General features: G+C 44.9%; 1 protein-coding gene across 2 annotated transcripts; it reads left to right on the top strand.

The window, feature by feature from the left end:
* The first annotated feature begins 17,218 nt into the window (after positions 1–17,218).
* Positions 17,219–61,552, top strand: Kcng3 (potassium voltage-gated channel modifier subfamily G member 3). Of its 2 annotated transcripts, none has more exons than XM_027417914.2 (2): positions 17,219–17,841; positions 60,907–61,552. In XM_027417914.2, exons 1-2 carry the CDS (start codon positions 17,219–17,221, stop codon positions 61,550–61,552), a joined length of 1,269 nt encoding a protein of 422 aa, XP_027273715.1. The 2 variants fall into 2 exon arrangements, with proteins under 2 accessions (XP_027273715.1, XP_035300776.1); XM_035444885.1 differs by having other exon boundaries at positions 17,219–17,874.
* The last annotated feature ends 10,537 nt before the right edge of the window (positions 61,553–72,089 follow it).

Raw genomic sequence — 72,089 nt, 5'->3', positions numbered from 1 at the left:
CACCACCAAAATAAGCCCAAAAAACCAAAACCCTACTACCTATAAATTATTGGTATACTCCCAAATCCCTAATATGTAGCACAACAGACATAGAAAAGGTGGTCAATGAATATGCAGTGAAGTTTGTTAATTTTCTTTTGGCTACAAAAATAATGTTGTGAGTTTAAGGGAAGGTTTGGGGGAAGACTCCTAGAACTGAACAAAGTCATTAATCTAGGGAAAAAAACAGGAGCGGCACAGCCTCAGGCCCTCAGAAGTACCTGGACACAGTCTCCGGGGCAACACTCTGGCTACTGCTACCCACGTTCTCAGGCTCTTTATTGATTCATTGAATGTCCCTGATTTATAGGCAGGAGAGAGTGGCTCAGCCACTCCTGGCTAGCTGCCAGCCCCTATCAGTCAGCCCTGGACTGGATGGAAGACCCCAGGTGCCACCCAGGTGTACGGATCCTATTTCCAGCTCACACTCTGGGGCAGGGGACCTTAAAACTTCAGTTTCTTTGCTGAAGGCCGGGATAGAAGAAGGGTACTAGGAGTAATTGTTTTATCCGATGAGGCAGCACACACAGATAATCCCAGCACCTGGAGTTTGGGGCCAGCTTGAGCTACACAGGGATGGTTTCAAACCATCCCCCACACACCTCTCTACACTGGATTCTTCGGGAAGAAGTCACCGTGAGCTGCCTCAATAAGGACTAGGTAGTTATTATCCACTGTATTGAGGTCAGAGTATCTATACATAAATTGTTATCTTTTGAGATAAGGCCTCTCTATGCAGGCCAGATTGGCTTCAAACTTGTGAAGCTGCCCAGTCTGCCTCAGCTTCCAGAGTGTTGGGGATTGTAGATATAAATTACCATGCCCAACTACATAAATCATTAAAATTATTCTACAGCAGAGTCTTGTCTTTTCTCTAGATTTATTTAATCATTTCTTTATATAAGTATAGATTCATAGATGATTTTTCTTATACTTCAGTTCAATGCAATATTGCTTTGTTATTCAAACGGTCTAGCTTTGGCCATTAGAGTCTTCTCAGTTGACTCGTTTATGGCATAGTCGTATTTCCAATCAAATTACTTACTTTTTTAAGCACTTTTTTTTCTGAGGCAGGCACTCCTGTAGCCCAGGCTAGCCTTGGATTTGCTGTTATGATATGTGGCAATATATCATGTGTGAGGGTAACCTTGGCAGATCCCGTGGAGGGAGGAACATGTCAGGCAGACAGAGGCTACTTGGGAAGATTTATTGGGAAAGGGAAGGGAGTAAGGGAAAGGGAAGAGGGGCAGGGAGACAGAAAGGCAGAGAGAAAGAGACTGAGAGACCTTGGGAAAGAGACCTGGAGTAGGTGGTGTTTATCTCTTAAAGGGACCTTTGCACCTGTGTAGAGCCAGAGCACTGCTTGCCACGAGTAGAGGGTTGTGCCAGATTCACAAGGGTGGGGCCCAGGTGTGCCTGAATGATAACATGCATTTGCCCTGTAGCAAGGATTGAAGTGACCAGACCCTCATCATGCCTCCTGCTTTAGCAGCCATAAAAGGCTGCAGATCAGTAACGTGTGCTTGTCTGACCTTTCCTCTCCTCCCAGTCACTAGGAGGTCAGATACTCCATGGCAAGGAACCAATCAGAAGTTAGCTGGTGGGCTCTGGGTGTGCTTTACGGGAAAAGTGGTGTAATAGTGATGTGCAAAGCATAGCAACCACCCTGGGAGGGCCTCCAGGTCATAACAACCAATTAACCAATCAGCACAGGACAAGTCGCCCAAGCCCAGAAGCACACCAATCCTGAGATTGCTGTGTACCCCTGGATACTCCCCTTACCCTACAAAATAAATTCCCTGTGAGATTGTGTCTCCTAGAAACGATGGGTGGTGGTGGCCCATTCCTTTAATTCCAGCACTTGCACTTGGGAGGCAGAGGCAGGCAGATTGCTATAAGGCCAGCCTGGTTTACACAGTGAGTTCCAGGACAGCCAGGGCTACACAGAGAAACCCTGTCTCAAAAAACAAAAATAAAAAAAAAAAAGAAAGAAAGAAAAAGAAATGATAGGGACACTTCACCCGTGGTACCACAACAATATGGCTTCCTAAACAAGACCTGAACAAGAATAACACCAATAGACATGCTAAGTGGAAGGCAGAAATACCCTGGGGCCCTACCCCTAGACAAAAAAAAATATAGTCAACCTAGGAATGCTTAGGGTAGGATAAAAGCAAGGCCATGAATTTGAGAGGAAGCAAGGTTGGCAGTCAGGGTGGAACATGGAAAATGATGTAATCATATTTTAATTAAAAAAGAAAAAGATCCAAAACAACTAAAATGTAGATGTGACCAGGCCTAGTGGGCCATGTTTATAATCCTAGAGCTTGGAAGGTTGAGGCAGGAGGACCGATGCCAGTTCAATGGCAGCCTGGGCAACCTCTTGGCTTCATGCGCTTGCTGTATGCCAGAAACAGGTGAACATGTTTGTGTCTTTCCATGTCAGAATTGACTGCATAACAATGAATTCACAAGCTATGTCAGTTTCATTGGCTACAACTTACCACATAGTGCCAAGTTGCTGTACTGTTGGGAATTCTAAGTTGTTGTTTTTTTTTTTCCCAATCTGTGTGTGTGTGTGTGTGTGTGTGTGTGTGTGTGTTAAATGTATGCAAATGTATGAGTGATACATGCACACGAGTGTACAAAGCTTATGTAGAAGCCAGAGTAGGATGTCATGACATGTGTCTTACATTGCTTTGGGCTTTATTGCCTTGAAACAGGGTCTCTCAATAACCCTGGTTGGTCAGTGAGCTCCCAGAATCTATCCTCAAGGCTGGGGTTACAGCCATCTACCAGGCCTCAATGGCTGCTTTGTAAATGGAGTATTCAAGAGATGCTGTTTGGGTATGGTGACAGCCCTGTGATCCCAGCACTTGGGAAGTGGAAGCAAGAAGACCAAAAATTCGCCTGCATAATGAGCTCCAGGCTTATCTGGGCTACACGGGACCTGTCTCAAAGAAGAAAACAGGGACAGCAATATGGCTTAGAAGGTCAAGGAACTTGTTGCTGAACCTGATGACTTGAGTTCAATCCCTAGACCCACATGATAGAAGGAGAGAACCAACTCCTGCAAGTTGTTCTCTTGTGTCTGTACATGCACAACACACACACACACACACACACACACACACACACACACACACACACGTGAGCACCGAAGAAACAATGGGCTGGGGATGGGTCGTTTGGTATGTAGAGGGTTTGTCTAGCATGCACATAGCCCTGGGTTCAATTCCCCAGTACCACATGAAGCCAGCCTGGTTAGACATGCCTGTAATTCCAGCACTGGGGCGGTAGAAGCAGGAGGATCAGTAGTAGGGTCATTTTCAGCTACTTATCAAAATGAAGGCCAGCTTGGGCTACAGGAGACCTTGCTTTGGACAAACTACAACAACAAAATCACTCCATATGGAGTAACTTGCACCACAGAACAGCCTAGTCTTTACACTTGGGCTACAGAGTGAGATGTTCTCAAATATAACACAAATAAAATAGAACTGCTCAAGCAGGCTTTGGGGGGACCCGGCTGATACCAGGAAATGGTGCAACTGGTTTTATTGTCTTTAGACTGAGCTCCTGCCGCCAGTTCCCCTCCCCTGATATAAGGGCCATTTTCTAAAATAAAGCTCTGACATTTAAGTTTATATGCCGGTAAACATCTTAATTCTACAAAACCATTGTTGACGAAGGGGAGAGTGTCACTTTGGGACACTTTGGTGACTGGGTTGGTTAGAATCCCAAACCAGAAAAACCCTGTGTTACAAGAAAGCATGTCTGTTACCGATGGTTCTTCCCACCAGCCTGGTCCCACAGCCTCGTCAGCCCCAAATGAACACACAAAGACATATTAATTATAAATCTGTTGGCCGATGACTAGGGCTTCTTGTTGGCTAGCTCTGTCTTAACTATTAACCTATTTCTATCAATCTATGTATTGCCATGAGGCCATGGTTTACCTGGTAATGCCCAGCATGGTGTTACTCTGCCCGTAGCACTGAGACTCTGTCCAGTGGGCTTACTCTGCCTACCTTTCCCAGAATCCTCCTCCTTTCCTAGCCCCGCCTATCTTCCTGCCTGGCCAATCAGTGTTTTATTCATCAACCAATAAGAGAAACATATACAGAATAACATCTCCCATCACATGTCCATCTTCTACACTTTCGAAAACCTTGGGCTCATAAGGAGTCAAATTACTCTTTTGTGTTTGCGACTTCCTCCTACTGCTGCCACCCTGAAGGCCAGGGGTGGCCCCCAATTCCTTTCCCTTTAAAGTCATAAGTACACACTTAGTTTTTGCAGCAGCTTTAAAAGTCAACATGGGGGTGTTGGGATGCCACTCAATGGGGGAGAACTAGCCTAGCCTGTACAAGGGCTTAGGCTGGTCTCATAGCATTGGCAAAAGAAGCAAAACAACCACACACAGGCGTGCATATATATACAAAGCAACAAGTGAAAGTAGAGTTGGTTATTTGTAGATTCTCCTAAAGGAGAGAAAACATGGGAACCTCTGTAGTATTGTGTATATTAAGATTAAATTAGGCATTTGGTTGTGATTTCATAAAATTGTACACACACAGACACACACACACACACACACACACACAGAATAAATTATTATTCTGTCAAAAAAAGTAGAGTTGTTTAAGAGAATGTAGGGACTTGAGTCTATATAGTGACTGTCTCAGCTGCTCAGCCTACCCCTGTCCTGTGCACCACGGTTGAGAAGACCATGATTTGCCTGTGTTCATATTGCAAACCCGGGTTCTCGGTTCTAATGTGGGTCTCCCTGGGATCTGGAGCCCTTCAAGGCCCTTCCCAGAGTCTGTCAGACTTCAAATGGAGATGCCAGCAGGCCTGTCATGACTTTCTTGGTCTTCCTCAGAGGCCAGCCCTTGCCTCTGGGCTTCCTGTCACTTGGGCCTTACTTCCCAAATGTGCTTTCTGAAGTTCCTTGTTTTCTGCCCTGCAGCTCCACCTTGGTTTTTGTCCTCTGTGGTTGTTGAAAGAGTTATTTCTGCCAGGCGTTGGTGGCGCAGGCCTTTAATCCCAGCACTCGGGAGGCAGAGGCAGCACTCGGATCTCTGTGAGTTCGAGGCCAGCTTGGTCTCCAGAGCGAGTGCCAGGATAGGATCCAAAGCTACACAGAGAAACCCTGCCTAGAAAAACCAAAAAAAAAAAAAAAAAAAAAAAAAAAAAAAAAAAAAAAAGAGTTATTTCTGAGTGCCCTGATAAGCCTAGTTGCACGTTTCCTCAGGGTGATGTATCTTGCTAAGAGTGTTCCTACTATTGGCCAGGAAAGCTCTCTTAACTTCCTCTTGTGACCATTGTTCTCTTCATGCCTCCTAGTGGCCCTCCAAGGAAGGTGCAGTGTGTGTGTCTGTGTTCCCACATTTTTTCTGGAGACCAAATGGATGGCTGTTTCTTCCACAAAGAGCTGAGAGTAAATTCTTTAGGAATTGAAGGCACTGCCTCAACCATTCAGACCTACCTTTGTAGCATGTCTCTTTATAAACACTTCTAAAAGAATGAGTGAGCGAGTGCCAGGATAGGCTCCAAAGCTACACGAAAACCCTGTCTTGAAAAACAAAACAAAACAACAACAAAAATGAGTGATAGGTGTAGTCACATGTCAAATAAACTTTATTTAGAAAAATAGGGTTTAGAAAAATAGGTCACTTAGGACCTGGAAAGCGGGTTCAGAGTATAAAAGGCACTTGCTCTCCAAGTCTAGTAACCTGACTTGATTCCTAGAACCCACAAAAAATTAACAACAACAACAACAAAAAACTCCAAAAAACTGTGTTCTTGGGCTGGAAAGATGGCTCAGTGGTTAAGAGCACTAGCTGTTCTTCCAGAGGTCCTGAGTTCAATTACCAGCAACCATGTGATTGCTCACAACCATCTATAATGAGATCTAGTGCCCTCTTCTGGCCTGCAGGCATACATTCAGGCAGAACACTGTATACATAATAAATCTTTAAAAAAAAAACAAACAAAATTGTGTTCTCTAACCTCCACATAGGTGTCACACACACGTCTTTCACCTCCCTTTACACACACACACCACACCAACTACTACTACTACTAAAACAAGTTTTAAAAAGTACATCATTGGAAACAGGCCTAAATCCCGGAATTTAGCAGGCTGAGGCACAGATATAGCTTTGAGTTCAAGGCTAATCATGAATGCATAGTAAAAACAATAATAACAAACAAGCCAACTAAATAACTAAGCAAATAAACAAAATAATAGCAGGGACACAGCTGAACTTAGGATATGGGAGGTCCTGGGTTTTATCTCTAGCATTGCAAAAGAAAAAAATCAGGTCACAATATCCTCTGTTCTAGGATATCTGCTATTCTCAGTCACCCTTGCCAAGTGTTCAGAGCATTACTCTGTTTAGAATGGTGTCGCCACAAGAAAGGCTTGTGTCTGACTGAAGGGACAGCCAGCATCAAGAGATGTACAGCTCTCAGGACATTTGTTTAGCCCAGCTTGGGGGTGCAAATACGTCATCCCAGTTTCTCAAGAGGTTGAGGCAGGGAGTTTGAGATCAGCCTGGACTACAGAATGAATTCAAGGTTAGCCTGGACAACCTAGTAAGACATCGTCTCAACCTCAGTCCAGCCCTGGAAAAAAGAAAGAGAAGGGGGGGGGGGCATTTGTTCAACTGAGACTGACTAACCCACACTCAATGCCTGCCTGCCTAACTCTTCTGAAATTCTCAGCAAAGCTCGGGTATTTTAAATTATATCCCAAGAGCACTTTCAACATGTAACCAGGGCCTCTCCAAGGCAAAGATGAACTGAGATGTGCTCACTGGAGGAACGGCTGGAAATGGCAGCCTCTCCGATGTCACTCAAGTCGAGGGCAGCTTGGAACATTCCTCTTTGGAACCCTAAGAGGCCCGATTTAAATGATGTGGCAATATTACTGTACACTTCTTATTTTCGAAGTCTGGGAAAATTGGCTTTTACTGGCACCATTAAAATCGGAGTTCCCTTCAGGGTATTGTAAGTCAGGATGTCTTGGTAATGTCTAATCTATACAGAATTATAAATCTTACCCCTGAGTTGGCTACTAGGGTGAAAACACAGTGACTGTAAATTCAAAGTCTTGACTAAACACTGACTCAACAGAAGTCACACACCATTTGTCTTTCTCCAAGTATCCATTGCTATTGAAACAGACCACTGGAACAGCTATCGAGGGCTCGCTAATCCCTCTACGGCTGTCCAAGTTAAACACACTGTGTACCTGGAGGCGGGGATGCCTGGGCATCCTCGGAGGACTTGGCAAACCTATTTTCTTCCCTTTTCTGAGATTTACACTGACATCTCCTCTGATTGTTCCTGCAGTTCCATCCATCACAAGAGAAGCCCGTGAAAGGGTACAAAGAGCTTCTCGGCTACAGAGATTCCCTGTTTGTGATTACTTCGCCCTGGGAAGGAAAAATCCTACTTGGAAGACATAAAGTCCTAGCAAACATTAAGCAGAAGAGGGCACGGCTCCTTGGGCCAGAAAAGATGCCTTTTCCAGACAGGCTCTTAAGTCACCCAGGAGGCTGCATGGGAGAACCCTGCAGAGCTGGGGAAGCTACAGAAGGTCCATATCTCATCTCCTGCTTGCACACAGGCTCTGCTCGCTGACCTAGGCCTGATTCAGGCTTATCCTAACCCAAATACATCTTCCCAAAGCCACCTTTAAAACCTAACCTGCAAGTTAGGTGGGCACAGTGGTTCACATCGTTTTGCTTGTCTTTTTTTTGTTTGTTTGTCTTTTTCTTGAGACAGGGTTTCTCTGTGTAGCCCTGGCTGTCCTGAAACTCACTTGGTGGTAGACTTGAACTCAACAGATCCGCCTGCCTCTGCTTACCGAGTGTTGGGATTAAAGGCGTGCGCTACCACCGTGCAGCCCTTTGTTTGGTTGGTTCTTTCATGGTTCACATCTTTAATCCCAGCATAGGATTTTTGTGAGTTTGAAGGTAGTCTGGTCTACATAGGGAGCTCCAGGTTAGCCAGGGCTGCATAGAACCCATCTCAATAAATGAGAGAGAGAGAGAGAGAGAGAGAGAGAGAGAGAGAGAGAGAGAGAGAGAGACAGAGACAGAGAGAGACAGAGAGAGAGAGAGAGAGCGAGCAAGTTAGGGGTCGGGGGTGGTGTAGGGGATAAAGGTGCCCACTGGTGACCTTATTTCTACCCCCACTGTATGGATCCAGGCATTATGCTGGCCTGCCCCTAGCACCTGGCAGAATGCACTCAGACAGTGCCCCGGTCAGCACAGGGTTCCATGGTTGCATAGTCTGTGTGCAGGTGCAAAGAAAAGGTCCTGTCTCCCTCTTCTCCCCTATTCCCCCCCCCCCGTGTGCGTGTGTGTGTGTGTGTGTGTGTGTGTGTGTGTGTGTGTGTGTGTCTTTACCTCTTTTTTCTCTTTCCTTCCTCCCCACCCTTCCCCTTTCTAATAAAACTTCTCACTTAAGCTCTATCTGCCTGGCATGTTTGTTTGTGCCTCACCCACTACAAAATCTGCTAAGGTCCCCCACATGCTTTATCATAACACCTAGCATCCACATACTGGGAGAGAATTGCTGCCACAAACTATCCTCTGAGCTCTACACAGATGCCCTATCCTCTACACAAATATAACAGTAACAACAAACGAGCAAACCTGACAAGAGCAGTGACCTGCTCCTGGTTAGTCCCAGGTGCTGGCACACACATTGTATTGGGCAGGCTGACTTTGAATCAATGAATCCAGACTTTTGAGGGTAGCCTGATGCTGAGTTGTCAGGTAGGTAGGGCTGGGGAAGGGCTGATCGAGCTGGTCTCTTCCTGGGGTTGAGCAGGATGGTGGTGTCAATGACTCAGCCAACCCCAACTCCCCACCACCACCCCATGGCTCAGTTACCTGGGAGAAACACACACTGAGTCCGGGAGACTTGTCGAAGCAGGATCTCACTTTATTCCAACAGGCAGGAACTTATATAGGGTTGAGGTAGGGATGGGAATCTTAGGATGGGGTAAGGTGACATGAGTAAGGGCCAATAATATTCCACCAAGCTGGCAGGTAGGGGGACAGTCTTAGATCAGGCCTTGCTGAGTCGCCCCCATGTGGCGGTTACAGGCCAGAGACAGGTGGCCAAACTCTAGCCAGGCTCAGAAGGTTACACTGGAGCCTCTTTAGGCTCAACAGCCTGAGAAACATTGTGAGACAACCCCCTCCCCTTCTCAAAACAAAACAGAAACCATCTTGCAAACCTTCGAGCTGCACATGCACCTTTCCACTGGGTTATTTTTTGCTAACCCGTCAAAATGTCTCAGTGAACTGAGGCAAATCCCTGTGGTTTCTTCTAGAAAGGCAATGAGATCACACACATCAGAATTGAATGATCTCTATCTCCCACTAAACTCTGAAATCCCAGCACCTGAGAAATGAAGGCAGGGAGATTAGGAGTTCAAGGTCATCCTCAACTAAATAGGGAACTTAAAGCCAGCCTGAGCTACCCGAGAAATACCTCACCTCAACAGACGATCTGAAACCAGGTACTGCGGAAGGAATTTGAGACCAGCTGGAGCTACCTTGTGAGATCTTGTCTCAAAAACCAACCAACCAACAAGCAAGCAAACAACAACAAAAATCTCATCCCCAAACCAGACACATTGGAACTGAAATTCTTAAATACTATCAAAACTTCATTTTAAATCCTGTACTTTGAGGGAACATGCAGTTGCTGTTGAAGACTGTGTCAATTGTTACTCTAGGGGCTGATGCTAATTTGGTTGCATCTGCAATGGGAAGATCATTTCCGGAAATGCCATAAGCTTGGCTGCAGTCAACAAACACCAGATTCAGTCATTCCTGAGGCAGAATGGTTAGCTCTGGGCATGGGGGAGAAGGCCTGGGCTTGTGGGCTGGAAGGAGACTGTTGCAAGGATAGAGGGTAAGAACAGAAGGCATTTTGAAGGCTGACTCCTAAACTAGTTAATCTTGGTTCATTAATGTTGGTAAAGGCACTCCTATTCTCTGCAGAATGAATAGAACACAGCGGGAAGCTTCATTCATTGTGAAATGTCTTTGATTTTTCTCCTGTGTGCAATCCTCCCTCGGGCTGTCTGAATGTGGCACCATGTGGGAAAGGGCAGGATGAGGGATTTCCCTCCCTTTCCTGCCAGGTTCTCCCACTTCCTTCCTGTCTGGTTGCCTTGGCTGGAAGGAGTCTCCTCTTGAGCACCCAGGCAAGTGGTTGGATCGGGTCTCTGAGATGTCAGTTTACCACACAGGAACACCTGCTTTCCATAAGTTCTAAGCCAAGACACAGAACCCCCAGAATCCAGCCCAATTCTCCTCAGTTTTTTTTTTTATACTCATTTTTGTCTTATGTTCATTATGGTTTTAGTTGTATGCATGTATGTGCACTGCATGCCTGAGTAGCCAGAAGAGGGCATCAGTTCATCTAGATCAGGTGGCTGTGAACTGCCAGATGAGTGCTGGAACCAAGTCCAGGTCCTCTACAAGAGGACCTCTCTATATATATACGTGTGTGTGTGTGTGTGTGTGTGTGTGTGTGTGTGTGTGTGTGTATGCTTGTATACATATTCTCACGTCTGAGTGTACATGTGTGCATGTGTGGAGGCCAGAAGTCGATGCCCAGTGTCTCCCTTGATCAGTCTCCATTTTATTTACTGAGGCAGGGTCTCTCACTGAACCTGGAGCCTGCCAAGTCCTCTGTTCTAGCTAGTTAGTTTGCCTCAAGGAGGATCCCTTGTATCCACCTCCTAGAAGGGTAAGTGAGCCACTGTTGCTGCACAGTTTTTATGTGGAGCCTGGGTGTCAGAACCCACAAAATTGACTCCATTCCATTTTGACTTAAGGTCAGAGAGTTTTTGCCTGCCCTTGCTCTTCCAAGGCAAGGATGCTTGACTAAGGTGTGGTCACTGCATGTCCTTCCTAAACAGAATACTTAACTCAGGATATAGTTATTTGATATTTTGTGTATTGAAGAGGTAATTATTGTTTGTTCCTTGTATCATTAGTAAGGAAGTCTTTTGCCTTCTCCTCCTCTTTTGATGGGGGTATAAAAAGACTTTGAACAATAAACATGGGTGGTTCAGGTTTCACTGAATGCCCTCTGGATTCTATCTCCTGTTTCTTGCCTTTCTTTTCCGTAATCCACACTCCCCCTCTCAAGTACAGACTGGACAAGTTGGCTGGACCTGACAGATGCCCCATCAAAGTGGCTACTTCACCTGGGGATCTTAATTCTGACCTTCATGCTGGTATAATGAGCAATATATCCACTGAAATATCTCCTCAGCCCTAGGATTTAAAAAAAATAAGATTAAGGAAATGAAACAAAAAAAAAGAGAAACAAACCAGATGACTATGCTAATGGTCAGGGAATGCCTAAGGAAGTGACATCTGTATCCAGACTTCAATGAGAAACCAATAACATATGTCCTGGGATAGTATGCTAGGCAGAGGGAGCAGTAAGTGCCAAGGCCCAGGATGACTGACATGGAGACACAGCAAGAATGGGCTTGTCTTAGTTAGGGTTTCTATTGCTGTGAAGACACCATGACCATGGCAACTTTTAATTGGGGTGGCTCACTTAAAGTTCAGAGGTTTAGTTCAGTGTTGTTATGGCAGGAAGCAAGGCAACACACAGGCAGACATGGTGCTGGAGAGATAACTGATAGTTCTTACATCTTGACTCACAGGCAACAGGAAGTGGTCTGGCTCACGCTGAGCATGGCTTGAGCATATATGAAACCTCAAAGCCCACCTCCACAGTGGCACACTTCCTCCAACAAGACCACACCCACTCTAACAAGGCTACACTTCCTAATAGTGCTACTCCCTTTGGGGGCCATTTTCTTTCAAACCAACACAGGTAGGGCTGGAGGAATCCAGGGATGCAGGTCAGTGGCACAGCACTTTCCTAGCATGTATGAGACCCTTTGTTCAATGTCCAGCACTGGGATAGGACAAGATCAGGTGGCTGTGAACTGCCAGATGAGTGTCCTAAACAAAAGGTAATCTTGTAGGAGGGTATGTGCTGACATTTTTAAACTAGCTTTTTTTCCTTTTGTATTTATTATGACTGTGTGTGTGTGTGTGTGCTCTCGTGTGCATGTGCATGTGCGTGCGCGTGCGTTACAGAATGGCTACAGAGGATTAAAGTAGCTATATCAGGGTACTAGGAGTCTCCAAGAGACCAGAACAAACATCTGGGAGGAATGTGAAAGGAAACTCCATGGAGGGCCAGGGGTAGGAGTCGGGGAGCAGATAACTAACCTGTTAGCTATGCCAGGGCTGCTGGGGTCATGTCAAGCTGCAGAAATGCAATGTGAGACCATGGAGGCCAAAGAGGTGAAGGGAAGGTCAGATCCAGGCAGCTGAATGAACAGACAGGAATCCTAGCAGTCTGTGCAGGACTTGGCCAGCCAAGGGAGTCACACACCAGGTGGTCAGGTGACAGGTGGGTGGGACATCTATGAAGCACTGGAAGCACTCTTTGTTTGTCTGCTAATTTTTTTCTTTTGAGAAAGGGATTCTCTATTTAGCCCTGGCTGTCCACCATCTCTATTTGTAGACCAGGCTAGCCTTGAACTCAGAGATCTACCTGCCTCTGCCTCCTGGGAGCTGGGACTAAAGACTTATTAGATTTTCTCTTTATGGGTCCAGGTGAGGGTGCTATATCCTCACCTTAGCCTATTGTACCTGTAAGTTCTTGAACCTATTTTCATCCGTTTTTGGTGTGTATGTATGTATGTACGTATGTATGTATGTATGTAGGATGTGTACGTATCTGTAAATATTCATATTCATGTGTGTGAGTACAGGTGTGTGCCTGCCATAGCAAATTCATCAAGGTCAGAGAGCTTCCCTTCCAGTATGGGTCCTCACCTCCAGCTGTTTGAAACAGTCTCTCATTTGCTGCTGTATATCCCAGGCTAGCAGGCCAGTAAGCTTCCTGGGATTCCCATCTTGCCTCCCATCTTATCCTAGGAACACTGAGATAAGGCATAGACACTCTGGTGTCTGGCTTTATGTGGGTTCTAGAGATCCAAACTCAGTTCCTCACATCCACACATCCACATCCACTGAGCTACCTTCCCAGTCCTGATATGAAATGACTATGGTCATACGCACCTGCAGTTCCAGTTTCATTGATAAATTTGGAGGGTGGCACCTGTTGTGTGTTTAGGAATAAGTCATTCATCAGCAGGTGCCTCGTGGTGATGCTGGACTGGACAGATGGTGCTGATGGGTCCACCAAGATGCAAAATCCATCTGCTTCTGTATCTGCACTCAAAATGGAGTCAATAGCTACTTGTAAAATGGAGTCTCTCAGGGCAAGGTGTAGCATGGAAAAAAAAAACCAAACCTCTGTTTTGCATAACATGGAGTAATTTAGGGCAGAACACAGCCCCCTCTCAACACCAGTGCTGTAGGAATTCACAATGAACCCAGGGCTAGCAGTATAAAGAACTTTTCAATTAATGTTTGGTGTTTCATGTTACTTACTCATGGATGGGTACATTTTTATGCGAATCATTCACTTTACAATGACATGGCTTATTCGTACCGGTGGAAACATACACGAAATGTAATTTCTTTGGTGTCATGCACTAAGCTATCTAATATCCTGGCATTATCTATCTTATTTAACACTCACATGGCCCTCTTAATATAAGCATCCTTATCTTCATTTTACACATGAAAAACTGAGGCTCAAAGGTTAAGGGACTTGTTATATATCAATTGGCAAATAAGTTGTACAGCCAGCCTGTCATGGAGGACGATGAGCCCAGGAGCCATTCTGGACAATCTTGAATGCCAGGATCACAGGAATGCACCACTAAGCCCCATCTATTCAATCTGGCCTTAATGCATGCAGACCACCTTAGCAACTAAGCTGTATTTCTAGCCAGGGTTTTGGAGGTGTGTGTGTGTGTGTGTGTGTGTGTGTGTGTGTGTGTGTGTGTGTGTGTGTGTGTGTGTGTGTGAGTGTGTGTGTGTGTGTGTGTGTGTGTGTGTGTGTGTGTGTGTGTGTGTAAAGAATGGTTTCCTGTAGTCCAGGGTGGCTCCAAACTCTAACTCAGCATATAGCCAAGGCTGTCTTTGAACTCCTGATCCTTCTGCCTATACCTCGATGCCACCACTCCCAGGTTTCATTTTGGAGTTTGAACTAGGGATGCGTTGGGGGAAATGGGCAGAATGTCTGGTGGCATTGGTTGGGATTACTGAGGCAGGAAAGAACAGTATTGATGGGTATAAGGTTGTGGTGACAGTCTAGGTGCTGGAGATGGGAGTGGCTTAAGCCTTCTTTCTGTCATGCTTCTGTTGCTGGAGGATCCTCCAGCAAGTTCCAGCCACATCTGCCACACATCTCTGTTACTCCTCCATCCTGCCTGATGCTTTTGAATTTTAATGCATGCCGGGGATTTATATATGAAGGCCCTAGATACCATCCAGAACCCAGACGAGAACTCAAGTATACTAATTCTCAGCTTAACCGTCTTCTCGGAGTACAATGAAGCAGGATTGCTTTCAAGAATGTTTCTTAAATCAGATTATACTGAGACTGAACCCATCATTTCTGCATCTTTCTGTACACATTGTTTAAGAAAATGATTTGGGTATAGCTGTTGCCATAGTGGCTAATGATATTACAATCAACTAAGAATATTACTCTTGAAACAAATGAAATGATTTAAACCTATCTCGCCAAGAAATATCGTGAAGACATACTTATGAAACATGAACTGCACTGTCACCAAATTAATTTGTTTTCTAAGCTCAAATTTAATTTAAAAAGAGATATTTCTCTAACTGCTTCCAACAGCAGACTGTAAAGGGACTTTGAACAGTGAACACAGGAAATAAATAGTAGTGTTCAAGCAAGTAACCAACACAATAGCTATTCTGTTGCTTGTGATGTTTTGGGGAAGTATTTTTTAACAACTTCCTGATGAATGTGCTCTTACTGGTGTGAAGCCAGGCTGGTGGCTGGCTCTCACCTGCTAACTTTTTTGTTGTTGTTCTCTTTCATCACTGTGTCCTATGATATATCTATCCTTTACCAAGACAGCCTGGGTTTCTTCTATCTGGCCTTCATTTTTACTGACATGAGGTTGGGGTTTCTATTCCTGGTTTGCTGAAAGGCCTTTTCCTTAGTATAGCCCACAGGGCAGAGCATCTTCCTGAAGGAAGGCTTTCATCTAACCCCTTCTGTTATTAAAGCATCAGGGGTCCCCTTGCTGACAGCCTAGGGCAGGCACAGGTCGTGGAACTCCCGTTGTTTCAGCCAGGCTAATGCATTAGCTTTTACAGTCGCCAACCTGCTACTTGGAATCCTTCGCCCTTTCTGCCAACTCATGGCCAACACCTCCTTTCCATTCTGTATTGAATTCTCTTCCTTCAGGATGTTTTCCTTGCTTAGTAGCTACTTAGCAGATAAACAACTCTCGTTTTTTTGAGCTTTTAATCACATTAAGTGCTTAAAAAAAAAAACCCACACACAAATCGTCTGAGTCTAGGGATAAACAGCTTACAGAGATTTTCATTCTCCAAGAACCAATGAGGGTGACTTTGTCAAGAGACAGAACTCAAATTTGCAAGCTGCTGTGTTTTCCTTAAGGTATCAACCCCAGAACCAGAGCAAAAGGCTCTTTATGGTGACCTCTAGCGGGCACGGGGCAGTCCTACAAAAATTACGAAAAGTGGAGAGGAAAGTAAAACCCTTCCCCAGGTACTTCGTGGTCATAAGACCGCATCCCACCCCTCCATCCTCCTTATTTTTTTTCTTCCAGTATTTGTTTTGCATCCAGACATCATTTCCCTTACATACAACTCACCTGTTTCTTGCCTTTGATGGGCTGGGCTGCCGGTGTTGCAAGTGTGAACTGCTGTTTAAAATAATGTCTGCCAAGTCGAACCCCACTTCCCTTGGCTTTGCAGTGTGGTTGGCTTCACCAAGCTTTAAGACCGTCTCTGCATTTGGAGGGAGGGTGCCGCAGTCGCATGGGGGTGCAACGGGGGAGGGGAGGAATGGACATCGAGATAGCATGAAAAGGAGAATGCAAGACCGAGGGAAGCAATGAGACATTCTGGTTTGCCAGTGAAAGATTCTCTCCAGACTGCCGCTTCACTCCACGGGAGGGAGGCATCGTGAGATCGGTGTAGGCGCCCTCTCAGGACCCGAGGCTGGGAAAGAGCGGGGAGCCGGGGCGGGTCTGCAGGACCCTGGAATCGCGCGCGCGGAGCGAGTTGGGGGGGTTGGGTGGGCTGGGTGCGCGGCCGCCTTCGGAGCGCACCGCACGTGGGGCGCCTCACGCGCGGAGAGGGAGCTCAAAGTCGGCAGGCAAAACCGCGACTAGGTTGCTTGCTTTGAGAAATCCTATGGGGCAGCCTTAGAAGCCGACCCGGGTTCCTAACAGTCTCTGGCAATGGCTCACCCGGACGCCGCTGTCTGCTCCCTACTTCAAATCCCGCACCTTGGTCCTCACCTCTGCACCCCGCTTTCCCGCCCCTCCCTTCGGGGACCGTTTAAAGGAGCCTGGGGGAGGTGCGCGGGTCATCCCTATGGCCCCGGGGCTCCCCGCAGCTAGCATCACGCCCCGCGCAGCCCTCCCGGCCACTGCGGGCGGGGGCACACGGCGTCACGAGGCGGGGAGCCCGAGGTCCTGGGCGGGGCGCCGGGGAATCCCAGCCCGAGCGAGCCGGGAGGTGCCGGCGGGCGCGGGCGGGCGGGCAGGAGGTGCGCGCGGAGGGAGCGGAGCGCGCGGAGCCGCCGGGCGAGGAGGAGGACGGCGAGGGAGGACGGAGAGGGAGGCCCCGCCCCCACTTCTCGGAGCCCGCTCCTCGCCACCGCCGAGCCCGCTCACTTTGCCTCTTCGCCTCTGGACGGCTGCTGGGCTGCGTGCACCGGGGACCGGGGAGCCCTATCCACGGCGCCTCGGCTAACGCGCGCCCTCCGGGAGGCCGGCACCGCCTGGAGCCGCGGACACCCACTAGGACTCCCGAAGAACGAACCCGGGAGCGCGGGGCGGCGGCGGCACTGACACCGCGGGGGGACCCAGGCGGCGCGGGCGCGAGCCCCGGGGGAGCGCGGGCCCCGACGGCGCGGCCACCCGGTGCGCTCGGTGGTCAGGCCCCCGGGGCGGCCAGCCATGACCTTCGGGCGCGGCGGGGCGGCCTCGGTGGTGCTGAACGTGGGCGGCGCCCGGTACTCGCTGTCCCGGGAGCTGCTCAAGGACTTCCCGCTGCGCCGTGTGAGCCGGCTGCACGGCTGCCGCTCGGAGCGCGACGTGCTCGAGGTGTGCGACGACTACGACCGGGAGCGCAACGAGTACTTCTTCGACCGGCACTCGGAGGCCTTCGGTTTCATCCTGCTGTACGTGCGCGGCCACGGGAAGCTGCGCTTCGCGCCGCGGATGTGCGAGCTCTCCTTCTACAACGAGATGATCTACTGGGGCCTGGAGGGCGCGCACCTGGAGTACTGCTGCCAGCGCCGCCTGGACGACCGCATGTCCGACACACACACCTTCCACGCGGCGGACGAGCTGGGCCGCGAGCAGGCTCGCCCGGCCGGGTCCGAGGCGGCTCCCTCCCGGCGCTGGCTGGAGCGCATGCGGCGGACCTTCGAGGAGCCCACGTCGTCGCTGGCCGCGCAGATCCTGGCTAGCGTGTCCGTGGTGTTCGTGATCGTGTCCATGGTGGTGCTGTGCGCCAGCACGCTGCCCGACTGGCGCGCGGCAGCCGCCGACAACCGCAGCTTGGATGACCGGAGCAGGTACTCCGCCGGCCCTGGGAGGGAGCCCTCCGGGTAGGACGAACTGCTTCTCTGCCCGTCCAGTCCGTCCTGTCCCGTCCCGTCCGTTCGTCCGTCCGTGCCATCCGTCCAGTCTCCGTCCTGTCTGCCTGGTGACCCTTGCCAGGCTTGTTCCTACCTCAGGAGGCCCCTGGCTCCAACTCAGGGATGTGTGGGTCCCCAACCCCGCCCCTTTCCCAGGCACAGTCAGCCCGGGTGGTTGAGCCTCACATTTTAGGGTACCCCGCCCCCCAGGCTTTGTAGTTTAATTCTAAGCAAATAGCAGAGCTCTAACGAGGTTTCTCTAAACTTTTATTGCTAATATACAGTAATTTACACGATGATTCAATCTGAGCTAAGAGCACTTTGAAATATGTGCCAACACGGGTGGTGTTTGGAAAGATGATGTCTTGTTCCATAGAAATGTGGTCCTGCTGCGCTGCCCCCATGCTCTGCACACCCTGCCCCTGGCTTAATGTGTGCTGGGATGGAATTGCTGTATTATAAAGGAGGCTGATTTAGCGTTAGGCTCTGAATAATGGATGTCTGTGCCCTTTTCTTCTCTCCTTTCCGACCAAGTACGGGCCTAGCAAATTCCTGTCCACTGTGTGGTATTGAAGATCTACGGTTTCATTCAGAGGGGCTTCAGTGTGGGGAAGAAAATAAGGATATCTATTAGCTTGGGAGAGCAGAAAAATCCAAAGTTCCCCAAACCCAGAAACAGGCTTCCGTAGTTGATGCCCCCCATCCCCACACCCACACCCCACCCCCATCCCTGCCCCAGGAGGATGAAAGGAAAAGGAATCTTTCCTGGGTTCCTACTTACCTCTTTCTTAATGGCGATAACACTTTTCTGTTTTTAGAACAAGTGAGTTTATTTTGCATATTTGGTGGGAGGAATAAGCAGACTAAAGTTGGACTTTCAGAGGAGACAGCCATTTTGGGCATAAAACCCAAACTGTGTAATCTCTTTTACCCCTTGTTCGAGAGCTCTTTGACGAATTTCCCCTCTCCAGCCACTTGATTGTTTTAATTTTTTTCCTCCATTCACTCTCAAGTCAAGGTGGCACCCTGTAATCTTTTATCTGATGGGCCTGGCTATGCTAGAGGCCATGGCATTTGTTGACGCAGCAGTGGATTGCTTCCACAGTATTCTTCCTGGAGGGAGTAAAGACTTCTGTATAAATCTTAGGAGCAAACGCAGTGGACCAGTGGCAGAGTCCATTACCAATGTGCCACCTTGGCAAGAAATCCAAGATCTGTGCTTGGAAAAGAAGTGAATTAGGAAACTCATTATAATGTTTTGTGTGTGTTCGGTTGTGTTTTCACTTCGCAGATAGGAATTACTTCCTTGGTGTCCCAATAATACAATGAAATTAACTTCTGTATATAAATAAGTGACTTGATTTATCTTCTTCCTTCCTTCCTTCCTTCCTTTCTTTCTTTCTTTCTTTCTTTCTTTCTTTCTTTTTTGGCAAGGGTCATAGAAAAAAGAGCCATGAGTTGAGTAACTTTGAAGTGATTAATCAGTAGATGTAGAATGTGAAGGTTAGTGATGGTCGGGGCTCATTAGCAAAGGAAACAGGAGGGTTGTCAACAGATTTTGAAGGAGTTGACTACACTGAGAGAAGCAAGCAAGACCAGTTAGCTAAGTGAGTGATTACTTTGTTTCTTTTGAAGGAAGGAGGGACTTTGGGAAGAAGGATCATTCATGTAAAGTATTAGGATGAATACTAATTTTAGATAAAGAGAAACCAGAAAGAGAAGAGGCAGAGATGAGAGGGAGGGAGAGAGGCTGCAAAGGAAGGGAAGGAGATAGAGTAAGGCTTAATTTGTGTATACATATCTTAAGTATGTATATAATTATTCAAGTCAAACTGTTTCCTAGATACACAGATATTTCAGGCAAATGCATGTTTTTCTTGGCTTAATGGCCCAGTTATAAGCTTCTCTCTACGAGTGTAGGTATAAGAAAGCCAGTGTCAGTAATCCCAGATACACTGGGGGATGGCTGAATGAGGATGTTGTACATTGCAGAGGCAGCCCCCTTGGCTGGAAATTTATAGTTTCTCAGTCCTTGCCAGCCTGTGGCAGCTGAAATGAGTCTACATCCTTCTGACCCTGTGAACAGAAATCCACTAAATAAAGCCAAAGTCCCCTCCTCTTGGAAACTTGACATTCACTGTAACCTGCTAGGCAAGTGTCCAGCCACTTATTATTTATGTCCGAGCCATGCAACTCACCAGTCTTGTTTCATCTCATCATCATTTGTGTCTTTTTTGAGTGTTCACTTGTTCCACTCACAGCAGCTGTTCCAAATACTGTAACTTTCTTGCAAAGAAAAGTTGATGTAGGGCTGAGAGGCACAATGGGTTTCCAAAGAGTTGAATTATTCCAAGGACGCCTTCAAGGCCATGGAAGGTGGAAACAAGCCATCCTTGAAAGGTTGTGCAGTGTCCGACACTGGCAGGGGGCGTCACTTACATAAACTGGTTTATGCAACCTGCACCATCCTGTGTCTTGCTTAAGAACAAAATAGGAGAGTTTTCCCAGCAAAAAGAACAGCGTGGGCATAGGCATGAAACTTGTATGTTATGTTTGGGGAGTGAGGATCCATGAAAGAGTGTGAATTGGTTTAGAGAGCCTATACGAATAATGTGAAGAACTTGATCTTGCAGCCGTGCGTGGCTAGCTCTCAGCTGGTTTGTATCATTTATGCTGAGACCTTATCCATAGAAAATAGAGAATGTGTTCGGTCTGTTCCGTGATCGGAGAGGGAGGAGATTGGATACAGGAAAGATGGCTTGGTGTGGGGTCAGCACACAGCTGCCATCTCTCCACCCATGTCCAGTGCAGGAGGGTCGGGAGTCAGAGCCTGTGCTCCAACGTGGTGAGACCTGAGCTATGTCACAGTGAGACCCTGTCCCAAAAAAGGAGCAGGGGATGGGGATGTTAGCTAAGTACTAAATCTCTTGTGCAAAAGCCCCTGGGTTCAATTCCCAACTCTGCAAAAAAACAAACTGAAAGAAAAAGAGTTCAGAAGGCTGTGGGGGAGGGGTGGGATCTGAGAGCTTGTATGGCTCTGGGCTTGTGAGATTAGAGACCAAATAACAACTGTGTCTGTACTAGGAAGAACTGAGATGCTTCCAGAGCCCTGTAAGGATGGAAGTTGTAGGGCCTGACCAGGCAGACTTCCAGGACCTGGAATTCTCAGTACTCATCACGGGATCGTCTGTCTGTCTGTCTGGCCTGTCCTGCTCATTTGTCCCCAAGCCACTTCTGTGCCCCTCACAATGCAGTTCCCAACCTAATGATATTTCAGTCCAACTCGGATTCTAGGTGAAGCTTTTATGGGCTGTTTCCTCCCAGCCTTGAGGGGCTGATGGCTTGTACTGTTTATATGTCATTTGTCATGGCCTTCCTAGATGCCATTTCCTCATAAACACACTGTGGTTCCTATGGTGGGTTTGATGCAAAGCCCTTGAAGGCAGGTAAACTCACCTATTGCTCCCCATGACACCGTTTTATTTTGAGTCAGTCCCCCTTTTTTTTTTTTTTTGATTATTCGAGACAGGGTTTCTCCATGTAGCTTTGGAGCCTATCCTGGCACTCGCTCTGGAGACCAGGCTGGCCTCAAACTCACAGAGATCTGCCTGCCTCTGCCTCCCGAATGCTGGGATTAAAGGCGTGCGCCACCAACTCCAGGTGACCATGGCAACTCTTACAACATTTAATTGGGATGGCTTACATCTTCAGAGGTTTGGTCCATTATCATCATGGTGTGACATGTTGGCATACAGGCAGACATGGTGCTGGAGCATGCAGGCAACAGGAAGTGGTCTGAGACACTGGGTGTGTCTTGAGCATCTATGAGACCTCAAAGCCCTCTTTGTATCCACAGTGATACACTTCCTCCAACAGGGACATTCCCACTCTAACAAAGCCACTTCCTAATAGTGCCACTTTCTTTGGGGGGCCATTTCCTTCCAAACCACCACATAGTTTAAAGAGCTGTGTTAGGGTTAAAGCTGTGGATTAGTTCTTCATGAACTGAAATACTTCATTCTCATTTAAGATCCTCATTAAAAGACAACCACCACTGCCTAATGTTCTCAAAGAACACTGCCTAGTGTTCTGGCAGATTTTTGCTGTTGAGAAAAAAAAAAGATGATATTTAAAAAAATTATCATGAGGCTGGCTGTGGACCAGCCTGGGCTACATAGTGAAACCTTTTCTGGATGGGGTGGGGGAATTCTGAGCAGTCATCACCCAGTAAGTTTCTGTGGCTGTGGTAGGCTGTGGGGTACAAGAGTAGATGTGGTTCCTACTCTTTTGGAGCTTTCTAACTTGATGATAGTGGGGTGGGGAGACAGAAAACTCATTAAACAATAGCATAAGAATTTCAGATTGCAAAGGTGACATTGAATTCTGGATATGAGAGAGCCAGCTGTGGGGAACTGGAGGGAAGGGTGTTCTGGGCAGGAAGAACCGTAAATGCAAAGGCTTTGAGAAGGCAACAGGCCCAGATTATCTACAGAATAGAAGGACTACCCACCTGGGCTAGAATTTATTCCCAAGACAAATATGTGGAAGTTGACAGGGAGGAGAAGAACCCCCTACCCCCTACCCCATGTGGAAGGAGCTTGCATTTTCTTTCAAGAATGACACAAGCTTTGGAGGTTTTTGAAAATAATTTATTTATATTTTATGTACATCTATGTGAGGGTGTCAGATCCCCTTGAACTGGAATTTCAGACAGTTGTGAGCTGCCATGTGGGTACTGGAAATTGAATCTGGGTCCTCTGGAAGATCAGACGGTGCTTTTAACTGCCGAGTCATCTTTCCACCCAGAAGTGGTCTTTTTTGTTTGTTTAGGTTTATTTTATGTATGCTTTGCCTTCGTATATGTCTGTGTACTACATGCATGCCCGGTGCCTGTGGGAGTCAGAAGACATGGGATCCCCTAGAACTGGACCTGCAGATTGTTGTGAGTTACTAGGTGGGTGCTGGGAATCAGAGCTGGGTCCTCTTTTAAGAACAAGTGCTCTTAACCACCAAGCTATCTCTCCAGTGCTCCTCCCAAGGTTTTAAAAGAAATATGCAAGTTCTGATGTATTTGGTTTATTTAGTCAGTATCTATATATTTGTAGTGCTATGATTAAGCCCAGGGTCCTCATGTATGTTGGCAAGCACCTGCTAAACCATGTCCCTAGCCCTTTGGGGTCGAGGACAGGTGCTATAAACATGTCAGGCAGGAAGATGAGCCTCAGCCTAGGGGCACAGTTGTGGAGAAGGTGAGGAGAGATGGGACTGAGGTCAGTGATGGATTCCGTTTTACAACATCTCCTAAAACAGATGTATTACCCGAGAGGAGCAACTTGAAAGGAAGGATGGTTTAGCTCTGCTTATGGCTTCTAGGATTCAATCCGTGGTCTTTTGATCCTGTTGCTTTAGGCCTTTAACAGTGTAGCCCATCATGACTGGGGCACAAGGCATGGGACAGTACTCACCTCATGTCCAGGAAGCAAAGGGAGTAGGAAGGGGCCTCTGGCATGATCACTTCAGCTCACACATACCGAGCACTGAATACAGTCCTATGGGATCTGCTTCCTCTTCGGGGATGTTGTGAGGAGGACCCCAGAGGGTTGATGAGAAAGAAGTCAGAGAACATTTCCCGCGCTGTGTGACTAAAGCCACCTCAGTGAGAGGACTGTGACGTCATCGTAGTACAGCTCTGTAGTGAAGGCACTCACAGGCCCCCAGATGAACAAACGTAGTGACTAATCAGTCTTTGGGTGAGCATGTTCTTCTCACCTTCTGTGAGTGATTATTAGATAAAATAGATTCTCCTGGCAGTTTTGCCTTCTAGATGTAGTTGAGACTCCTGTTCTTTTTGGGATTGTAGCATATAGACAAGTTACCTCGTGAGATGACTGAGATGGCCCAAGGGGACATGTCTGCCATCCCAGCACTTAAGAGAGCTGAAGCAGGAAGGCTGCCCATTTGAGGCCACCCTGAGCTACTTAGTGAGACCTCGTGCTGGAACAACGGCTCACTGGTTCAGAGCACTAGGTATCGTGGAAGAGGACCTTGTGCTGTTCCCGGCACCCCACATGGTGACTGACAAAATCTGCAACTCTGGTTCCAGGGGATCTGACTCGCTGTTTTGCCCTCTGTGGGTACTGCATGCATGTGGACAAAAAACAGTCATACACATAAACTAAAAGGAAGTAAAAATCCTTTTTAAGAAATGAAAAAGATTGCTAAACATTGGTGCCTGTTTTATACAAATGTACCCTTTGATAGCTGCTTGTGACAAGGTCTGACTTCTGGCAGGCAGGTCCGGTATAACGGCAGTGTCTGACCCCTTTGTCCATGGACTTGCATCCTCTCGGTCAGTCCCAGTAGACGAGTTCTGAGTTTTTAGTCAGTTTGGCATTGCAAAGTCTTATGATAACTGTGATCTGTTCTCTATCAGTTCTTTGTTACAGTTGCTTCGTGTGGGGATTTTGCTCTTTCGTTTGTATTGCTTTGCTGTGGGTGCTAAGAATTCGAGGAGCTTGTAAAGCGTTTTAACTTTTCTCCTGTTACTTTAAGCCCCTGTTAAGAAAATTTCGGCAGTCAGAAACTGAGCGCCGAGGTGATGGAAATTTAAAAATCAATTGTGTTATTTCCACTGCCTTTGTGTTCAATATTACATAAACCCAATAGGCCTTGGAGTGTGTTAAAAATAAGAGCAGTATTTGAAATTGCAGATGAAAAGTCTATGGACTTTCACTTGGCAGATAAGGCTGTTATTTGCACAAGTTGGTAATTAATAGATCTCTGATAAGATTGGACATAACCCAGGACCTCAGTTAAACTCTATTCTTTCACCCCGAACTTTTAAGTGTGGGGAGGGTTTTTATGACTGCTGCCAGTTTGATGGTTCTGTGGAAAATTTATTTTGTCAATGCCTTTTTTTTTCCTAATAAAGGGCCTTTTTTTCCCCTTCCCATTTTGGTGAGCAAGTCATTTTAAATGCTCTTTTTATTTATCTGTTTTTAATGAAAACATCACCTGAGTGCGTGCGTGCGTGCGTGCGTGTGTGTGTGTGTGTGTGTGTGTGTGTGTGTGTATTAGGGGTGTAGAAAGTCAGGCAGTAGCATGCCCCACTCTCCTCAGGCCCCATGCAGTTCCTGGGTACTCTTTCCGGCCTCTCATGGAGGCCAGGCTGGCTTTAAACCTGCTGTGTGGCTGAGGGTGACCTTGAATTCTTGATCTGCTCCACTTCCAGTGTCTGAGGGATCTTTCAGGAATGTTCCATGCATGATACACATACATGCACACATACATGCAAACACATGTATAAGTGTGTATTATACATATGTTAAAGTATGTATAACCGGGCTTACTCTATAATCTTGTTCAGTAGTTTACCTTAAGATTTTTTAAGCTGTGTGTGGGTGTGTCTGTCTGAGTGTGTTTGCGTGTCTGCGTGTAGGTGTGGATACGAGAATGCATCTGTGGAGGCCAGAAACATCAGATCCTCTGGAACTGGAGTTACAGGTGGTTGTGAACTGCCTAATGTGCGTGCAGGGAACAAACATAGGTCCTTTGCAAGAGCAGCACACCCCCTTAGTTGCTGAGCCATCGCTTTGGGCCCCCAAGAGTTTGCTTTTGTCACTTAACAGTGCGTCTTGGAACTCTACTATCGGTTCACAGTTTCCCTTTCCTTCCTTTTCTTTCTTAACAAAATCTGGTAGTATAGCCCAGGTTGGCCCAGAAATCCTGGTCGTCTACCTCCCTGGCACTGGGGTTATAGGTATATGACACCATGCCTGATACTCTTGTTCTTTTTAATATCTGTATAGTATTCCAGTGTATCAGTAAGCCATGCTTCATTCAGTGAGCGTATGTCTGAGACTGTTTCAACAGGATGGTTTCAGTCATACAGTGTGGAAAATGGTCTTTGATTCTCATATATGTATGTGTATCGTGCCTGGAATATTCCTGAAAGAACACTCAAAGGTCTCCAACCACTTCCTGGGATTTTCTCTGCTAGACACTTCTCTTAATACCTTAACGTGGGAGGCAGATCTCATAGGAGAGAATCCTATTCACTATTCAGTGAGTGGTCAAGCCAGAGGGAGCCCTCATACTCGTGGGCCTGAGGACAACTTCACCAAGTAATGGGAGGTAATAACTATAATGTGGCGTTTGTGCGTGTGTGTGTGTGTGTGTGTGTGTGTGTGTGTGTGTGTACAACCAATGTATACCAAACCCTTAAGTAGATTTTTTTGTTTATCTTTTTTTAGTTCAAATTAGGAACAAGCTTGCTTCACATGTCAATCCCTTCTCCCTCTCCCTCCCCTCCCCCTCCGCTCCCCATGGGGGCTACCCAAATTCCACAATATCATCCTGGGCGGGCCTAGGCCCTCCCCCATGTGTCCAGGCTGAGAGAGCATCCCTTCATGTGGGATGGGCTCTCAAAGTCTCTTCTTACAACAGGGAAAAATACTGATCCACTACTAGAGGCCCCATAGAGTGCCGAGGCCTCCTCTTTGACATTCACGTTCAGGGGTCTGGATCAGTCCCAAGATGGCCTCCCAGACAGCAGTCTGGGGTCCATGTGCTCCCCCTTGTTAAGGTCAGCTGTTTTCTGTGGGATTCACCATCCTGGTCCTGACCCCTTTGATTTTCATTCCTCCCTCTCTACAACTGGGTTCCAGAGTTCAGTTCAGTGTTTAGCTGTGGGTGTCTGCCTCTGCTTCCATCAGCCACTGGATGAGGGCTCTAGGATGGCATATAAAGTAGTCATCAGTCTCATTATAGGGGAACCTTAAGTAGATTTTAAACTTTTGTGTCTTTATTTTTCCAATTCTTTTGTTTTTCCAGATAGCATTTCTTCTGTAGTCCTGGCTGTCCTGGAACTAGCTTTTTAGACCAAGCTCACTATTATTCCAATTTTTAGGGTGTGTCTTATTGTCTGCCCTCCCTCAAACACACACACACACAGACACACACACACACACACACACACACACAAATGGATAACTAAATGAACATTGTTTTCTACTGTGTTCATTGAGCGCATGCATAGGCATGCGGCAGTACACATTATTTTAATCATATGATTTGGTTGTGAGTTTATAGAAGTATAAAATATGCTGGAATTTTCTGTGCATCCCATCACACCCAGCTCACCGGTAGGATTTTTAAGTAGCAAAAGAAAAAGAAAAACTATGTCTCTTGGTGTATAAACTTGTTAGTCTCAGGCAGGAGCATTGCCTCAAATAAAAGCCCCCAACACTTAAAAACAAACCAAACAAAACTCTGAAGAATTTTGTGACTTAACATTGTGTCTTAGTTAAGGTTTCTGTTGTTGAGAAAGACATCATGACCATGACAATTCTTATTTTAAAAAAAAAAAAAAAACATTTAACTGAGGTGGCTCACTAACAGTTTCAGAGGTTCAGTCCATTATCATCATGGTGGGACATGGTGGCGTGCAGGCAGACACGGTGCTGGAAGAATAACTGAGAGTCCTACATCTTGCAGGCAACAGGAAGTTGACTGAGATACTGGGCAGTATCTGAGCATAGGAAACCTCAAAGCCTGCCCCTATAGTGAGTGACACACTTTCTCCAACAAAGCCATACTCATTCCAACAAAGCCATGCCTCCTAATAGCTCCACTCCCTATGAGATTAGGGGAGGCAGTTATATTCAAATTACCACACATTTTATGGCATTCAGATTTCAGTATCTGCGTCTAAGGTTTTATTAAAAAGTAGCTATGGTGATTCTTGTACACATTGTCTGGCAGAATCGAGCAGTTGTGACATGACCTTCAGCAGGGCATGATGGTACCCAGCACTTGGCAGACAGAGGCAAGATGATCAGGAGTTCAAGTTCAAGGCCAACCCGGGCTACACAAGACTCTGTCTCAAAAAGCAAGGCCTTCCAAAGTGATGACCTCACTCAGATCTGAGTCCACTCGTGTTGGTGATTGAGGAGTCTTGAACCTAGGGGCTCACATATGCTAGGCAAGGGATCTATCTACCTTTGAGTTGTATGCCTAAATCTTTTCTTTAATTTTTTTTTTTTGTGACACATAGTCTTACTAGGCTACTTCAGCTGGTCTTGAGTTCTGTAGCCCTCTCAGGGCTTGTGATCATCCCAGCCTCAACTGGGATGACAGGCTTCTACCACCAGGCCTGACCCAAGCTTGTATGTTTTCCTCTAGGTCCAGCTAAGAGTCTCAGGCTTCATAGCTTCCCTGAGCCTGAGTTTCCTACTTCATAGAAATCAGCATAGCAATTGCACTACCTTTTTGGGTGTCTGAGAGGATTAGTGACTAACGGTTGTTTCAAGCGATTCTGGTGACAGATGCTGCCCTTAAATCCTGCTGAAGCATCCCGACCCACAAATTGTTCTGCTTTCGCCTTACCGAAACTTATCATCCAGTCATAGCTGGGGTAGATGAAGGACATTTGTTTGCTGTCTGTGCTTGATAAGAGAAATCCAGTTCTCATAAGCTAACAATCATCCTATTCATTTAAGGTTTGCCTGATTCACTTGTGTTTGTTTGTTTGTTTTTGAGACAGGGCCTCACTATGTAGTTCTGGATGTCCTAGTACTCACCATGTAGACCAGGCTGGACTTGAACTCACAGAGATCCTCCTGCCTCTGCCTCCCAAGTGCTGGGATTAAAGGTGTGTGCCACTATGCTCAGGTTCATGCTCATTTTTTGTTTTGTTATTATTTTGAGATAAGGTCTTGCTAAGTTGCCTAAATTGACATGGAAGTTTCCATGTAGCCTAGGTAAGCCATAAGCTTCTCTCAAACCTGAAATGTCCCTGTGTGGAGTTGTGAGACGACAGGTTACAGTAGTTACAGTTAGTAATTGATTGCAGTTAAGAGTCTGCACCCTGAGTTCAGCCATCATGTACCCAGTGTTGCTAAATGCCTGTGGTAAGTGGGGAGGACATGGGTGACCAATACCTGGATTCATGAACTAGGACCTATTAAATCAGAGACAGGTTCTTTAGCAATGTATTAGAAGTTTTTGATGTTAGAGCCATTAAGATGTCTTAGCGCAGTGGTTCTCAACCTTCTTAATGCTTTAATACAGTTCCTCATGTTATGGTGACCCCCAACCATAAAATGATTTTCGTTGCTACCTCATAACTGTAATTTTACTACTGTTGTGAATTGTAATATAAATATCTCGGTTTTCTAATGATCTTAGGTGACCCCTGTGAAAGGGTCATTCATCCCTGCCCCGAAAGGGTCGAGACCCACAAGTTGAGAACCATTTTAGAGGCTAAAAGGCCTTTGGTGCCAAACTTGATGGTGTGAGATTGACCCCTGGGACCCACATAGTGGAAGGAGAGAACTGACCCCCACAAGTTGCCCCCGACCCCCAAGTGCATGCTGTGGCACACACATAAATTAAAATTTAAGTTTATGATTTTATATGAATATTAAATACATTTAAGAAACAGGAAACTGAACCTACTGTGGTGAACCACTCTTGTGTTGTCAGCACTTGGGAGGCTGAGGCAGGAGGACCATGAGTTTGAGGCCAGCTTGGGTAAATAGCAAGACCCTGTTTCAGAAGACACCAAAGGGGCAGTGATTTGTATATGTGCTACCTACTCCTCCCCCTGCCACATAGGAAGACACAGCCTTGGTCCTCAGCATCTTTTCAGGAGGTAGAAGAGCCCAAGGATCACTGAACAGGAGAGGTGGTGTCACTGTTGGCCGGGGCACTAGAGAGAGGCAGAGCTGGGGCCTTGGAAGGGCATCAACTGAGTACCTCAGTGCCAGGCACATGGAAGCCATGAAAGTGGCACAACCAACAGAACTGTGGCAAGCATAGGATTCTTTACCGTCATGGACTTGTTTTTTTGTTTGGTTTTGCTTGGTTTGATTTAGTTTTCGAGACAGGGTTTCTCTGTGCAGCCTTGGAGGCTGTCCTGGAACTCACTTTGTAAACCAGGCTGGCCTCAAACTCACAGAGATCAGCCTTCCTCTGCCTTCTGAGTGTTGGGATTAAAGGTGTGCACCACTATTGCCTGGCTGGAGTTGGTTTTTAAAAAGGGTTTATCTAAGAATGCCCTAGACAAAGCAACCAAACTGTTGATTTTCATTATAACTTGACCCCCTACTGCATATTTGTAATTAAAGAAAAAAATTGGCAGTGCTCGAGAGTGCTGAGTTTTAGCTTGTGGATTGTGGGCTCTGCCACCGTGCAGTGACACCAGCCCTGGTATATGTTTTAAATAATCTGTGTGATGACGGGAGGTTGCAGAAAGCACTTCCGTGTGTGGTGGCATATTGTGACTGTCTCAAAGAAGAGCACTTTGCAGGTGGCTGAGGTGTGAGCTGAACTACCAGCTCCCCCCGCCACACACACACACACAACACTACTGATATTATGATATTCTACATGTATTCATGGTTGAAGGCAGAACAGACTGTTTTCTCTGAGATGCATAAGGAAAGTGTTTATTGCTATGGATAAAATTCAATCTTGAAGGTAAGAATTAGTAACTGGCCATGGTGATGTGAACCCGTGGTCCCAGCACCCAGGAGACTGAGGTAAGAGGGTTGAGGGTTTGAGGTTTGCCTAGACTACATGGTGAGTTCCAGGCCAGCCTCAGCCCCACATACAGCCCTGTCAACATTCTGTAATCTGCATCACTCAGCACATTGGTATATCCTAAGTGACCAATCCCAGATGACACAAAATTGTGCTGCAAAAGATTCCATCCCTAGTATGGAAGACAACAGTGCACTCCTGATAGTATCTCATTCAGAGGTCGGTGCTGTCACAGATGCCACCTGACCTCTGAGAAGCCATTGCCTTTTGAGTTTTGGTATAGTGTAAAAAAAAATGTCTGCAGTTATATAAAAAGGCTAATAAATGTCTTTTCCTAAAAAATATTTTCATTAAAGATTTTTTTTAAAGTTAGGTCCTGGAACAGTGGCATACTGGTTAAGAGCCCACACAGCTCTTTTAGAGGACCAGTTCAGTTCCTAGCACCCATATCAGTTGGCTCACGACCACCTGTAACTCCAGTTCTGGGGTGGGGGGTGCCCCTAATCTCTCTGGGCACCTGCACACACAGACCCCTATACATACAGTTGAAAATAAAAAATGTTAAATTGTGTGTGTCTATGGGTATGTGCATATGAGTGCAGGTGCCTGTGGGGCCAGGAGAGGGCGCCAGATGCCATGAAAACTGGAATTACAGGCAATTGTGAGCTGACGTGTGGGTTTTAGAAACTGAACTTGGGTACTCTGGGAAAGCAGTAACCTTGTTAACTGACAAGCCATCTCTGTAACCCCATTTTTGTTTTGCTTATTTTTGTTTTGCGAGTTTTGGAGGCTGTCCTGGAACTTGTTTTATAGACCAGGCTGGCTTTGAACTCACAGAGATCCTCTTGTCTCTCTCTCTCTCCCAGAATGCTGGGATTAAAGGTGTGTGCCACCACTGCAGGGCTTTTAAAAGTTTACTTCTTGAGGCAGGGTTTTATGGTATAGCCTTGACTGGTCTGGAACTCAAAGAGATATTCCTGCCTCTGCCTCCTCAGCTCTGGCAAGCGCCACCCTGTCTGATTGATGTCATGCACGGATTCAAACTTAGGAACTCATGCATGTTAGGCAAATTCTCTACCAACTAAATTACACTCTCAGACTTGTTTATTAATATTTTGAATGAATCAAAAATAATTTAGAAGTTTCTACCTTATATCTAATGTAAGTATTGATAGGTAAAATCTACATGTAACAAAAAATGTCTCAAACTCAGCTCAGTAAGTCTCAGATTTAGGACACCCAAGCCCATCTTCTAGAAGCTTTGGGAAATCCTTGCTGTTGCCCTTTTCCTGACAAGCACTCTGTTCACCCTTCCCAACTTAAAAATATTTATTCATGGGACTGAAGAGATGGCTCAGCAGTTAAGAGCACTTGTTGCTCTTGCAAGAGGACCCAGGTTCAATTCCCAGCACACATGTGGAGGTTCACAACCACCTATAACTCCAATTCAATCTCTGACATTGTCTTCTGACCTGCAGGAACCGGGCATGCACATGGTACACATACTATCCATGTAGGCAAAACAACTCATACACATAAATAAATCTAAAAGAAATAAAAATGTCTTTGTGCTGGATGTGGTAATGAATACCTTTAATCCTAGCACTCAGAGGGTAGAGGCAGTCAGACTTCTGTGAGTTCAAGGCCAGCCTGGTCTGCATAGGTGTGTTCCAGGCTAGCCAGGGCCATCCAGTAAGACCCTGTGTCAAAAGGGGTGTGTGTTTGTGTGTGTGTTTGGCGGTTAGAGATCGATGTCTCTCATTTTATTATTGTTGTTATTATCATAATGGCTGATTTTGTGTGTCAGTGTGACACAGCCAGAGTCATCAGAGAGAAAGGAGCCTCAGCTGAGGAAATGCCTCCTTGAGATCCAGCTGTAAGGCATTTTCTCAATTAGTGCTCAATTAGTAGGGAGGGTCCAGCCTGTTGTGGGTGGGACCATCCTTGGGCTGGTGGTCCTAGGTTCTATAAGAAAGCAGGCTGGGTAAGCCACAAGGAACAAGCCAGTAAGCAGCACTCCTCTGTGGCTCTGCATCACCTCCTGCCTCCAGGTTCCTGCACTGTTTGGGTTTCTGTCCTGACTTCTTCAGTGAGGAACAGTGATGTGGAAGTGTAAACCAAACAAACCTTTTCCTCCCAACTTGTGTTACAGTCTTGGTGTTTTGTTGCAGCAATGGAAACCCTAAGACAACGACGACAACTACTATTATTATTCTTATTATTTTGAGACAGTGTTTCTCACTAATCCTGGAGAGTAAAGCTGGCAGGACTGACTAGCTTGTCCAGTGCTTCTCGTGTCTCTACTTCCTAGCATGTACAACTGCTTCTCCTGGCTTTTTCTGTGAGTGTTGGGAGACCCAAACTCAGCCCTTCATTCTTGGGTAGTAAGTTCTTTACCCAATGAACCTTCTTCCCAGTTTCTGCTTCCTGGAACTTAGAGCGCAGACCAGGCGCCTCCGCCTCCCAAATGCTGAGTACAGACAAGTGCTACCACACCCCCTCCAAACTGGTATGTGTAAGCAGAAAACACGGTGTGTGTGTAGCTGAGTAACGTCTTACGCAGCACTCCCTACAAAGTGAGAGCATGCATGGTTCTAATGATGGGCAACAAATCCTTCTCTCAGTTAGTTGATTCTCAATCCTTTGATTTCAGCACAGAGAGTGGAATTGATTTGTCAGCAGATAATCATTAGAGTCCATTGTTTTCTTTTTCTAAAAAAATGTAATATAGGAGTGGGGCAAACACTCACTGAGTAAAGCCGTGGCTTCGTCTCAGAACTGTAAACTTGTCCTAAAGTACACACAATAATTGTCTTTATAGGGTGTTATTGACCTTGTATGTATTCACATCATGGAGCCACTCTGTTTTTGAGGCAGATTTCCCCTGTGCGCCCATGGCTGGCCTAGAGCTGTAGACGTGGCTGCCTTCCAGCTTGCGGAGGTTGACCAGCCCCTTCCTTGGGGTGCTGGAACCCTGGCTACCTGTGGAATCATTAAGTCAGGCTAACTAACATGCCTGTCACCCCGTGTAATTGATGTACTTGTCCTTTCTTTGTGGTGAGAACTTTGATGTTAGGTTTATTCTCTGTCCACTAATAAGCAATCGTTATTTTTCTTTTTCTTTGAGGTTAGGTTTTAATTTGTCTCACACTTGGCCTTGAATTTTCAATGTAGCCTATAGTGTCCTTGAATTCCTGATCCTTCCTTGTTAGTCACTTGAGCACCTGGTTTATTCAGCCCTGGAGATGGAAGTCCCTGCTTTGTGCCCGCAAAGCAAGCACTTTGCCAATTGAGCTGCATCCCCTGCTCACATTTATCAGTTTAGATATAAAGGTTGTGTGTTTACAGTATGCTATAATTTATATACCTTGCAATTATTTTAACTAAAACAAAACAAAAACATGTCAGACTGGGAGGGGGGTGGCTTAGCCTGTTAGAGCATTTGCTGTGTGCACGTGAGGATCTGAGTTCGGATCCCTAGCACTGCACACCAGGTCAAACTGGGTGTGGCTGTGAACACCAGTAACTCCAGTGTGCTGTGCCTGGAGGGGAGGGCAGAGACAGGAGACTCTACTGGATGGTTAGCCAGCCTAGCTTTAAACAAAAGAGGCAAGTTTTTGGTTCAGTGAAAGACCCTGTCTTAAGGAATAAAGCAGAGAGTAACAGAACCTCAGCTTCCTCTTCTGGCATCTACACATGTACAGAGATGCATACAGACACATGCAGACACTACATGCAGATAGCGGGCGCACACACACACACTTGTATCAAAATAAAAATGTTGAAGGGGGTGGATAGCTTTTCTAAGTTCTTTCAAGGGTGCCCATTTTTGAGCGCACCATGCCAGGCAAGGACTGTGTGATAGTGTAGGGGCCATGTTGCTATAGGTCAGTAAGTAGCCATAATTAGTATCAGGAGATGAGGGTGGCCATCGAGGGCATTGGGTCAGACATTGGGTCAGGCAGTGTACAGCAAGGACATTGAGTAACTAGCTTCACAGGTAGGGACACTTTGTCAAGGAAGAAGGGAACCCTAGATAGTACTGAAAAGCCCAGGGGACATGAGGCATCTGCCTGTCATCAAAATCCCATCCTTTGCTCACTTGTTTGCAGTGTGTGGCCATAGGTGATCGCCAAGGACCTGATTGTGACATTGTATGAGACACGCCGGAGTCAAATAGAGACAGTTCTGTTTCTGTCTTGTCACCATGTGAATGAACGCCTTTGCTCCATGCACCTGTGTACGTGACTTAGAGTACATGAAGTAAATGTGGTAGACCTTACCTCACATGCCCAGCCATGGCATGAATTGTCTTAGGGCTTTTTTGGTTTGCTTGTGTTTTTAAATATTCACAGGTGACAAGTGTCTTCGGTTCAGGGAGGATATCAGTGATATTGGTTACTCGGTTACTCAGCTGGAATTCCAGTTCTTTCTGCACAACACGCTCTGTCTTTGGGTGTGTAAATGATGCACGGGGAATTTTGACTCATATTACAAAAGCCAAATTAAAGACCAAATTGAACCCAATTGATAGTTATTGTTATATGTGTCACTTAAGAACTAAGTTCAATGAAAAAGATTCTTTTTCAATCCCTAGAAAGATACAAATTAAATTTCACCAGTTAACAGCACAGTATACAATGGGTTTTTAAAACAGATTGTTCTCAACTAACCTGTATAATTTATTTAAATGTTGGTAGTAAGTCATTATAATAAACCTTCTGAAGGATTTTTCTTAAATATGACAGACTTGAAAGTTAAAACAAAATTCAGACACTTTTTAAAAAATGAAGAATCTTATGCCAGTCAAAATGTGTTTTCTCTGAATAACAATTACCAAAACTTACCCAGAATAAATCGGGCATGTGGAAAAAAAAGAGGCATGTTTTACAAAGGGTGTGCCAGTGTTGTCTATAATCCCAGCGTTCTGAAGGTGGAGACCAGAGGATTGGGATCCCAGTTCAAGGTTGTCTTTGAGGTCGTCTTTGAGTATATATCCACATTGAGACTGAAGCTAGCTTGAACTCCTTTCAGATGGAGTGGAGTTGGGGGTGGAGGAAAAATGCTTTTTAAAAAGTTGGGAGGAGGAAATTACACCTGAGAGAGTCTCTGGGGAATGAAAATATAAAAAAAGATTACAGAGCTGGCATGGCCACACAAGCCTGTTGTCCTAGCACGTTAGAGGCTGAGGCAACAGAATTGCCTCAAGCTCAAAGCTAGCCTGATCTACATATTGAGTTTCAGGACAGCCTGGAATGCATAGAAAGATTCCCTGGCTCAAACAAAAGTATAGATTATAGAATAGTGAACGCCCTTTAAGTTTACCAGGTTCCTCTTTCTAACTGAAATCTGCAACCATGTGTAGTTGAACTTTCTTGTGGGATGCCAGCCACCAAATAATGACATGAAGACTTACTATTAATTATGAAAGCTTGGCCTTTAGCTTAGGCTTGTTCCCAACTAGCTCTTATAACTTAAATTAATTTTCTACTACTAATCTGTTTTACCACATGGCTTTTTGCCATTCTGTACGTCTGACTTCCTCTGTGTCTTGCTGGTGGTCTCCTCTTCTTTCCCCAGATATCCTGCCTATTCTCTCCTGCCTAGCTATTGGCCATTCAGCTCTTTATTAAAACAATCACAATGACACATCTCCACACAGTGTAAACAGGTAGCCTGAAACAATGGTTGCCTTCTGGCTTGTATGCATTAAAAATCCATTTAAGGGCTGGGGAGGTGGCTTAGTGGGCAGAGGTACTTACTTGTGCCTGGGACCCACACAGTGCTGAGAGAGAACTGATTCCTACAAGTGGGCTTCTGACCTCTACACAGGTTTTAGGGCATGTGCATGTCCCTTCATACATAGAGATAAGTAAATTATATGTATATGTACTTATAAACCCAATGTGATGATAAATGCCTATAATTCCAGCACTTGGTCGGATGAGGCAGGAAGATTGCCATAAATTCAAGTATAGTCTGGGTTACACAGCATCACTAGGGCAAACTGAGCTACATAGTGAGACAAGAATAAGAGTATGCACATACATATATGTTTGTGCCTGTTAGATTTACATTACTCTGATAAATATCTTTGACAATCAACTTACAGGGAGAAAAGATTCAGTTTGGGAGGTTTGGGGACCATGCCTGGTTGGCCCTGTGGTTCCTTCTGTGTGTTTGATGAGTAGAAGCTTGGGACAGAGCAAAATTGCTCACCTCAAAACTAGGAAACGTGCCAGGTAGTGGTGGCGCACGCCCTTAATCCCAGCACTCAGGAGGCAGAGGCAGGCGGATCTCTGTGAGTTCAAGCATGGTCTACAAGAGCTAGTTCAGGACAGCCTCCAAAGCCACAGAGAACCACCCCCCCCCAGTCTCAAATCACCCCCCCAACAAACAAACAAAACAATAACAAAAACTAGGAAACACAAAGGAAGAGGAAGAGACTTCCAGGTCATGCTCCCAATGAATTAAAAACATCCCACTAGGCTCCACCTTGTAAAATTCCCACCACCTCCCAATAATACAAGTGACAAAGCCATGCCTTTAATGTGGGTCTTGGGGAGGGGGTGGGGAGCACAACCTGCACTCAGACTATAGTGGCATTTCTATGGCTGTTAGGAAAAGCATCACAGCCCAGCCTGCTGCTTGCCCTGTTGTGATGTTGATTTCCATATCCATGGTCCTTTCACTGACTCTAGAAGGCAGAGATGTATCTGTACTGGAGTCTGCAGAGACCGCCCATTCCTGCAGCTCTGCAGTGAATAGCTTGGCTCCTGTCTCAGTGCAAGGATAGGGAAGCGTCGTTAATTTATCTACCTAGGACTGGTATGTAGATAGGAAGGGATGCCCGTTTCTCCTAGCAGCTGCTGGAATTGGTGCGTGGATTTATGCTTTTACCATCAGGGACTAATAGCTTCAGTGCTCAGTGCCCTAGCTGGCTTCCGTTGTTAGATTCATGTTGCTGATTTGGTACATGTGAAATACCTTTTAAAGTCAAGTTTCCTGAGACAGGATTCATGTAATATACAGTATTTTCAAGTATTCAGTTTGTTGACATCAGGCACATGTTTATATCTGCTTGGAGATTCCCCCAGAGGCAGAGGGGCGAACTGGGGAGAACCCAGATCATCCTCAAGCTCATACAGATGCCTCTGTCATCTGAGGGTGTGTCTCCCACCTTTATACAGGCAATCCCAGCACTGAGGTGGAGGCAGGAGAATCAGTGATTTAAGGTTTATTCACTATTTAGTAGAAATGGCTCTGCTTCATCTTGACACAAGGTCAGAGAGTTCAAATCCCCTATTGCTCTTTCAAGATTAAACAACAAAACATTTGGCCTTAGGTGTGACTATTGTGTATCTTGACTCGACAACAGGGTATTTGGCCTAAGGGTTAACTAATGGATGTTTTACCTTAACAACAGGATATTTGGTTTAGTGTGTGGTTACTTGGTATTTTGGGAATCAAGAAGGTAATTCCGCCTGCTTGTTCTCTATATCATGGTAAGGAAGTCTTTTTCCTCACCCCTCCTCCCCCATTTGATTGGGGTATTTAAGAACTTTGGGTAATAGACTTGGGACAATCCTGGTATTCACTGGCTACCCTCCAGACTCTATCTCTTGTCTCTTGTCTGTTCTTTCCTCAATCCACACCCCCCTCTTAGGTATGAACAGGACAAGTCGGCTGGACCTGACAGATGATGGCCATTCAACATCGGGTCACTACAAGCCTGGGATATGTGAAGTCCTGTCTCAAAAACCCAAAAGAGACATTTTTTCCCCTGCTGTTCCTGCCAGTAAATGCTGCAAACTCTGCCAGCACAGACCTTCCCTCCTTCCCTGCTCCAGGGTGTGCAGCCTCTTGCCTCTACCCCAAGTGCTGGGATTACAGATGTGCCACACCACGCATGGCACCTTGTCTGTCGTTGATTATGTACTGTATATTTACACTTCCTCAAGTTCTCTCTTTCTGTCCTGTCTTCCCGCCAGCGTTTTGGTTTCTAAGTTGTGCACAGAGTCCTTGACCAAAGAAAAGCTTCAGAGACTTAGATTTTGAATGTGTTGATAATTCCCTACACTCTGGCACAGCTGAAGTCCATAGAGGCATCAGTTGGTAGAACACTAGTGTGAGTTTGATCCTTGGCTCCATACAAGCCAATACCATATTTGACATGGAGGCTGCAGCGTCTACATTGCTGACAGAGGGAGAACCTGGTGAGCACCACAGAGAAGTCGTGCTCTTACAGTGTCGGGGAGCTCCAGTTGCTTCACATCTTTGCCAGTCCTGGCTTTGATAGTTTTAGTTATTCTGTTGGGTAGGTGGTGGTTTGTCACCGTGCTTTTCATTTCTCATTCCCCTTTTCTTTCTTTTTAAATAATAATAATGATAATGATTATTATTATTGAGACAGGGTTTCTCTGTGTGGTCCTGGTTGTCCTGGCACTCCTCCTGTAGATCAAGCTGGCCTTGAACTCAGATATCTGTCTGCCTCTGTCTCCTTAGTGCTGGGATTAAAGTTGTGTGCTACCACATCTGGCTTGATCCTTCCTCTTTCCAATCCCTCCTTCCCTCCCTCTTCCTTCTTTCCTTCCTTCCTTCCTTTCTTTCTTTCTTTCTTTCTTCAGACTGGGTTTTACTCTATAACCCCAGGTTTGCCTGGAACACATGGTATAAGCTAGGCTGTCCTCAAGTTGATGAAGATCCTCCTGCCCCAACCTCCCGAGTGCTAACATTTCAAAAAGAAAACCATCATACTGAAATAATTTTAATTTTCTTGATAATAATTTTCTTGGTCATTTTTATTACGCATATTGGCATTTTACATATCTTACTATGTGGGATTCTCGTCCAAATATGTACTCTGGTTTTTTAAAAAAAATTATTTAGCACCTACCTTTAATCCCAGCACTCAGGAGGCAGAAATAGGCAGATCTCTGTGAGTTCAAGGCCAGCCTGGTCTACGGAGTGAGTTCCAGGACAGCCAGAGCTGTTTTACACAGAGAAATCCTGTCTCAAAAAAACAAACAAACAAATATATTTATTTATTTCTATTTTATGTGTGTGGTTATTTTGGCTACATATATGCCTCTACACTGATGTGTGCAGCACCTGCAGAGGGCAGTAGCTCTCCTGGAACTGGAGTTTTATTAGACAGGTGTGAGCTGCCATGTGGGTGCTGGGAATTGAACCCAGGTCCTCAGGAAGAGCAGCCACTGCTCTTAACCACTGAGCCATCTCTCCAGCTCCTATAACCTATTTTTAAAATTGGTATATTTGCATTTACTACTGAGTCTTAGGAGTGTTTTATACATTCTGGATATTAATACTTTGTCAGATGTCTTGTAAATTCTTTCCTCCAGTCTCTGCTGGAGACATAGCCAGTCATTTTCATGTGTGTGCTCAAATATGTGTGAGCCTGTTTACACACGTGCAGGTGTATGTGTGTGCAAGCATGTGGAGGTAAAAGGCTAACCTTGGATATCTTCTGGACCTGTCCACCTTGCTGTGTTTCGGGGGAGGGGAGGAGTTGAAACCCTCTTTGGCAACTGAGTGTCACTGGGATGGGCTCACTGACAAGGTAAGGATGGTTGACCATTAAACTCCTGGGACCCTCTTGCTTTCCCCAGTGCCTGGCTTTGTAGTTGAGAAGTGAGGATCAAATTCTTGTCCTTGTGAGTGTACAGCAAGTATTTTCCTCACCGATCTCCTAGCCCTGTGGTTTATTCATTTCCTAGAATGGCTTTGATTTTGAGACAGAGTCTTGCTATGAAGCCCTGGATGGCCTTGTCACTTGCTGTGTAGCTCAGGCTGGAGCCTCAAACTCGATACTTCTGCCTCCCGAGTATGTTTAGCTTCTAATTGTTTTCTTTCTTTTTAAAGATTTACTTATTTATTTTATGCATATGAGTGTTTTCCCTGAGTGTATGTATGTGCACTACGTGTGTGCCTGGTGCCCATGGAGTTTAGAATTGGGTGTCAGATCCCAGGAACTGGAGTTACAAATGAGCCACCATTGTGAGCCACCATATGGGTGCTGGGAATAGAGCCCAGCTCCTCTGCAAAAGCAACCCATGCTCTAAGCTGCTGAGCTGTCTCTCCAGCCCCTCAAATGTCTTAATTAACACCAAAATTCCAAACATCCATTTCATTTTGTCCTAAGTATTTCAATAGGCTGTTAAAACATCTAGATTCACAAGTGATACAATTTATTACAGCATTAATGTATTAAACATGTCACTTAATGCTATTATAAGAGAATGTAGTGCTGGGTGTGGTTATACACTTTTTTTTTTTTCCGAGACAAGGTTTCTCTGTGTAGCCTTGGCTGTCCTGGAACTTGCTCTGTAGGCCAGGCTGGCCTCGAACTCACAGAGATGTCTCTACCTTCTGTGTGCTGGGATTAAAGGAGTGTGCCACCACTGTCCAGTGATCCTTTTTTTTTTTTTTTTTTGGTGGTGGTGGTACACATTTTCGATCCAAGCACTTGGGAGACAGAGGCTGGGAGATCTCTGCGTTGAGGACTAGCATGCTTTAGGGAGCAAGTTTTAGAACACTTAGGGCTACACAGAACCCTTGCCTTAAAAACAAACAAAAAAGGAGTGATTTTTTTTCCAGAAAGAGACAGTTGGGGTGTTAGTGGCTAAGGATGCCTGTTGTTCTTGCAAGAACCTGAGTTTTGTTTCCGACATCTTCCCATTGACCATCTTCATCATCATCACTGCCATCCATCTTGACTCCTGATCCATAGGGTCTGAAACTTTTTTCTGGCCTCTTCAGGTACCTGCATTCACAAACAAAGCCCACAGATAGACAGACAGACAGACCTCCCCCGCCCTAATACTTGAAAAAGGAAGCTGCTGCTGCCTACAATGGGGACAAATAACACAACAGCAGACTACCTTGACACACAGGAAACACACTGTGAGTCAATGGTAAGGCTTTCTTTTGGGGGTATGGGGATTGGTCATATTTTAAAACGAGAACTGAAAGACTAACAGATACCAAGAAAGATGGGTATGTATGTGAAGACAGGGACCTTGAGATGACAGAGACTGCCCTGCTTCCTATTTTGCTGGGACAAACAGAGAGTAGCCCAGGTGTTTCATGACATAACGGTCATGTTAGCTTTAATCTGGTGATCAAAGTAGGTCTGGCTCCTCTGGGGTGCTGTGGTTTTGTCTGGTGGTTTCAAAAGATCCACCCTTGGTTGCTTTAGTCCCATTGCTCAGGGACCATGGTGGGGCAGAACCCCTAGCAGGGAACATGATGGGAGATGTCCTTCTGTGTATATGTTTCTCTTATTGGTTGATGAATAAAACACTGTTTGGCCAATAGAGGCAGGAAGATAGGTGTGACTAGGAGACGAGGAGAATTCTGGGAAAGGTAGGCAGAGAAAGCCTTCAAGAAAGGATGCTATGGAGAGACTGGGAAGACAGGATGCTCCAGGTGTTCTCTGGTAAGATAAGGCCATGTAGAAATACATAGATCAGTAGTTATGAGTTAATAGTTAAGACAGAGCTAGCCAAAATGAAGCCCTAGTCACTGGCTAACAGTTTTATAATTAATATGGTGTCTGAGTGTTTATTTGGAGTTTAAAGTGTGTGGGAGGGACTTGATGGGATAAGAAAACTACAGCAACAGGAACACATTCCTGAACCTGTCTAAAATGACCCCTCTTAGGCTCATGAGTTTAAACACTTGGTCCCCAGGTGATGATGTGCATTGGGGCAGGGGGCTGTAGAACCTTTAGGAGGTCAAGCTTCACTGTAGGAAGTGGGTCAATGGGGGGGAGTACTTGGGGACATGCTAGCCCTGCTCCTTTTTCTCTGATGAGCTCCGATTCCTCGTGAGCCAAATGGCTGAGGAGCCATCTCCTCCTGACCCTGCTGCCAGGAGCTTTGCATGGCTTCCATACATGGTGCATGAACCTGAGCCATCGTGAGCTCTTCTACCCTGAGCTGTCTCCATGCCCTGTTTGATCTCAGTGGTCAGGAAAATAACCAATACAGAGCTTGATTGGTGGAATGTTTTTTTAAGGCATTACCTTACTTCCTAGCCCAGGCTATACCAGAACTCACTACTAGGACAGGCTAGTCTGAAGCTTTCACTTCTCTACCTCAGAAGTGCTGGAATTATAGGTCTTCACCTGTAGTTATCATGCCCTATTGAAACTCTGTTTTAACATGTATGTTGGAAACAGTGTTTGCAGAAGTGTTCCGCCCACCCCTGATTATCAGTGTCTTAGTGTTTGCAGTGAGTACCTAGTATACAGAAATTAAATGAAAATAATCTAGATTTATAATAATTCAATTATCATGTATAATTGAATTATATTATAATTATTCAAAATAATTTTCTTAACTTTGGACGTATTATTTATCTGTAGTTAGAAAATGTCAAATAATACCAGCCCAACAACTTCAATTTAAAAAATTGCTCTTGAGTAATTTTGAGTAATTTTAAAAAAATGAACTTTGAAGTTCATGTGTATATATATATATATATATATATATATATATATATTTCACAGTTGCTCTGTAGATATACACTATAATTGAAATCAAAATGGTAAAGTTATTAAGAGAAAAAATAGGTATTAGTTTTTATAAGATCTTTGAAGAGGGGACTGGGTTGATGTCACTTCTTGTCTTGTTATTCTTTTAGGAACGAATTGCCATTTTAATGCGAAGCACAGAGGGCCACATGGCTCAGCACTGTCTGGAAGGGGACCAGGGGCAGGATTGTGTTGAAGGGGTTCTTTAGAGCATCCTTTAGGTTAAATGCCTGTGCTTGGAGCAGTGTAGAGAGGACCCTTGACACTGCTATATGGAGCTGAGAGAGGAGCCAGGTGGGATGGAGAACGAGGCTGGGAAGGCCTTTTGTGTCTCTCTAGCAGTTCTTTTAGAACCATAGATTTCAGATTGTGCTCTGTGAGCTCCTACCTGGAACACGATAGTCTTCTGAAACCCAGGCTGTGGCTTTGGTGAAAGATAGCCCCCTGATTCTTGGCCAGTCAGAGAGACTCAGTGTCCCTGATTCGTAGGCACTTCAGAGCTAAAGACAAAACTACCCAAGCTCTCTGCCAGATGATAACAAGCCAGCCAAAGGATGGATTTGGTGACATCCCTAAGTTAGTTCTGCACCTAAGATGACCACTGTTCTTCCAGCTGTTAAGAAAGTCTTAGCTGGGCCGGGCGTTGGTGTCTCATGCCTTTAATCCCAGCATTCGGGAGGCAGAGGCAGGCGGATCTCTGTGAGTCCGAGGCCAGCCCGCTCTCCAGAGAGAGTGCCAGGATAGGCTCCAAAGCTACACAGAGAAACCCTGTCTCGAAAAAAACGAAAACAAAAAAGAAGAAAAAAAGAAAGTCTTAACAGGTGGGCCAGTGAGATGGCTTAACGGCAAAGGTGCTTGCTACACAAGCCAGATGGCCTGGGTTTGATTCCCAGTACCCACGTAAAGGTGGGAGGAGGGAGCAACCCCAAAGCCTGGAGAATGATCAAGGTCATGAAGTAAGAATCTAAGTGGTTTGTGTTTCCCTCATTTGCTTTTCGGTTTAGAAAAAGCCTCTGGGGCTCTGCAGGGCTCCTTTTCACCTCACCACTCCCCAGGCCCTCTGAGACAGCAAATAAATGTCCACTTTGTGCCCATGTGTGCGTGGTGCTGACTGATCCACGTCCTCTCAGCTGTGACTATACTGTGCATGGCCAGTTGGAGGCTCCGGGATGCATCTTCCTTGTTTTACTTCATTTACTTCATCTGCCAGTTTGGCTTTGCGTTTCCCCAGGTGAGAATTGGAGCTTCCTGACTGACCACACCTCCAGCTCTGAGTATTCCCACACCCACTTGCATCCTACCTCGCAGGCCTGGCACTGGGTCCGACACATAGTAACCACTGAAGAAACAAGAATGAATGAATAAATGAATGAATGAATGAATGAACGAACTGTCAAATCTTTCATGGACTCCCTGTGCCTTTAAGGCTACAACTCGACCTTCAAATCCCGTGGGCCTGTCAACCATCAGTGTGTCTGTCGTCGCCCCCCCCCCAACCAGTCTTCCTTTTGCACATCTGACATGGCCATCAAGGACTCTGGAGTGCCCTGAGGTATGTCCATCTCCTCCTAGGCTCACCCTCCCTCGTTTCATTTTTCCAAGTCATCACATGACTTTGGAGTCTTTCAGGTTTTTTTGTTTTTAATATCGTGCTGGCCCCAAACTAGCTTCTCTCCAAGCTGAAGTGTCCATGACCCAGCACCCCAGATATGCCTGCGGGCTGTTTCCTCATCTGGAAAAATAGGTAAATAGGTATGATACCATGGCAACAAGAAACTAATGGACCCTGGAGGGTGATAGTAATGTATACCGAAAGGCTTGGTTTGTTTGCTTTTTAAAAAATTGAGTGGGGTGTGTGTGTGTATGTATGTACGTGTGTGTACGTGTGCACATACTCACAGATGCATGTATGTAGAAGTCAGAGAACAGCTTGTTGTTGTCTCTCTCCTTCCATGATGTAGTTCTAGGGAATAAACTCAGGAACTCACAAGTAGAAGTAAAAGATAGATTCCTAACCTTTACTTTATAATCCTCCACCTACCAGCCCGATAGTCTTAGTCAGTGTTCTGTCTCTGTGAAGAGACACCATGACCAAGGTAGGTCTTATAAAGGAAAGCATCTGATAGGGGCTGGCTTACAGCTTCAGAGGGTTAGTCCATTATCATGGCGGGTTGCAGGCAGACATGGTGCTGGAGAAGGAGCCACAACAGCTGCCAAAGTTTCAGAGTGGTTCCCATTATTACCACTGGGTAAGCGTCATCATCCCTCTCCATCTTTATTACCTGTTACCTTCCCGAGGGATTTTGTTACTGTCCTTTTATTTTCTTACTTGAAAAGTGTTATTGCTTACCCTGTTCTTCCCTGGTTTCACTTATGCTGGTCTCTCCATGACAAATTAAATCGCATTGTTTCAAAGAAGCATCCGTGATTGCCCAAGTGAACAAGACTTAACTTTTCCTTCTCTGTCTTAATGATTAAGCCATTTCTATTAATCTGTGTATTGCCATGAGGCTGTGGCTTACCTATAATCCATCCGGCACGTTACTCCTTCGGCAGCATGGCGTCTCTTCATGCCCTTGCTCTTCCTCTCTCCCCAGCATTCTCCTCATCTCCTAGCCCCACCTATCTTCCTGCCTCTACTGGCCAATCGGTGTTTTATTCGTCAGCCAATAAGAGAAACTTATATACAGAAGGACAAACCCCATTAGTTAAATTTACTGCACAATGATAAGAATTAACGTGTCCTGTGGAGTTGAAACCATATCCCGGTTAATAGGTTTTCATCCCACCCTTACTCTTTGACATGGCTTTATCCTGTATACACCTGGCCCATCTTGGGAAACTAAACCAGTAAGCATTTCCTTCACGAATGCTTGATTAACCAGCTGGGCCAGGTGAGGAAAGATGCTGGGTAACTGTCCACTGTTGTCGTTTGAGTCTCTACCATCCATCCACCAAAGACCGTGCTGAAGGCGTGACCGTTAGTCTCCGATACTATTAGAAGTTAGTGGAATCGAGTAGTTGGCCTGGTGGGAGGAGCGTGGATCCCTGGACCATGATCTTGAAGGGGATCTTTTTGTGTGTGCTTCCCACCTGTGGTGACATACTCCCATGGCATAATATTCTCACAGGCTGGGGTTGACATCAAAATAATATAGGAAGAGAAGAATAGATGGAGTTGTATAGGCTGGGACTTGGTATTCGGAGGGTCAAGAGACCATTCTTCCTATTGTTGTACACTGATTAATTTATTTCTCCACTTCAGAAACTTAGAGAAAAGTCTGTTACATGAAAAAATCAAAACCACATGTTTCTGAAGCTTTGGGGTCCATCTCCAATAAGTCACATAAGCAGGACAGAGTTCTTAGCAGGAAACTCCTTCAGGTCCCCATTGCTGTGCACTCAAGTTATATGTTTAGGTTGACAATGGAATTAATTATTCCAAAAAGAGGCCCAGGACGTGAGGGTTGTTAGTAGCAATTGCCTGCAGTTTTTCTCAGAAGCTCTCTTCTTTGTTGGAACTTGGTGTTGTTGGGTGTGTGGCCCCACTTGGGCGGGGCTAGAATTGGAGTCTTTGGATATGCAGGCAGGAAAGCGGTTGTTCCTTTGCAGAGGGGCCACCAGTCCCTGTTTGCTGATAAAAGAGTGTAAGTCAGTGTCTAAATTGTCAAAACAGGAGACAGGCCGGGCAGTGGTGGAGCACTCGGGAGGCAGAGGCAGGCGGATCTCTGTGAGTTTGAGAGCAGCCTGGTTTACAAGAGCTAGCCTCTAAAGCCACAGAGAAACCCTGTCTCAAAAACAGGAGATATAGGACCACAGGGGAATCTGCATGTGGAGGTGGAGCCGGCGACATGTTTCTAAGGAAATGAAGGCAGGGGTTGGAAAAAGAGTGCAATCGATTGTCAGACCCTTAAGTATGCACAAGGAGACCTCATCTCCACAGCCAGTCGCCCTGGCTTTGAAAGTGTAGCTTTTAAATTCACTGCCGCACTGGGCGGTGGTGGTGCACGCCTTTAATCCTACCACTGGAGAGACAGAAGCAAGTGGATCTCTGAGTTCGAGAACAGCCTGGTCTACAGAGTGAGTTCCAGGACAGCCAGAGCTATACAGAGAAACCCTGTCTTGAAAAACAAACAAACAAAATTCATCACTACCCTAACGCTGCCATGTGTTATCAGAAGTGGCCGTCTGTAACACTCACAGGTGCTATAATGTAATGTTATAGTTTTGGTACATGGTTTAGAAGATGGAAGGAACTTTGAGAGATTGGGCCTATGGGGAGAGGTCTTCAGGGCCTTCGAAGGCATGCACTTGAATGGGATTGTGGGGCCATGTTTTTCCTGTTTCCCTTTTTAAATTCCCAGCCATGAAGTGAGCAGCTTTGCTCTCCCATAATCACCTTGCCATGGTCATGTGCTGTCACATCTCAGGCTCAGAAGCAGTAGAGCCATCAAACCAGGGACCAAAGCCTCCAAATATGAGACAAGACAAATTGGCCTTTTCTCTCTATAAATTGATCGGCATTTCTTGTAGTAACCAATGGCTGACTAACAGGAGTCATGAGTAAACAATTTCAAGCAATGAATGTAAAATGACAAGCATACATGAACTGTAGCCGTAAGAGAATGCATAGGGACTGGAGAGATGATGGTGGCTCAGTGTTCCTGGAGAGATGATGGTGGCCCAGTGGTGCTGGAGAGATGATGATGGCTCAGTGTTCCTGAAGAGATGATGGTGGCTTAGTGTTGCTGGAGAAATAATGGTGGTTCAGTGATGCTGGAGAGATGGCACACTGGCTGCTCTAACAGAGGACCTGGGTTGGCATCTCAACACCCACATGGCAGCTGACAACCATCTAAACTCTCATTACTGGGGATCCAGCGTCCTCTTCTGAACTCACAGGGTACCAGGCACACAGACAAACAAAACACTCATCCACATATAATAAAAAAATAAATTGAAAACATGAACAACAAAACCCTACAAATCCCCACATCTATAGTGTATGACACAACTTGATAACTTCATGGTGATCAGTTTTGTGGCAGGAGCAGATGGTTTCACTTTGCTTTTGTTTCCTCATTTCTGGATGGGGATAAGAAGGAAACCCCGTCATGTACATTGACTGTCAGGATTAAATGTGCTAATACAGATACTTTTAGAGAAAAGTAGTTTACTTTTGGGGAAAGTGCTCAATGCCTGTTTATCCATATTCCCATGAGTGTGGGTCCAAAGATAAGTGATACAGATAATTTGATTTGATTTTCTTTTAAGGTAGAGTCAAGTGTAAAATAAGAATCCATCTTTCCCCCATTTAACTGATTGTCACAGAGAAAACATTTACAAGGACATAAGAAAGACACTAGGTAATACAGTGGCTACTGATGAGCTGTTGGTTGGAAACTTATCACCCTCTGTGATACTGCACAACATCTGCCTGTTAAAACTGTGATCTGAAGCTGGGTGGTGGTGGCACATACCTTTAACCCAGCACCTAGGAGGCAAAGGCAGACCAATCTCCAAGTTCCAGAACAGCCAGGGGCTACACAGAGAAACTATGTCTCAAAAAAACAAAAAAATAAAAATAAAAAATCGATTAGAAATTGGAAATGCCTCACCCATTATTCAAGTCTGAAAGCTTGGGGTGAGTTGGACTAACTCTTCCTTTCATGGTCTCTCCTAGGGTTGTCTGGATTGATTCAACCCATTGACAACTCAATCGTGATGATTGCTTTTCTATTTGGCCATGCTTTTTACTTTTATGATTGTTTTTAAATTGGAAAAAATAATGTGTGCACCTGGTAAAGCATTTAGTGTTCCAAAGGGAATAGATGAAAAGTGAATTTTCACCCTGTATTTGCCCTGGGGGGTGCCCTTCAGGGGAAACACTTCTCCCTTCCGGTCCGCTTTCCCCCTCCTCCTTCTCTCTCTCTTTGTAGTTAAAGCTGGGTCTCACTGTGTAGTCTAGGCTGGTCTCAAAGTCACCGCCATCTTGCTTCAGCCTTCCAGAGTTCCTAGATTGCAGGAATGTGTCACCACTCCTGACTTGAGTCTCGAGTATATTTCCGGGGCACGCACATGCACACGCACACTATTCACATATAATTGTAGTGTGTTATTTGTGCCCTTCTGTGCCCCACATAACTCTGAGTCTGGAGCAATGTCCTATGTGAGCATACAGTGATACATCTTTCTCCTTTCTGTGACTACATGGTATAAGGCAAGGCACATTCTTAATGGCTGCATGATATAAATCTAGATATTTGTGTGATAATTTCACACAGCTTGAACCAATAATAACTTTTAGAAGCATACTTACATAATCCATCTCCCGCGGGTAGACATTTATATATTCTTTATCCTCGGGTATTGTAAGTAATGGCTTTCATCATACGTGTTCTTGGAAGTGTGTGGGTGCATGTGTAGGATAAATCCCTGAGTGGGTGGCTGGTACTCCTATGCACTGTTCAGCTTGATAGATCTTGCTCCTGTAAGTCATTTGAACAGTTTATGCTGCAAATATCAATGTGTAAGAATATATGCAAAAGGGGCTGGAGAGATGGCTCGGAGGTTAAGAGCACTGGCTGTTCTTCCAGAGGTCCTGAGTTCAATTCCCAGCAACCACATGGTGGCTCACAACCATCTGTAATGAGATCTGGTGCCCCCTTCTGGCGTGCAAGCATATTTGGAGGCAGAATGTTGTACACAAAATAAATAAATAAATCTTAAAAGAAAAAGAATATATGCAAAAGCCTTCAAAGGATTCTGTGTTTGTCCGATTTCTGCTGCTGTTGCAGGAGAACCTGGACTAGGTAATTAATAACGAGCAAAAATGCATTAGCTTTCAACTCTGGAGCCAGGAAAGTTGAGACAGAGGGGCCCACATATGGTCAGAGCTACATCCTCCCACCAGGCATTGTAAGACTGAAGAGCAAAGAGAAGAGGGTGTGCTTACAAAGAGCTGAACACACTCTCATAATGGATGCTGTTCAGCTTTGGGTGTGTGTGTGTGTGTGTGTGTGTACACACCCCTCTGCCTGCATGTTGAGGCCAGAGGCTAGCATCAGATTTTCCTCTGTCATTCTCCACCCTCCCAGGCCACTGTTGCATTAATCCCTTTACTAAGGTAGAGCCCTAATGACATAAATCCCACCCGAGGACCCGTTTCCTGAGACTGTTGTAGTGGCAATTCAGTTTCAGATGAATTTCCGGCAGTGAAGCCCTGGCTCCCTCTCTTTGCACTCAGCAAAACATTAAATAATCTTTTGTGTAAAGAGAAGGCTGTGTGGCCAAGGGACAATAACAGGAGTTGTAATAGCAAGTCTGTGGTTGTTACCATTTACTGAGTATTTATTAGGTGCCAAAGCATGCTCTAGGCTCTTATTTTATTTTGCAGGCATATTGTCTTGTGTGTTTTAGGAAATACTCACCACTGAGGCATGTCTCCACCTAGTTGTCCATTTTTTTCTAGGTGCCCTTGTCATACTGAGTTTTATTCAGGTATTCTGGTTCTGCTTGTTGTTCATAGAAATAATCATTTTTCTTCTTCTTTTTTCTTTCTTTTTTTTTTTTTGTCATTGATCTGGAGGGTGCTGTGGCTCTGCAGTAAGACGTGTCAGGTTAAGGCTCCAGGTTAAGTGTAGAGGGTGTGGTTTGGATGCCATCACTGCCCATATATTTTTTTAATTGTGGTTTTAAAAAGCCCACATATCAAATTTTACTTTTTAAAAGACAATTTAAGTGTACAGTTCAGTGGTGCTAAGTAGTCTCATTGTTATAAAATAGACTTCAGATGCTTCATCAACCTGTAAATCTGAAACTATATACCCACTAAACAATTCCCAGCCCCTGCTACCCACAGTTCCACTTTCTGGATTAGATTAACTATTGAGATTCTTCATATCAATGAAGTCACATAGCATTTATCTTTGTGGGGTCAGCTTATTTTTCACTTAGCTTAAAGTGTCAAAGGTTTGGGGGCTGGTGAGGTGGCTCAGTAGTTAAGAGCACTGACTACTTTTCCAGAGGACCCAGGTTCAATTCTCAGCACCCACATGGCAGCTCATACCTGTCTGTAACTCTAGTTCCAGGGGATCTGATATCTTCACCCCAGTGCACATAAAATAAAGGTTAAATAAATTATTTTGTTTTAAAAAGTGCCAAAGATTTGTGCATGGCATAGTTAGCATGTAACAGGACTTTCTTTCCCTTTAAAAGTTAGGCAAGGCTGGAGAGATGACTTGGTGCATAAAATGCTTGCGATACAAGCTTGACAATTTGAATTCAGTTCTCTGGCATCCGTGTTAGAACTGAGCTGTGACAGCAGATCCTGGGGGTTCTGGTCAGACAGTGTAGTTGAAATGGCAAGCTCTGGGAACACCTGATACTGACCTCTGGCTTCTCCATGTATGTGCCTGGGGATGAGTACACCTGCGTGTTTCACATGTTATAAATTGGTCTTAATCATAAAAGCCCAGAGCCAGATATCGGGGTAAATGCTGAGAGATGAGAGAGACAAAGGAGCAAAACCACAGCTGCCTTTTACCTTACCAGTTTCTCAGCCAAGAAGGGCCAAGCTCCTGTCTCCACCCCAGCCTTGTCACTTCTTGTCTGTCTATACAGACCTCCAGACGTCTATGGTTAACTAATGGTTAGCTCTACCCTTTGCTCTCTAGGCAAGCTTTATTTGTTAGAGCACAAACAAAATATCACCACACCTGCACACGAAGCTGAACACTGTTCCAGTCTGACCTTTCCTTTATCCCTTCAAATATGTGAACCTAAGGATATGTCTTTTAATTTTCCAGGAGGAAGTACTGTTCCACCTATTAGGTGCCCCACGTAACAATCGCACAACTACTGTGGAATAGCCACCATGTCAGGCCTTCATGTCCATAAACATCTCTTATATTGTGCTGGGTGAGCACCTGTTATATGCGCACTGTGTGTCTGATGGATGTGGGAAATGAGGCCAGGAGACAGGAGGAGGAGTCAAGCAGAGAGCTCTGGGTGATGTGAATATTTTGACTCAATAGTGGTTTAGATTAAATGTGCTGTCAGAACTCAGTGAATGGGGCTGGAGACATGGCTCAGTGGTTAAGAGCACTGCTTGCTCTTCCAGAGGACCCAGGTTCAATTCCCAGCACCCATATGGCAGCTCACAACTGTCTGTAAACTCCAGTTCCAGGGGATCCAACACCCTCACCCAGACATACAAAAACAACAATGTACATAAAATAAATTAAAAAAAAACCTCAGTGACTATAGCTTAAGATTTGGATATTTCACCATATAAAGTTTATATCAAAAGGAAAAAATTAAACAAATACTAACTTCGGTTTACCCTGGGTTTTTTTTTAGGGGGAAGTGAATTGATGTCTGCATTTGAGCTGCATTAAAAATGAGATTAATGGATAGTTAAAGAGAGGAATTGGTGATAAGCAACTACAACATATTTAAGACAGTGACTGAACCTTGGGCTTGTCATTAGAATGCTTGCCCAGCGTGTGCAAGGCCCAACACTGACAAAATAAATACACAGATACATAAGTAAAACATTGATGAATCTGCCTGAACTTTGTGTTTAAAAGTTTAGGTAATAAAATATCATGGGGAACAGGCAAGGAGACCACCCATAGGGCTTGACCTTTCACCTCACCTACATAGTTGGTTGTCTGTCTTTATGTCCCATCCAATGGGATGGAGACAGATGCTGGTTAATGCTAGGAGGCATTTTCTTCCCTTAAGAGAGAGCCTCTTAGACTCCATGGTTGGGGGGGCATAGGGAGACAGAGAGAGAGAGAGAGAGAATGAATCATCCCTGGAAGTGCCTTCTGTCATGAACATCAACCAGCAACTAGTAGTGGCTGGTGTTTGCAGGCAGTGTTTAAGTTAAAGCCCTCCAAGACCAGAGAAAGGCAGACTTTATGTTGTAACTGTCTTAATTCATTCTTTACTACTGTGACAGATTATCAGGCAGAGCTTCACTTGACTCATGGTTTTCCAGCAGGGAGGCCCAAAAACATAGCACTGGTTGTATCAAAGGCCTTCAAGCTTCCTCTCAACGTGGTAGAGGCCTAGACAGAAAATCAGGCCATTCTTACCCTTCTGTCAGGGCCTGCCTGTTCCTGAGATATTAAACTCCTAATGAGTTTAGAAGCTGTGGAAATGAAGATACAGAGACAAACCATTTAATATTAACAGCGGACACTGTCATAAAAACCATTAGTGTTGTCATGTTCAGACAGCTCTAAAGGCCTGTGGGGTCTGGGCTTCATTACCTGTGCCCCTGCAGTCCCTGTTAGTGTGACCTCGAAAAATGTCAACCAGCCAGTCTCGAGTTTGTGGGCTCTAACAGTGGCAGCAGGGGAAATACATACTTCCTAGAATTCTGGAAGGACTGCTCAAGGTGTTGTCTATATGGTGCTTAGCACAGCACCCTCAACTGAAGGGCTTCAGTAACTTGGAAACGTTTTGTTTGTTTGTTTTTATTTCTGTTTTCTAGCAGTTCGGTTACAACAGGCTTCCCAGGCACGCCCTTCCCAGAGTCACCTCAGCTGTCCTGTTTGCATTTGATGGAAATAGCCCTCAGAAGCCTGCCATTGTTTGCCATGGAGCTCAGCAAACAGGCAAACAGTGTTGAGCTTTCCCCACAGTTGTTGGTGCTTTGGTGAAAGCCGATTGGAAGCTGGGGATTTTGGCAGGCTGCAGGTGTTTGTTGGTGGAGGTTGCCTTGGCGTAATCCTAGGAAGAAGCAGTGCCCAGGGTTCCTCGATGATTCATCCCTTCAATGTGAATCTAGAGAGAATTCATCTGACTTGGGGGGTCGGCGGGCAGGCAGTGAAGCCCCCAGGACCTCATTACAGGCAAGCTTGCCTCTTTGAATTCCCTTCCCGAAAGATTATTCCACATCATTTGAATTTCCTCCTTTTTAATCTAAGCAACTTTGGCTGCTGGTGGAAATAATTAGTCAGAAAGTGTTCTGGTATTTTGGGCACAATTAAGAAGTTTGCTCTTGTGAAAGTGATGGATCTTAGGATTTCAGAGCTGACGGGACCCTAGGAACACATACACTGGGTCCTGCCCATCAAAGGAGAAGAACATGGGCTTCTTGCTGTCAAACATAGTGTCCTGCTCATATTTGGCTGGAGAAGACACATCGTCTGTTAGTTTGAAGGCAGACACGTTTTACCCAAAAGCAAGTGTAAGAACTGAAATGGGTACAGGTTGTGATCCTTTACCCGAAATGCTCGAGGAGAAGTGGCTCAGTTTTCAAGAGTTCCCTCCCTGTATCCATATGTGTAATAGGTTATCTGAGGGTAACTCCAAAATTTACTTGTTTCCTATGTATCTTACACACGTAGCCTGGAAGCCATCTTTTACAGCACTTGTGGTGTTCTTTTAAGTGTGATCTGTCTTATGAGTTCAGGTGTGGTATTTTCCATGTAGAGCATCGTGTCAAAGCTCAGAAAAATCCAGATTCTTGAGTATTTCTTGTTTCTGGTCTTCAGATTTAGATGGTCATCTGGTACTAGAGTTCTTTCTGAGTGCACGGTTTACAGCTTGCTGGAGTCACTGGTTTATTGCCGGCTAGGATGGCAAGCCAGGTAGAGGTCCCGGAGATTCAACACAACAAAGATTTAGTTATTGGTCGTGTACCGTGTCTGGTCTGGGTCACTGGGAAGTGCCTGTGCTCTTTGCACAGTCACAGAATAGAGCTGGTAGAGGTCCCGCCATCCTGCAGCGGGCCATTCAGAGTACATGGCTTACATGCTATCTCAGCAGGGCAAGAATGCCCACCCACTCCTCTATACTCATTGGTTCTCATTGCTCATTGGTTAGAGTGTGAGAACCTGTCTTTGTGGGCCTTCAGTGGGATCCAGCCAAGATGCCCGGTTTGTACCTGAGAGGGGGAGTGTGGATTGAGAGAGGGCAAGTAAAGACGCTAAGAGAAAGATAGAGACACAGGATAGAGTCAGAAGGGCAATCCAGTGAATACTGAACACCCCAAGTTTATTCTTCCACATTCTTAAGTACCCCAACTAAAAGGGGGGCATGGCAGAAGACTTCTATCATGTACAAGGAGCAAACAGACTTACTTCCCTTAGTCCTCCAAGATTTTGGTAGTCACACCTGTTATCCAGCCAGGGTCAAGAGTTAACACACCTGAGCTCAAGTCTGTTGTTGTTTAGATAAGACATCCACTAACAAGGCTGAAACATCCTGCAATAGCCAAGCGTTAGACCTATAGGTCTTTGACTTAGTAAGTACAGTTTTGAACTCTCTGACTTTGAGGCAAGATGAAGCGAAGCCATCTTTATGGGCCCTGACATTAAAGCAGATCACATAACCCTGCCAAGGAGTCTAGAGAAATGGGGAACTCGTGGAATATTTGATGAACGTAGTAACCAGGTAGAAACGATGTTATGCTATGCTTGTTCAAACAGTACCTTTGAAACTGTACCTTGAGATGCTTCATCTCTTCCAAGATTTATGACCCGCCCAGTTTTCTGAGCCCCAGATTTGCTGAAGCCTTCATAACAGCAGCTTCCAATAGTCTGGTGAGGACAAGAATGCTCCTGTCAATCATAGAGCCGCATATCCACAGTAGAGACGTGTCAGGCCCGACTGTGACATCATCTGTTCATCTCCCTGGGCAGGACATTAGGTTACTGCTGTTCTCCTGTTGCCTGAGTGGTAGGTTGAAAACAGTTATTCACTCCAAAAGAGACAGGCAGGCAGGGTCCTAACGCCCTGATGGGCCCTTGCAGAATCATCTTAGTTCCGTCATCACCACCAGCTTGGCCATTGTAGCATGAAAACAATCACAAGCAGATGTTAGCTAGTTTGGCTGCATTCCAGTAAGACTATGGCCACAGGAATTCCAGTTTCATACAGTTACTACATGTCATGGAATCTTAATTTCTTTTCCTCCAACCATTAAAAAAATGTCATACATGGGCTGGAGAGATGGCTCAGAGGTTAAGAGCACTAACTGCTCTTCTAGAGGCCCTGAGTTCAATTCCCAGCAACCCCATGGTGACTCACAACCATCCGTTATGAGATCTGGTGCCCTCTTCTGGTGTGCAGATATACATGGAAGCAGAATGTTGTATACATAATAAATAAATAAAATCTTTTTTTAAAAATGTCATACAAAGAAAAAGAACCGCCGAATGGATTCAGACCCCAGGCTATATCTTGTTGTCTCTTACATTTATAGGCAAAGCCAGTGAACAGCTTCCCAAGACCGAGAACTAAACAGACTTGATTTGACACTTTGCATGCCCCGTGGTATCTCCATCATGTATGGGAGTAGATAAAAGGCCTGAAGCAAGTGGCATATGTCATGGAACATAAAATAGCACATAAAAATACTCCCATCATCCTTTCAAACAAGGCTGTGGCTTCCATCTGTCAGAGTGGCCAAGATCTCTAAGTTTCATGCTGCTTCACATTGGAGTGCTGTGGGTACTACCTGTGTGGCTGGTGGGAGGGTAGTTTAGTATAACTTCTGTGGGAGCAGTTGGGCAAAATGTAGCAAAAAATTCTCCCAGTGTGAACTGATGTAGAGGCAAGAAGATTCAACTGGGCCTAGTAGCCTATACCTGTAATCCCAGCACTAAGGAAGCTGAGACAAGAAGATTGCTCTGAGTTTGAAGCCAGCCTGAGCTACCCAGTGAATTCTAGATGAGCCTGGGCGATAGTATGAGAGCCTGTCTCAAAAAGTAAAAACACATGTGGCTGGAGAGATGGCTCAGAGGTTAGAGCACTGCCTGCTGTTCCAGAGGTCCTGGGTTCAATTCCCAGCACCCACATGATGGTTCATGACTATTATAATGAGATCTGGTGCCCTTCTGGTTTGCAGGCATACATGCAGGCCGAACACTGTATACATAATAAATAAATAAATCATTTTTTTTAAATAAGGAACCTTTAAAAATATTTAAATTTGTGTTGCCTGTAAGATCTTGAGCCCCTTCCTGATTCTCCTGTTTCTACCCCCAATTGCTGATGTTAGTATACGCAGCTTGCTCATCCCCTAGTGTGTGTGGGTGTCCTCCCGCCCCACTCCCTCTTTCCCCACCTTTTCTCTTCCCTTTTTTGGAGGCAAGGTTGTTACTGGAGTTTCCTTGTCCCACCAGGTCCCCCTTGCCCTGCTTCTGTCCCAAATAAACACATGGACTCTATATTAGTCATTAAACTGTTGGCCGATGGCTAGAGCTTCTTTTTGGCTAGCTCTGTCTTAACTATTAATCCATTCCCATTAATCTATGTATTACCTTGAAGCTGTGGCTTGTCTGTAATCCACCATGTTACTCCTTCTGCAGCATGGCATCTCCTTGCTGTCCCTCTCTGCCTACCTTTCCCAGAATTCTCCTCATCTCCTAATCCCACCTATCTTCCTGCCTCCATTTGCCAAACAGTGTTTTATTCATCAACCAACAAGAGAAACACATACGCAGAAGAACACCCCCCATCACAAAGGTCTCGGCATGTATCCCATGCTTGTCCAGAACTCATAATTCTCCTCCTGCCTAACTTTACTGCATCCCTGCATATGGCACTGCAACAGGTCTTTCTCTGTCCCACCAGCCAGCTCCCAAATAATGACACAGAGACTTTTTTTTAAAAGATTTATTTATTTATTATGTGTACAGTGTTCAGCACCAAATCTCATTACAGATGGTTGTGAGCCACCATGTGGTTGCTGGGAATTGAACTCAGGACCTTTGGAAGAGCAGGCAGTGCTCTTAACCTCTGAGCCATCTCTCCAGCCCAGACTTCTTATTAATTATGAAACTTTGCCCTTAGCTTAGGCTTTTTCCTAACCAGCTCCTGTAACTTAAACTAACCTATTTCTGTTAATCTACATGCTACCCCGTGGCTTATGGCATTTACCTCTCCTCCTGCATGTCCTGCTTCCTCTGTGTCTGGCTGGAGATGCCCCCTTTATTTTCAGAGCTCTCTCTGTCCTGAAGTCCCACCTATATCTCCTGCCCAGCTATTGGCCATTTGGCTCTTTATTAAGCCAGTTACAGTAGCATCTCTTTACACCGTGTAATCAAATATCTTGCAACATGCTATCACACTTGACAATAATTGAGAAAGCTTAGGCACTGGGAATATGATTTAGTGCAGTGCTTCTCAGCCTTCCTAAATACAGTTCATCAGGTGGTGGTGACCCCCCCCCAGCTGTAAAATTATTTCGTTGCTGCTTTATAGCTGCCGTTAGGCTGCTGTTATGAATCACGCTGTAAATATCTGATACATGATCCCTATGGGGGCGCGACCCACAGGTTGAGAACCAGTGGTTTAGCGGGTAAAAGTATTTGTTGTGAAAGTATAGGGACCTGGGTTCAAATCCTCAACACCCATGTAAAAGGCTGGTCATGGCTGTACACACACATGTAATTCCAGTGGGCAGAAACAGGAGGTGTGAGGGGGCTTTCTGGCCTCTGTCCAAGCTCTAGGTTCAGCAACAGTGACTCAAGGGAATAAGTTAGAGAATAATATATAGGCACATGAATGCATGAACCCCCCCCCCCCGCACCCAGTCGTCCATAACCATCCCTGCCATTGAGAAAACTTTTGATTCAGTGACCTGAAAGAAGTGATCCCCAAGAGATGCTGAGAACACACACACTACAAATGTTACTTGTTTGTATCATACATAAAATAACCCTGAAAGCATTTATAAGAAACTACTGCATTTCTTGCCTCCAGGGAGGGTAACGGGGTGGCTTGGAAATAGTATGAGAATGAGACTATCGGATTCTGTTTCAGAGTCTCCCTGTGGCTGGTCCTTCACTTAGGAGCTATAGTAATTCTCCTTCTTCATCATCCAAGCTTCAGGGTGTACAGTAGGCACACATCACCAGGCCTGGCTGAAATTTTCTTGGTGTACAGTAGGCATGCATCACCAGGCCTGGCTGAGATTTCCCTTTCTGTATTCTTTGTGTGTCGGGGGCTGGGTGGGGGGGTTGGCAGGGGTGGTATGGTTCCATGAACCCCAGGATGACCTCTAACTTTAATGTGGCAGAGGCTAGCCATGAATTCCTGATCCTCATGCCTCCATCCCACAAGCCCCAAGACTACAGGCATGTGCCACAATGCCTAGCTGGCGTTGTAGTTTTGAGCCATGTGAAGATGAATATACTTACTGAAAAATAGGTAAAAATTAATAAAGTTTATCATCTTCGTGGCCCTGGAAAGCCACATAATAAGGAAACTTAGTTAATTGTATTTATTCATTTTCAAGTGATGTCCTTGGCATCTTGAGTTTTGTGATTTGAACTTACAGTAATTGAAGATGGAGGTTTCTGTCCCTCCAGGTCCTGCCACTCTTCAACCCCATATAAACACACAGAGACATATTAATTATAAAAGTGTTGGCCAATGACTAGGGCTTCTTACTAGCTATCTCTCTATCTTAATTATTAACCCATTTCTGTTAATCTAAGTATTTCCATGTGGTCTTAGCAGAGAAGGGTCCAGCATGTTACTCCTTCCTGGGCTGCATGGCGTCTCCTTTCAGCCTCTCTCTACCCAGAATTCTCCTTGTCTCCTGGTCCCACGTATCTTCCTGCTTCACCTGGCCAATCACTGTTTTATTCATCAACCAAAAAGAGAAACATATATACAGAAGGGCATCTCCCATCAAGTAATTCTTTTCACAATGCTGTCTACCTGCTTCTATCCCCTTCCTTGGTTATGTGTGAAAAATGAACAATGGAATACTAACAGTCACTTTAGCTTGGAATTAAAATGTTTAAGTCAGTTTACAATTATCTCTGGATTAGCTGCTCTTCCAGGTCAGGTCTTCCTAACCAGTATGCTAAAACTGGATTTCTTTCTTTAGCCTTAGGGGGCAGGGGTTGGGCAGAACCTCCAAGTGTCAGCTTCTTCTAATAGGTCTGTCCCTTAGCTCTAAGGTGCTCTGCAAATATTGTTTTCAATATGGACAGTGGTGTAGGAAGTTTGAGAAATAATGGCACTTGTTGCTCTTCCAGAGGACTTGGGTTGGATTCCTGTCACCTACATGCATGGTGGCTGTAACTCTAGGTGTCTATATAACTCCAGTACCAGGGGATCTGATGACCTCTTCTGGACAGTGTGGTTACTGCGCACATGTGTTGTACATACATACACACAGGCAAACATCCATACACATAAAATAAAATAAATAAATCTTAAAGAAATCCATATGCTGCATTTTAAAAAAGCATAAAGTAACAAACCAAGTAGTTGTGTTCTTTGGGGAGATCTAAGTAATGGTTTGGCCCAGCCCAGGAGTCCTTAGCCTGTTTTCCAGACTAAGGGAAGTAAACCAGGAATTTCCCTGCAGTGGTCATTCGTACAATTCATAATATTTTCCTCAGCCTCAGTGTCTCCCACACAAGCCTACTGTGGGTGGGGAGGGCGGTGGTAAAGGAAGGGTCAAATTTTAGGACTTTTTTTTTTTCTTTTTTTTCTTTTTAGGAACAGAATCCTCCTGTCTTACCCTCCATTGCTGAATCCATGCTTGGGGACCATTGTCCTCAGAGAATATGTGAAATCTCACATGGTTAGATCAATTTAAGCTAAGTTCACACCACCAAATAGGAGAGAGATTTCTTTTTCAAGTGCTAATGATGGGAAAAAAAAAAAAAACAAAGCCCTACTCTTTTTAAACAGGGTTTCCTGAAGGCTAATGGACAAGAACCTTTTGAAATCCAGTTATCACCGTAGTACTTACTGTAGTGTTGCCGTCCTGGTGGGTCTGATGTTACCACTGTCTGTTCTTCATGTTTTCTGGAAAAGTGACTGAATTAATATGTCAGTGTAGTACTATCTGAAGAATCTGAGAGCTATTAAAAGGCTTAAAAATAAAGTGATCAATTCTTTCTTTGTTCTCCTGACAGGATAATTGAAGCTATCTGCATAGGCTGGTTCACCGCAGAGTGCATCGTGAGGTTCATCGTCTCCAAAAACAAGTGTGAGTTTGTCAAGAGACCCCTGAACATCATTGACTTACTGGCAATCACACCCTATTACATCTCTGTGCTAATGACAGTGTTCACAGGCGAGAACTCTCAACTCCAGAGGGCTGGAGTCACCTTGAGGGTCCTCAGAATGATGAGGATCTTCTGGGTGATTAAGCTGGCCCGGCACTTCATTGGTCTGCAGACATTGGGTTTGACTCTCAAGCGATGCTACCGAGAGATGGTTATGTTGCTTGTCTTCATCTGTGTTGCCATGGCGATCTTTAGTGCACTTTCTCAGCTTCTTGAACATGGGTTGGACCTGGAAACATCCAACAAGGACTTCGCCAGCATCCCCGCTGCCTGCTGGTGGGTGATAATCTCCATGACTACAGTTGGCTATGGAGATATGTATCCTATCACAGTGCCTGGAAGAATTCTTGGAGGAGTTTGTGTTGTCAGTGGGATTGTTCTGTTGGCATTGCCTATCACTTTCATCTACCATAGCTTTGTACAGTGTTATCACGAGCTCAAGTTTAGATCAGCTAGATATAGTAGGAGCCTCTCGGCTGAGTTTCTGAATTAATGTGTTGCAAATCAATCCTTGCTCACACTTCATTTGGTTGAGTTGATACGACTTCTTATTCATGTGTTTTTCCCTGGGTGAGCCCTGCAGTGGCATTGTTGTCGTGTTGGTGGGATGAACTATATTCCAGTTGAAGGGATAAAGCAGTCTACTTACGGAGTAAACAGGACGGGGACCGCACACACAAAATAGTGACACCGAGAGTAAACTTTAGGACCTGGCTTTGTTTGGCCTTGGCTTTGCCTTGGCTCTCCCAGTTCTGTTGTTGTGGGATGTTGTTGGGCACATTATTTGAACACTTTAAAGCAGAAAGACACCATTCTCCAAATGCTTTTCCGTCTTAACGAATTCAGAAGAAGCTTGGAACTTAACAGTGTTATTTTTGAGACTAACATTTTCGTTTCTAAATGTTTTATAATTTCTCATATCAATGTCAGAAGTATCCTGGAAACATATGTCACATGTGGGAACTGTTTAACAAATACTTTAAAAAGTTGGCCCAAATTTAAACTGTATCATGGAGCTAGAGACAAGCAAAAATATTATTTGAAAAAACTTTGCACATTTCTCTATCCTCGGCTTAATTTTTGTGCCTGTCATCTCCCTTATCTTAACAACTTCATGGAACCCTAAGTGTGTTTTCTCTTCCTAGTTAGGTTCCCCACCTTCTTGAAATAACTTCCAAAGTGTATGTGATAACAGAGAGAGCTTGTGTTGTTTAGTATTTTTGTTGAGTGATCTTAGAATCCAACATTCAGATAGCCAAGAATTTCTAACATAAAATGATAACAGAAATGGTTTCATACTCTCAATGTTAGAACCCATAGCTCTCCACTTTCCCTCAGTACCACAGGTTTAAAAAACAAAAAGATATTTATTTAGCCTTTGGCACAGCAGTCATTCTTGGGTGTTGTCTGGGTTGTCATAAAAGGAGAAATGTTACTAAGGTCGGTGTCACTCTAAGCCAGCTGTAAGCAGTGCAGATGTAATAGTTGGTCCTGACCCCCCATCACTGTGAATCACAGTTTACACGGAAACTCTTCTTGTCAGGGTCTCAGCTAATAGACCACATTGCTCCATCAAGATTACTAGTGTTATGTTGCACAAAAGCAATGGCCATTTAGTGCTAAATCTTCACACTATGAATGAGACTCTGGAGTTTTCAATGCATTTTAATAAAGGAACCATGTGAACACACACTAAAGTCAAAGTCACTGGCTCACCAGTCATTTAGTTTGCATACTGTGATTGTCAGGGCTGAAGGAAATGGGTTGAGACCTGGATGTACTTCTCAAAGAAAGAATTGCTGGCAGTGTCCACTAAAGGAATACTAGCCTTCACCATTACGGGTAGAAAAACCAAGGCAAGAAAGAGTGCGCTAAGTAAGGAGTTTGGACTGAAAACTTTGTCTCATGTAAGCAGGCCGAGCAATTTATTCACCTCTTCATAGGCCTCACTTCTTTCTCATTGCCATGATCAGGTAATAATAATAGCACAATCATTTCCTTTTCCCTAATTCGTTTTTCTGAATTCATGTGAAACTGGTCATTCAAAAGAAAACAAAGCAAAACAAACCTTGCCGTTTCTTTCCTACTACCTTCATTGGTGTGCTAACTTCACACACTGGATTGTTATTTATGTATTTTTGTTGCATTTTAGCTGAACATATGGCATAGTTTTATTTATTTTTAAGCTTTGTGATTCATGCAAATTGTATGCAGATGATAGCTCATCTATATTATTAGTAAGAATATGGTACCCTTTAATTTCACTGGCTCTGGGATACTTCATGTGAATATGTGTTAACCTCTCCAAGCGACTCAGTACTGTTGTGTGCTGGGACCCTCAAGGGCACACACATACACACACACATTGCAGTGTTCTCACGGTGTGTGTTATAGATGGACTAATGAGTGACAGAAACTGATATGAAGAGACCAGGAGATGTACATGCCTGAATGTGCACATGTTTAGCCACACGTGGTAGCAAGTGATATTGCTGGGCTTTCATGGGGCCTGACTTTCATCACTTGGATGTTGCTAACAGCAGTCCAGCTACCTGTTTATAAACAAGGAGATGAGACATGATAAACTGGTTCATTCATAAATGAGCAAATACAACAGAGTTGGTCTGTCCAGGCTATTGGATGCGGTAGTGTGTCCGGGACAGGCATTTTCTTGTAGCTTTCTCTGGGTATCACTGATTTTTGCTTTATTTATTTATTTTATTTGTTATCTTGCTTTTTTGGAGATAGAGTCCCTTGCCGTGTACATAAGGCTGACCGCAAACTTGTGATAATCCTCCTGCCTCTGCCTCCCAAGTGCTAGAATTTCAGGTGCATGCCACAGCATACAGATGCTTTAAAAACAAACCCAGGATATGTGGTTCAGTGTTGAAGAACAATCACTGCTCTTGAAGAAAACTGGAGTTTAGTTCCCAACACCTACATAGTGGCTCAGAACTGTATGAAACTCCAGTTTCAGAGGCTCTGGCGCCCTCTTCTGGTGTCTCTGAGCTTCTGCACACATGTAATGAACATATACTCACACAGGTACACACACATACACACATACACACACACACACACAAACACACGCGCGCGCGCATTCACATAGATTTTAAAAATAAATCATTTTTAAAAAAATCACCAGGGTAATGTCTTAGGTGTACTTTAGTGTTCCTCATGGTTTGGTCTTTAGGGTAGAAGTACTTTCAGGAGGACCCACAGCCACCCCAAGAAGTCAGGTATCTTCAGCGAGAACACTGAGGAGGGAAAGATGCCCAAGTCTTTATTGTGAGTTTACTGCGTTTGAGCATATGTGATCTATTGCTCCTATGTGTAACTTAATTTGTATTCCCTGAAACAAGGGGTTGGGAAGACTGGAAAAACAAAATTTGGGAGTATGTGTAAAAGTGAGTATATAACTCAATAAATTCTCCTTTTTGTTGTTTTTGTTTGTTTGTTTCTTTTTTGAGATGTGGTTTCTCTGTGTAGCCCTGGCTGTCCTGGAACTCACTCTGTAGACCAGGCTGGCCTTGAACTCACAGAGATCTGCCTGCCACCTGAGTGCTTGGATTAAAGGCAAACACCACCACACCTAGCTCTTTTGTTTTGTTTTAATTATTATTACTTTTGTTGAGTTGCTTGTTCAAATACTTCCATTTGTTCTTGGGGTGATTGCACGTTTGTAAATTCGTACTTAAAAATGTTAAAATCTATTCATTCATAGTAATTGTTAGTGTATTGCAGAGGCAGGCAGATCTCTGTGAGTTCGAGGCCACTCTGGTCTACAAAGGTACACAGAGAAACACTGTCTTGAAAAATCAAAACAATAAAAGTGCATTTATTTATTTTACAGTGTATGCAGTGTGTGTGTGTGAGAGAGAGAGAGGGGGGAGAAAGGAAGGAGGGAGAGAGGGAGGGAAGAAGGGTCTAGGTCAGAGAACAGCTTACAGAGTCTGTTCTCTGTGTCCACCGTGTGGTTTCTAGGGATTGGACTCAGTATGTCTGGCTTGGCAGCAATCACCTTTACTGGCTGAACCATCTCCCTGGCCCTTTTAAATCTTTGTATGCACATCCTGCCTGCATGTCCCGTGATCCTGCAGAGTGGAGGTGGGCTGAAGTTGAATGTTGATGTGTGGAGAATTTTCTTAGTTGGTTTGATATTTTCTAGAAGAAGCTTGTTTTTTTCCTTTTTATACAGAAATGAAAATAAAGAACTGAAAGCTCCTAGTTTCACTATACCACCAGGCTTTGCAGCTTCACACTTAGGGCACAGGAGCAGAGTATTCCCCTTTGGCCCGACATAGGTGTGCAATAAAGCAGACCAACCACCCAGTCAGATCTGCAGTAATGTCTACAGGCTCCCAGGAAGTTAGGACTAAACAGATGTGGGGGGCCTTCTGGTCTACCTTACCCCAAGGTCTACACACTTTATCCCACCCAGACTCTAGCAAGAGCTGAAGTCCAGACTGCTGATCCTTTGCTCTACTCCTTCCTTCCCACCCCACTTTGTTTTTCTGTTTTTAATTTTGCAAAGTTAAAGTTAGAGAGGATTAAAAAAAAAACTTTCTTTAGGGGCTAGAGAGATGTCTCAGTGGTTAAGAACACTGGCTGCTCTTACCAGTGACCTGGGTTCAGTTCCCTAGTATCCACTTAGTGGCCTACAACCTTTCCTAACACTAGTTCCAGGGGATCCAGTGCCCTCTTCTGGACTCCAAGGGCACTGGCCACACATACATATGGTGTAATACATACATACATACATACATACATACATACATACATACATACACACACATTTTAAAATATATGTTTCTTTAGTGCTTTAGAGAGTCCTTCCCCACTTTTAGTTCTAACTAAAAAGTCATTGTTTTTAGAGGCCTTAAATGTCAGGAGGATTGGGGTTTTTGCAATGCCTTAGGGAACTCAGATGTTTATTTTATTTTTGTTTGTTTGATTTGTTTGGATTTTATGAAATAGGATTCTGAATATCCAAGACTGATCAGTCTCTCTCTCTCTCTCTCTCTCTCTCTCTCTCTCTCTCTCTCTCTCTCTCTCTCTCTCTCTCTCTCTCCAAGGTCTTATTATGTAGCTCTGGCTATCCTGGAACTCGCTGTATAGACAGAGACCTTCCTGCCTCTGCCTCCCAACCCCAGGCTAGTCTTGAACTAGTGACTCTCTGGTGTCTACCTCCCAAACCCTAAAATTACAGGCATGTGCCACCATGTCCAGAAGGAACTCACACGTCGAAGGGGTGTTTTGTCTTTGTTTTTCTTCTTTCTCGTGATACCTCATCCCTTTCCCACCCCTAGTGCTGGAAACTGACCTTATGCACGCTCAGCAAACACTCTTAGCACCGAGACACTCTCCTAGCCCTTCAGTAGAATTTTAGAAAAACTTGTGTGTGCGCATGAGTGCACGCCTGTGCGTGTAGGCAGTTGGTTATTGTTGTTGCATTGTTTAGGACAGCCGCAGCTGAGCAGGAAGCCCTGATGGAGAACTCTGGTCTGGCTCCAGTTGGTCTGGGAAAGCTGCATACACCCTGTTTGTTCAGCGAGCATTCATACGGTGTTTGCTTCCTGCCTTTCTAGAATCCATCTGCACTTGTGGGAATGGGCATGACAGTTCTGGTTCAGAAATAAAACTGATGCTTTACTGTCCCATTTGCTGTGGAACCTTCCATAGACTTGTGAGGTGTCACCGAGTGTGGTGATGATGCCCCACTAGGTGACAACTTACACGCACGCAATTCCCCAGTTCTCTCAGGCATTCCCAGGGAGCACTTTAACCTTTGTCCTCCTACTAGGCACTGAACCTGGGACCTCAAGCGTGTTGGTCATGCACACTACCACTGAACTACACTTCCCAGGAGTGCACTTTAGCTTTTGACCTTTCTTGTGGGCTCAATGGCCAGTTTAGGGAGTGGAGTGTGACAATCTTAACTTATACTGCATTTTCTGGGACAGGAGGGACAGCTTTTAGTACGTTTGGGAATCAGGAAATATGAATCTTTCTTTTCGAGACTTCTGGCTGTTCTTGGTCTCTTGCATTTCTATATGAACTTTAGAGTTGTATCATTTTTTTTCTTTTTAAATTTAATTTATGTTGGGGGGATTATCCTTGGGAACTGGTTCTCTTTCCACTGTGGGATTGTTAGACCCCCGGAAAACTCAGGTATCCGGGGTCCCAGGCCAAGACCACAGTCACCCCAATCACCAGGCGGATTCGAGAGCTTGCTGCAAACTGCATGAGGCTTTATTGGTTTTTTTAACAAGCTAACCCTATGTTAGCTCGGGGTCTTTCACCCATCCACCATGGCAGATGGCTAGCAAAGACAGCTCCTAGGGGCTCCCGAGAGATCTTGTAGGACAGCGTAAGGGGAGAGTCTAGGAGTACGCACAGGCTCACGATTGGTGTGCCTCCAGGCTTGGAGGGCTTGCCCTGTGTTGATTGGTCAACCACCCATAGGTCCTCCCAGGGTGGTTGCTATGCTCTGTGCGTCATTGCTGTGTGCAATGTCCGTAAAGTACACCCAGGGTCGTAAAGCATAGCGCCACCAGCTAACTTCTGATTGATTCCTTGTCATGAGGCAGGCATCTGACTTTCTAGTTTCTAGGACAAGGTCAGACAAGCACGTGTTCGGCTGTTATGGCTGCCGAAAGGGGAGCTGGTCCCTTTCAGGATCTTGATGTGGAACTCAGGTTGTCAAGCCCTCAAGGCAAGCCCTTATACACATGGAGCAGTTGCATTGGCCTAATGTATCATTTTCTCTTCATGAAAAACAACTGGAATTTTTATTTGCTAAAAAATTTTTTTTTACAGTGTCAAACTAGCCTAGGATGGATTTAAAGTCCAGGCTAGTGTTGAACTTAGTTCTCACTCTTGACTCAGCCTCAGGCATGTTGGGGTTACAGGAATGCACTACCACATACAAATGCTGGTAGTTAAAATTTTGGCATGGTATGGATCTCACCAAATCTATACATCAATTAAGATATTATCACCATCTTAACAGTGGTAAGCATTCCAACCCATGAACATGGACCATCTTTTCATTTGCTTCTTAGGACAGAGATTCCTACCTTTCCATGTGCACTTTGGTTTAATTTATTCCTATGTCTTTGTTTTTTTCTTTCTTTGTTTTCTCTGTGTGTCCCTGGAGCTCACTTTGTAGACCAGGATAACCTCCAACTTAAAGATCTGCCTGCCTCTGCTGATGCTATTGTAAGTGGAATTCCCACCCTACCCCCCCCCCCTTTTTTTAAGACAAGGTTTCACTGTGTGGCCGTGACTATCCTGGAACTCACTATGTTGACCAAGCTGGCCTTTAACTCTTGGGGACTCACCTGCCTCTGACTCTCAAGTGCAGGTTTTAAAGGTGTGTGCCATCACACCCAGCTGGTATTGTTCTCTTGATTTTGTTTTAAGAGTGATCCTTGCTATCACATGGTAATCCTGATTGTTATCTAGCCTTGCTGAATTCACCTCATTGGCTCTCACAGCTTTGAAAGGGTTCTGGGGGTTTTTCTGTTGTTGTCACAATATCTACAGTTTCCAATCTAGACACTTTCTAATTCTTTCTCTTGCTTAATTGCCCCTGTTGGGACTTCCATTACAATGTCAAATGTAAGTGGCTAGTGCAACATCCTCTTCTTATTCCTGGCTCAGCGGGAAGTTTCCACTCTTTCACCATTAGTATGATGCTGGTGGTGGCTCTCTCCAGGCTGGGGGATCTTGTATTCCTAGATGTATGGCAGTTTTTATCATGACGGAGTATTAGTTCCTAACAATGTGTTTTCATGAACAGATGGGAAGGCTTTATGGTGAGTCCAGTTGCACTGCCTGTGTCGGGAAACATATTTTGCTGATGCCGGTCTCTAAGTCTCTTCCAAGGTACTAATCAAGTTGAAGACACAGAAGTGCTTGCTAATGGCTTTTAAACAGCTCCTCAATAGATGTACATGGTTTCCGAGTCTATTCAGCTGACTCTTCATTAACCCAAGTTAATTTGAGTTTGTGTTCACTTGGCCTAAAGACAGAGATAACTTGGCCGTAGAAGATACAAGATGGTTTGTTCTTATTGGTTGGTTTCTTCAGATGCTTTTTTTATTAGCTGACCTTGGATTCTCAGAATCAGACAAGTTGGGTACCTCTGTCACCCTGAAAGGTCAGTGGTAATGAGAATTAACCCCCCCCATCTCTTATGTGTCTGTCTGACTCTCTCTTTTCTTTCCTCTGTCTGTCTCCCATCTCTTTCTCCCTCTCTCCAGAGGAAACGCTGAGAATTGAGCTTCCTAGTAGAACTGAAGTCTGTATCTGTATATTTTTACAAAGGAAACATGTTTCTGAGTTCTAAGTGGTGGTGGTGAGGGTCTCAAAAATAAGACTTAATAGTTAACCTGCCTTGGGTGAGGGGATTGCATTAGAAAAAAAATTAAGCTGAAAGTAGGTACGGATACCTGGGTAATTTTTTCTTTAGTTCTGAGTAGGAACATTTTCTTCATGGGTGTTGCCTCTATATGTGATTGTTTAAATGCTATCATCCCAACACTTAAAAGACCACGGCAGGAGGATTTCAAAAACAACCTGGTCTACATAGTCAGGCTTTGTCTGAAGCCATGAAAAGTGTAGGTGTACTCTTTTGCCTGTGAGGTACACAAAGATGACTGTTGGTGGGGGTGGGGGTGTCTTTGCAGATACTGTCTGAAAAGCCCTCTACCTGCTTGAGTCTGGAGATCCTTTCTAGGGAGATGGCTCGGTGGTTAAGAGGATACACTTCTCTTGCAGAGGACCCAAGTTCAATTCCCAGCACCCCACATCAGGTGGCTCACAACCACCTGTAACTCCAGCCCCAGGGGATCCAATGGGCTCTCTGGCTTCTGCGGGCGCCTTCACTCATATTCAGTCCCACCCCCATAATTAATTTTTTTACCTTAAAAGTGGATAAAAGTCTGAGCCGGACGTTGGTGGCACATGCCTTTAATCCCAGCACTCAGGAGGCAGAGGCAGGCAGACCTCTGTGAGTTCGAGGCCAGCCTGGTCTACAAGAGCTAGTTCCAGGACAGCCTCCAAAGCCACAGAGAAACCCTGTCTCGAAAAAAACAAACAAACAAAAAAAGATAAAAGTCTGTTAGTTGGCTTGAGGCTCTTTTCCGTAAGTGCTGAGTCTAGATTTTTAAATGTAGTTTATCATCATGAATGCAGTCATCCTGAAATCCCTTCAGGAAGGAAGTGACGGAAAGGTTTGCTATGATCTGTCAATAGCAGATTCAAATGTTGGAAGACCGCTTGTAGGTATTCCAGTGTGACAGACTTCTAATGGGTAGACCCCACAGGCATTTTTCATGAGTAATACAGCTAATCTGGCATTTGAAAGCTTAACATTTCTCTAATTTCATACAAATTCCCCGAAGATCTTTGGCTGATGGTTATATTTTTAATAATTTATTTTTGAGATAGGGTTTCTCTGTGTTGCCCTGACTATCCGGGAACTTGCTTTGTAGACCAGTCTTAATAAATCTTATGAATGTGCTGAACAAATGTTACCACTCTTCAGTGCAGGCTAGCAGACCTAATGGAGCTTTGAACCTAGATTTGGGTCACACTGGTATGAAATATATTTGTAAAAATGTTTTGTGGAAAAAGCTCTCAAAGAGAGAGATACTTTGCCCTAACTGTATGATAAATGTATTCAGTATGATGCATAACAATTGTTCATGAGACCAGTAGGATCCCCAATTCTTAGTTACCAAGTGCTTGAATAATGGCTACAATTCCTAACATATGCAGAGTAATGCAAATTATAGCAACTTTTTAAAATTAAAAACAATGTACTGATGTTTTATTACTTTTGTTTAGTGTTTGTAAGTATTCTAAAAGCAAATCTCTGGCCCTAGTTATTAATCTAATAAAATTCATTTAGAGAAAGGTTCTAGCCAAGAGTCTTAGGAATATATCTTTTGGGGGCTGGAGAGATGGCTGCAGTTAAGAGCACTGGTTTCTCTTCCAGAGGACCCGGGTCTGATTCTCAGCATCCATATGGCTACTCACAGTTCTCTGTAACTCCAGTTCCAGGGGACCCAACATCCTCTTCTGAGGACTGAACACACATAGTACACAGACACACATGCAGACAAAACACCCATACACATAAGAAAGAAAATTAAATAAATACTAGAAATGAGTCTTTAGGGTTTCTATTTAGCTCTGTGGTAGAGTGCCTGCTGAGAATGCACAAGCTCCTGGGTGAGGTCTCCGTCTAACTGGTTTTGTTGTGGAGACAGGGTCTCAAATCTGAGATTGTTTATAGCCCAGTCTGTCCTTGCACTTGAATCCTCTTGCTTCAGCCTCCCAAATGCTGAGGTTTCAAGTAAGTGCTACTTATGTCTCAGCCCCAAACCCCAAAAGCTACGAGGTCCGTTCTGAGTGGGGGAGCATGGACTTGGAAACTCCTAGTAACCCAACGGTGATAAAGACCAGACATAGGCATCTTGTCATCTTTAAAGAGCTCTCAGTTCCATGCTGCAAAACTGGAGTCTCTTCTTTATTCATCATTTTTCTGGCTGTTTTCCTAACCATGCTTCCCTGGCCATGAGGCCATTTCTCTCTCCTCCAGTCGACCCCCCTGCCAGCTATCTCCTAATTCTCTCCTCACTTGTCCTGTACACCTAGCCCTCTGCCCTGGTGCAGGCCTATTCAACTGCTTAGTTCTGTAGAGACACAAACTAGGAGGCATTCTCCACTGAGGCTATGCCATTCAATAGCAGATTAGCTAGCATCTGCAATACAATTGTAGACCAGAGCTTCCTGTTACTGGAACTGGAGGTTTGGACCTTGAGATATTCCCTAATGGAATTTTCCTGGCTCCTGACAACGTGTGTGTGTGTGTGTGTGTGTGTGTGTGTGTGTGTGTGTGTGTGTGTAAGTCGGGTTCTCCTGTAGTAGCCCAGAGTGCCCACATATTCGATGACAATATCAGTAACCCTGTATTTATAAACTCACTTGTTCAGGGAAACACAGAGGTTACCCAAGGT

The sequence above is a fragment of the Cricetulus griseus genome, chromosome 5 (genome assembly GCF_003668045.3).
Source record: "Cricetulus griseus strain 17A/GY chromosome 5, alternate assembly CriGri-PICRH-1.0, whole genome shotgun sequence".
Lineage (NCBI taxonomy): Eukaryota > Metazoa > Chordata > Mammalia > Rodentia > Cricetidae > Cricetulus > Cricetulus griseus.
The sequence above is the reverse complement of the archived record's forward strand: the minus strand, read 5'-3'. Positions and strand labels throughout refer to the sequence as shown.

Excerpts from the sequence above, each read along its gene's own strand:
- Kcng3 (XM_035444885.1), top strand. The coding sequence starts at position 17,219 with ATGACCTTCGGGCGCGGCGGGGCGGCCTCGGTGGTGCTGAACGTGGGC. Across the intron at positions 17,875-60,906 it reads CCTGGGAGGGAGCCCTCCGG|GATAATTGAAGCTATCTGCA; the intron begins GTAGGACGAACT and ends TTCTCCTGACAG.